At 40.1% G+C, this 72,089-nt stretch overlaps 4 protein-coding genes across 5 annotated transcripts; 3 read left to right on the top strand and 1 right to left on the bottom strand.

The window, feature by feature from the left end:
• The first annotated feature begins 561 nt into the window (after window positions 1-561).
• LOC139450283 (toll-like receptor 4) lies at window positions 562-3,605 on the top strand. Its single transcript, XM_071231963.1, has one exon. It carries the CDS (start codon window positions 573-575, stop codon window positions 3,084-3,086), a length of 2,514 nt encoding a protein of 837 aa, XP_071088064.1. The 5' UTR covers window positions 562-572; the 3' UTR covers window positions 3,087-3,605.
• Window positions 3,606-4,999: 1,394 nt separating this feature from the next.
• On the top strand, window positions 5,000-8,446 carry LOC139450282 (uncharacterized). The gene is made up of 2 exons (XM_071231962.1): window positions 5,000-5,284; window positions 7,985-8,446. The coding sequence occupies exons 1-2, from the start codon at window positions 5,000-5,002 to the stop codon at window positions 8,240-8,242; spliced, it is 543 nt and encodes a 180-aa protein (XP_071088063.1). The 3' UTR covers window positions 8,243-8,446.
• Window positions 8,447-9,961: 1,515 nt separating this feature from the next.
• LOC139450274 (apical endosomal glycoprotein-like) lies at window positions 9,962-19,824 on the top strand. Its single transcript, XM_071231952.1, has 6 exons — window positions 9,962-10,110; window positions 11,561-11,724; window positions 13,917-14,027; window positions 16,092-16,215; window positions 17,129-17,326; window positions 19,474-19,824. Exons 1-6 carry the CDS (start codon window positions 9,972-9,974, stop codon window positions 19,752-19,754), a joined length of 1,017 nt encoding a protein of 338 aa, XP_071088053.1. The 5' UTR covers window positions 9,962-9,971; the 3' UTR covers window positions 19,755-19,824.
• Window positions 19,825-21,160: 1,336 nt separating this feature from the next.
• On the bottom strand, window positions 21,161-57,678 carry LOC139450269 (prestin-like). Of its 2 annotated transcripts, none has more exons than XM_071231946.1 (17): window positions 57,632-57,678; window positions 52,206-52,667; window positions 48,844-48,954; window positions 37,686-37,879; window positions 35,936-36,100; window positions 34,831-34,986; window positions 32,202-32,284; window positions 31,603-31,750; window positions 30,583-30,696; window positions 29,849-29,926; window positions 29,132-29,227; window positions 27,814-27,920; window positions 26,379-26,448; window positions 25,119-25,292; window positions 24,512-24,679; window positions 22,441-22,495; window positions 21,161-22,184 (listed from the first exon to the last, which is right to left on the bottom strand). In XM_071231946.1, the coding sequence occupies exons 2-17, from the start codon at window positions 52,501-52,503 to the stop codon at window positions 22,072-22,074; spliced, it is 2,130 nt and encodes a 709-aa protein (XP_071088047.1). In that variant the 5' UTR covers window positions 52,504-52,667; window positions 57,632-57,678; the 3' UTR covers window positions 21,161-22,071. The 2 variants fall into 2 exon arrangements, with proteins under 2 accessions (XP_071088047.1, XP_071088049.1); XM_071231948.1 differs by having other exon boundaries at window positions 24,512-24,676.
• Window positions 57,679-72,089: the final 14,411 nt, after the last annotated feature.

Below are 72,089 nucleotides of genomic sequence, written 5' to 3'. Positions count from 1 at the left end.
ATGTGACAACAACTTGGGGGGCCCAGCATCAAACTAAAACCTAACCTACGAGCTAGGAATCACTCACTCACTCACTAACAACATAAGCTGGACTGTATTTCAACGAGCAGATAAAGTGATTTTCAGATAAAACCTCATTTTATCACTTTCTTCTTCCTAATATCAAACTCACAAGTACTATTGCACACTCTGATGTTGGATCTGGTCTTTCGTCACCTGTTCCAAATAGTTCTGGCTTTTTCAAAACTGACAAAGTATTCCATATATTCTGCAATTGCTCCGGGGTATATAGTATAGGTAGAGTGAGCGAGGGAGTTAGTTGGGTTTAACGCCGCTTATAACAGTATTCCAGTTATATCATGGCGTGTCAGCTAAATGTGGGTGGCAAGCCAGAAGTAATGCAGGTCTCAGACGTTTACCACTTCGGTGGAACCGTCGAGCACAGGTATGGTGATGACAAACCTAGAAACATAATCGGGGCGAACTGGGATTCGAACCCACAATATATAGGTAGATGATGACAATATTTCAATTATGTATACGTTGTTATTTGTTTTGCAGATTGACCCCCAATGGCTCTCAAAGACTACATTCCTTTGTTACTTCTCATGACCATATCCCATGGAGGAAACGCCAACAAACCCTGTTTGCCATGCACTTGTTCCAAAATAATGCATGAAGACTGTTACTATGCGAACTGTTCCTACCTGAATTTGACGGCGATTCCACCGACACTGCACCGCGACATTTGTCATCTGAATCTCCATGGAAACGTAATCACTACCCTTAATAACTCGGATTTAAACTATTATACAATGTTGACTTCCCTAGATCTCTCCTCTAATGTTTTGTCTGAAGTCCAAAATGACACATTTAACAGTGTTGGGGATTTGGCCTTTCTTGACCTGTCCACAAACAGACTCAACTTTACGTTCACATCATCACAGATATTCTCTCCCTTGACGAAACTGAAGGATTTGAACATCAGCAACAATACTTATCTCGACATCCCTGATATGATCCTGTGTCATCTGATGTCACTTGAGAGTCTCACCATGGATGGTTTTCAAAGTCCTATTGGTAATGGATGTGGTGTGATGTACAATCTTACATACCTATCCCTATCTGGTGCAAATGGGCGTTGTAAAATTGATAAATTGTCCGAGGACTTAGTGCAAAACGTCCCGATGCTGGAGTATCTTAATGTTTCTTATTGTAAAATCTTTACGGTAAAACCTGGAGCTCTTTCCTTCTTGCGGAACATTGACACTCTAGATATATCAGGTAACACGTACTTAAAATTCAAAGGAGTCGAGAATGCTACGACTGGACTGGATAAATCAAGACTGAGAAAACTTTATATTAACCAGATGGTGAGAAAACATAATATTTGTGTTTGGGTGCCACAATCGATTGGTTTAAATCTTCAAAATACTTCCCTGGAAACAATAGAGGCTAACGACAATCGTATCGAGTTAATTCACGAAGATGTGTTCAGGCTGTTGCCAAATACACTAAAGACTGTCAGTATCAGGAACAACCGTCTCACCTACGGTACATACATCTGGTATCTACAGAACCTGACAGGACTAGTGTCTCTGGACTTGAGTTCAACGAGGGGACTTCACAAGTTACCATTTGCAGAACCGGATAACTATTCCAGAGACCTATCTTCTCACTATCAAACTGACAATTGTTTAACAACACCAAGAAGACAGATATATTTGGGAGATGTTCTTCATGAAAGGTCACTGGAACATCAACAGAACATCACACCCTATGGTGTTCCACCTAAACTGAAAACCCTGAAGTATACAGATTGTAAATTAGCATATGATTTGTCGAAATTATATTTTGCTGCAAATAGCCTGAGGCATGTTGATCTGTCTTATAACATTTTTGCTCTGTGGTTTGGTCCTGTATATGGTTTAGAAAATGTTACTCATCTTGACCTCTCAGGAAATCTTGCCATGTATATCAAAAAAGATTTTTTTGCAAACTTTCCGTCACTTACACACCTAAATATATCCCACAATGCTCTCGAAATGTCTGATAGTGGGCAATATTTACAGAATCAAAGAAAAGTAGAAGTTTTAGATTTGTCCCACAACAATATATTGTTCTTGAATCGCGATTTCCTCTCAGGACTGAAATCACTGAGGACATTGAATCTTTCTTATAACTATTTGGACAGCCTGTTTGTAGGTCTTGAAAATAACTTAAATCTTACAAGTATAGATTGTTCAAACAACAACATCAAATATATCTCACGACGAACGAGAGCCCAGATGGACAGGATAGCCGAGTTACACAAGTTTACAATAGACCTTTCTGCAAATGACCTCCGATGCACATGTCAAAATATAAAATTTCTTGAATGGTTACTAAACTCCAAAATTCAGGCAGCAAACAAAGAAGTGTATCATTGCGTAGACATTAATGGGAAAGTGATACACTTTAAAGGTCATGATGTACTAAAGAATCTGAAAGCGTCTTGTGCTAACTTCATCGCCCTGTCTATGGGACTAATTGTAACAATCGTCCTCATCTTTTCTCTGATAGTGGGAACTATTTGTTATCGATGTCGATGGAAAATAATTTACATTTATTATGTGTTCAAACTGAGACTAAAAAACAACATTGAGTATGAACGTATTTACGATTATGACGTTTACGTCTCCTACGCTGACCTTGACCTTGATTTTGTCCGCAAGGACATAATTCCAAAGCTAGAACACCAGCGGGGTACGAGACTTTACATCCGGGATCGAGATTCCCTCCCAGGAGCTCCTATTGCTGAGAACATCATCGACGGGATAAGGAGCAGCAAGAAAACTGTGTTGTTGTTGTCCCAGGCGTTCCTGAAGAAGAAGTGGTGTAGGTATGAGTTACACATGGCCAACATGGAGAGCGTGTCTACTGGCCGATCTGTGATGGTCATCATCATGCTTGAGGACATTCCTAATAAGGACATTCCACCCGAGATCCTCTATGATGTGCAGAACAGCCGTTTCATAGACTACCCAAACGATAGTAGCGATGAGGAACTGTTCTGGGCAAATGTGTCCGCGGCAATTGATAGTTAGATTGTTTTGTAGGTTATCTTTTATATATACATAGAGATTATGATACGAGCATGTGTGTCACACTGATTTTACGAAACGAATGTCAGAATTTGTGTATTTCACGAGCGAGAGCGAGGGTAAGACGTGAATACTTACACGAATTTCGTCAAATCAGTGTGAGACACATGCGAGTGTAATAATTTCTTTATTACTCAATATTTTCAGCTCTGCTCTGATCACGACCGTCGTGTTAGTAAAGCATATTTGTCGACTGAGTCGACAATCTTCAGCTATGACGTCAGTCAGACCTTTCCTCACAATAACTTTAACAATGCCGTCCGGAAGACGGAAACAATACACTGGCTAGAGTGAAGGGATATTTTAATGAATGTTTTAAAATAAATTCTTACACTATGGGTAATAAACAATGTTACGGGACAAATAACACAATAACTCTCATTAGTTTGTAATAATACTTCTAGAGGAATATCTTAATTTTAGTCAAAGTCTTAAAATACATCTACAGTCTAACGGTATTGTTCTACTTTAAAGCATGTTCCAGGTATGCATGAACATGCATATGATATATATGTGTTCCACCATTGAGTCACAGAAATCTGGTTCGAACTTGAAAGACAAAAAATGAAAATGATATGTCTCGTTAGGGTTTTCATTAGATTGTGAAATTCATGCAAGCGGCAACATACATTTGTATGTGTTACATTGGTTTTGACTCTTTTCTAAAGGCAGTATACAAGTAACTGTATTATAGATATGTTAATTTCCCTCGTGAAATCACAGCAATCGTGTTATGGCAACTGACAAAATTTTGATGTTGGTGAATACGAAATGATGTTAATTGTAAATCCATATATGCATCTGATATATATTATCGAAATGCATGTACATGTAAATAAAGATTGTTTGGATTTTTAAATTGTTACAATTGTATGTTTGATAGTTGGATTTGGCTGTTTTCACTGTTCCGAAATAGTTATGTTACGACATTTAACAACATTTGCATTTTCACATTTTAATGACAAAAACATTTGCATAATCTTGACATTGTTTACGATTTCGACAATATCTGATTCCGAACCGTGCTGTTGCCCTGTGTGTCTGTGTGGACAAAACATATAATTTCAAGACAGGAGTTCCTTGTTGATTTGTAGTAAATGTCGACATTTAACCTTTGATCAAGGAAATATGCTGACTTCAATACCACAGGCATTTTACGTTGAATTCAGAGTAGTTTAAAAAATCAAATACCAGTGAAAGGTTTAACGCCGCCTACAGCAGTGGTCAAGTTATAAGACGGTTCGGCTTTAATCAACAGGCTGTCCCACTGCTCCTGTTGGTGATGGAGGCATTAACAAAAGGAGGCATAAATATAGCAACGTCGAAGCAGGAAAATCGTGTCCTAATATTTGTGACAGAGGAAAACTTTGACAATCAGCTTATTGATTAGACTTGCTGCTACACAACTTTTCTGTAATCAAAGTCACATGAACCTTTTCAACAGTTCCTTAACTAGATGGTGTTCAACGAACCATGGTTATGAGTGAGTGAGTGACCTGGGTTCAACGCCACTTTTAACAGTATTCCAGTTTTATCACAGCGTGTCAGCTTAATGTGGGAGGAAAGCCCGAAGTGATGCAGGTCGTGGGCGTTTACCACTTCGGTGAAACCCACGAGCTGGGGTATGGTGCTGACAAACCTGAAAACATAATCGGGGATTCAAACCCACAATCATAGGTTTCTGGCGTGCCCAAGGGACGCAACTCGAATCGCGGCACCTTAGACGACTGGGCCGCCCGTGCCCCCACCATGGTTATGAAACAAATAGGCTGATGATACATGTGTGTAGACTTCGCAGCTGGAACTTGTCACTGACCTTATCTGTGAGTCCAGTCACACTGATAGCAGGGTTTATTATGCAGGTCACCCAGTTGCGTAGTGCTGCATCGCTGCCATTGTTAGCTTTATTGCTGCTGTTCTCCCTGCTTCAATATGGCCGCACATTTGACCCGGGGTGCAGCTTCATGAACGGTCAGTGTGTGTACAGTGTCAAACTCGGTCACGAAGGTCAATGCGACGCTCAGACCCCTGCCGCCACCACCGCCTCCACTTCCTGCTGTCGTGCTGTAGAAGATGACGTTGCGCTGATGAAGGCGTCCATGGCGCTGATGACGAAGCAGATTGCGCAGCTTCAGAATACGGTAGATTATATTATAAATCAATTGACGTAAGGTTGCAAGATTTCAGTGTGCTGTAAGTTATATCATGAGCCAGTGTGTGATGTAAGGTTACAAGACTTCAGTTTATGGTAAGAGATATCATGAGCCAGTGCGTTATGTAAGGTTACAAAGCTTCAGTTTACGGTAAGTTATATAATAAGCCAGTGCGTGATGTATGGTTGCAAGGCTTCAGTTTACGGTAAGTGATATCATAAGCCAGTGCGTGATGTATGGTTACAAGACTTCAGTTCACGGTAAGTTCTATCATGAGCCAGTTCGTGATGTAAGGTTGCAAGACTTCAGTTTACAGTAAGTTCTATCATGAGCCAGTTCGTGATGTATGGTTACAAGGCTTCAGTTAACAGTTAGTTCTATCATGAGCCAGTGCGTGATGTAAGGTTGCAAGACTTCAGTTTACAGTAAGTTATACCATGAGCCAGTGCGTGATGTAAGGTTACAAGGCTTCAGTTTATGGTAAGTTATACCATGAGCCAGTGCGTGATGTAAGGTTGCAAGACTTCAGTTTACGGTAAGTTATACCATGAGCCAGTGCGTGATGTAATGTTACAAGGCTTCAGTTTACGGTAAGTTATACCATGAGCCAGTGCGTGATGTAAGGTTACAAGACTTCAGTTTACGGTAAGTTATACCATGAGCCAGTGCGTGATGTAAGGTTGCAAGGCTTCAGTTTACGGTAAGTTATACCATAAGCCAGTGCGTGATGTAAGGTTGCAAGGCTTCAGTATACTGTAAGTTATACCATGAGCCAGTGCGTGATGTAAGGTTGCAAGGCTTCAGTTTACGGTAAGTTATACCATGAGCCAGTGCGTGATGTAAGGTTACAAGACTTCAGTTTACGGTAAGTTATACCATGAGCCAGTGCGTGATGTAAGGTTGCAAGGCTTCAGTTTACGGTAAGTTATATCATGAGCCAGTGCGTGATGTAAGGTTACAAGGCTTCAGTATACTGTAAGTTATACCATGAGCCAGTACGTGATGTAAGGTTGCAAGGCTTCAGTTTACGGTAAGTTATACCATGAGCCAGTGCGTGATGTAAGGTTGCAAGGCTTCAGTATACTGTAAGTTATACCATGAGCCAGTGCGTGATGTAAGGTTGCAAGGCTTCAGTATACTGTAAGTTATACCATGAGCCAGTGCGTGATGTAAGGTTACAAGACTTCAGTTTACGGTAAGTTATACCATGAGCCAGTGCGTGATGTAAGGTTGCAAGGCTTCAGTTTACGGTAAGTGATATCATAAGCCAGTGCGTGATGTATGGTTACAAGACTTCAGTTCACGGTAAGTTCTATCATGAGCCAGTTCGTGATGTAAGGTTGCAAGACTTCAGTTTACAGTAAGTTCTATCATGAGCCAGTTCGTGATGTATGGTTACAAGGCTTCAGTTAACAGTTAGTTCTATCATGAGCCAGTGCGTGATGTAAGGTTGCAAGACTTCAGTTTACAGTAAGTTATACCATGAGCCAGTGCGTGATGTAAGGTTACAAGACTTCAGTTTACAGTAAGTTATACCATGAGCCAGTGCGTGATGTAAGGTTACAAGGCTTCAGTTTATGGTAAGTTATACCATGAGCCAGTGCGTGATGTAATGTTACAAGGCTTCAGTTTACGGTAAGTTATACCATGAGCCAGTGCGTGATGTAAGGTTACAAGGCTTCAGTTTACGGTAAGTTATACCATGAGCCAGTGCGTGATGTAAGGTTGCAAGGCTTCAGTTTACGGTAAGTTATACCATGAGCCAGTGCGTGATGTAAGGTTGCAAGGCTTCAGTATACTGTAAGTTATACCATGAGCCAGTGCGTGATGTAAGGTTGCAAGGCTTCAGTTTACGGTAAGTTATACCATGAACCAGTGCGCGATGTAAGGTTGCAAGGCTTCAGTATACTGTAAGTCATACCATGAGCCAGTGCGTGATGTAAGGTTGCAAGGCTTCAGTATACTGTAAGTTATATAATGAGCCAGTGCGTGATGTAAGGTTACAAGGCTTCAGTATACGGTAAGTTATACCATGAGCCAGTGCGTGATGTAAGGTTAATTTGCACACGCTCAGATTTTTTTGACAATACGCGAGGTATGGTTGTATATCTTTAGATTACGATAGGTTATGTCACGTCATGCTACGTTTATAACAAACACGCTTATACCAATATGACGGATTACACGAACTCATCTTTGTCCATGACATTTTCTGTATATGTGCTGTACACATGCTTCTAACGAACTACGGTTATACCGAACAAAAATAAGTGGCTCCCTTGTGTTCATTGTAACCGTAGTTCACTGTATTTAAATACTGACCAATACATCAGAACCGGATGCAATATTATACACGTTTGAATTCGTCTTAACATATTGCCTACAAATAGAGCAGTTTCGAATGGAAGTCTTTAAGTACACGATAGCGGGATCTAATGTTATTTAAACACCGAAATGTCATTACAACCTGGACGTTTCAAATTGAAATAGAGGAAGATGATTAAGTTTCTGAAAACGCAAAAACATATCGCATCGTTGGCCCTGAAAGGATCAAATTGGCATGAAAGAAGATCTTCTTTGTAGCTTGGATAAACATGTACACAGATACACACATACACACAGGCAGACAGACAGACACAGAATGTCCCCACACATAGTAAATGTAATATAGCACAATACATTTTCCAGAATGGAGGCCAGTCAACGTCTCCACTTGGAGACTTAAGCGTTGAACAGCTCCAAAAGGCTTTGTCAGATAAAGAAGAACAACTTAGAAACGTCACGAGGGATGCATCATATGAGATCAGTCGTCTACATAACGAGCTGGACGCCTGTAGAAAGCGACCAGACTGCACCAAGAGCACCCCTAGTAATACGGCTACAGTTGCGACTACCAGCACGACTGCCACCAGCACGACTACGACCACAGTCTCTCCCGGTTTGTAGAGAGAGAGAGAGAGAGAGAGAGAGAGAGAGAGAGAGAGAGAGAGAGAGAGAGAGAGAATTCAGCTACAATGGATGAAGAGTGCATCAGTTTATCGAGCAACTACATCCCGAGCCCTGTGAGCGTCTATGATTTCTGTGGTAGCTGAACCAGAGTTAGCATCTCCGAGATTGACCAGACTTGTGTACGCTATAAAAACAAGCAGAAAGACGTCATTGGACTAATCTGTGATCATAAATGGCCTAGAAGCATTAATCAAGCACATTTAACCATAATTTCATCTTCGATGGCCGTTAAATACAAATGAAATAATGACAGCCTTTTCAATGAGAGAGAGAGAGAGAGAGAGAGAGAGAGATATTTCACCATTCATGACCAACTCGTGTTATTCCGGGACAAGCCGAATGGCGACTCGTGCCCCTCTCGTGGCCATTTTCTGCGACCGGGTTCCGTCTAAGCGCAAACGGGCATACCTAAAACAATTGCCAACTCGTTGCGTAATGCTTCACATATATTTCCTCATATATAATATATATTTCAAATGCAATTTATAGCACATCTGTACATACGGAATTATACAGGATGATTGAACACATTTAGGTGTGTCATGGGTATATTTTTAGATGCAAGACATATGTAAAATCAAAAAATATTTCTGAGGGATTCTTTGATGTAGAACTTGAAATCATACGCGCATTCTGATTGCTTTGTCGTATTTTCGCACAAAACACTCATCGATAGGGGGACGAGTCTTCTTGCGGGTTACGGAAAGGGGCGAGTGGTGACGAATGAGATTTCACAGAACCATCTTCTCTTGCGTAGGTCGTTCTATGAGGGCGATTGCTCCTATCATATGTATTCATATTTCAACATGTGCAATGAAACTGTTGCTATTGATGATACTAAAAGCAAAAAACATAAATAGTTTGGATGCTCAAATGAAATATGAAAGGATGACGTTTGTACTATGATGACCTCTAAGCACACTAGGTCATGTCTGCATGATTTCAGAAGAGTTTTTACACCAAATCAGAAATGTGTCAAAAGGTCGACTTTAGACATTTCAGGAATCATTTCACTGATAGAGCTAGTCTTGACCACACTCATTTTTCTGATGTAGGCAGAGACAGGTAAACAAATCCATCATTCAGATAATCGAAAATCGACATTCTTCACTCATTCTAGCCCTATTACAAGATCGTACAAGATCGTCTACACCTACAAGTTATAGAAATTAAAAATGGACACATCCATTTATATTTAAGATAATATAGTAATAGTTAATACAGTATAATTGAAAGTCGACAAAGATGTCTCTTGTCAAATCCTATCTTTCGAACACTTGCACATTCTCAGGCGTATAATTTGTCTTGTTGGAAATACAAACGTATGTTACTTATTGTTCATGACGTCACCGATTGATGTCAGAAACCAAACAAATTCAAGTGTGTGGCTAGGGTGGCCCAGTCGTCTAAGGCACTGCAATTGTCGTCTGTTGGGCACGCCAGAAACCCATGATAGTGGGTTCAAATCCTGGTTCTCCACGATTATGATTTTAAGTTTGTCAGCACCATTCCCGTGCTCGTGGGTTTCACCAAAGTGGTGAACGTCCACGACCTGCATCACTTTGTGCTTTCCTCCCCCATTAAGATGACGCTCTGTAGGGGAACTGGAATACTGTTCTAAGAGGCGTTAAACCAAACTCACTCAATCCTTTCAGTGAACTACACCATGGTCTTCTGTGACTTCGAGACCAACACCTGCGGATACACCCAGGCCAGCAACAACACGGCCAAGTGGTACAAGTGGACGGGGAGGCCGACCACCGCCACAGGACCATGGAATGATCATACAATTGGCACTCCTGACGGTTAGGCACGAAAAATGTTTCAAATATTTTTAGACAGGTATCTAATTGACTCCAATCTCCTTAGGAGACATTGAATGGGCTGAAAATGTCCCGCTATGATCAGGAAATTCCGGTTATGTGCTGAAAGCTCAGCTATATTGAAAAGGTCTGAGCATCATCAAGGGAGATGGACTTAAGGCGCCATACTATTTGGGTTAATGTAAGAAATTCAAGCTTCAAGAACATTTTGAGTAGGATCTTTGTAATAAGGTTAGATCACACCAAAATACATCACTGATTAGGAAACATGATGTTGCCAGTTGAAGCAAGGGAACCAAAGTTGACAAAGTTGAAGACAAAACAATGTTCCTCGGAAGCAATGGGATCAAGGAGTCACTAGAATTGTACATTGCACAGAAACTCACAAACAGTAGTACTACCAAGAATATGATGATAAGAATATTGTCAACACAAACTGCCAATGTGAATAAAAGCGACAAAGCCGCTTATATATCCATAAGAAATCTCTGCTCAAACAGAGTTAATTAGAATTCGAAGGCGTCTTGTCTCTCAGTTTTGTGACGAAGGCCATGAAAGGTGTACAGACACAGAACCTGATTGAACTGAGGTTGCAGAAGAACTGCCTTTCCCAGAAAACTTTAATACGATGACCACAGACACATGGAACGGTGACAATTATGACCCGAGGTACTAATTCGGGTACTAGTTAATCTACTTAGTCAGACTCCCCTTTTCAAATGATAAGCATATGACTCTTTAGAAAATAACGTGGAATTTAACAAAGTTTACATAAATATGTAATGGTTATTAGTTCGTCAAAAGCAGCAAAACTTTCCAGATCGGATGTTGTTGTCATGATATCTATGATATGGTATTAACAATGTGTGTAATTCAGTACAGAAATTCACGTATATTTCAAACAGGTTTGGACGGATAATTTTATTTTTAAGTGAGATTTAAACGAATAGTATATATCAATAGAGAAGGGCACTAAAAGGGCTTTCATTTGAATTGTATGTAGCCTATATGTCACAAAATCAAAGATAATAATTTGAAATATGACCCAGCGCGGATGAGAAATGGGGGCACTTTGAAATCTAAGATGGCCGTCATAACATTCTTTTTTCTTTATCATGTATTTTGATGGTTTTTAACCTTATTACCAGGATTCTACCAAAAATATGGTGTTGGCCTGAAAGTACCCCAGAAGGTCCAAGGGTCAATTGTGAAGGGCTTGAAGTGCTCCGGTATATTTAGTAGACAATTTTGAAGGACTGAAACTGCTTTAGTGTGTCGGGGAGACAAATCTAAAGAACGGAATCTAAGGTACGCCATTATCCCCACAACACGTCTCTATAAACATGGAACTATGACCTGTTTACCTTTGATCTGGTCTCTCTGAATACATCCATATATAGGATCCGTCAATGCTTTTCGACCGTGTCCACAGGATCTTATATGCACATCGATGCTCACCGATCGGCGCTATGGTACAAGAGGGAAACATCCGCCCTGCTTGAGTCGCCCCTGTTAGACCCCTCACCAAACTATTGTGTCCAGTTTTGGTACAATATGGCCGGACGGGACATACAGGACCTAAACGTATACGCAAAAGTAAGTGTACAAAGCTTTTTATGTGTAAATGCAATAGGGCAGTGTGCCAGCATAGTGGAAAAAGCGTTCGCTCGTCACGCCGAGTGCCTGGGTGTGGTTCTTCAATACTCGAGTCTGGTGTCCCCTGCTGTGATATCGCTGGAATTTTGCCAAAAGTTCCCTGTTACAGGATTAGATTGATTGGTTGGTTGGTTTGTTGTTTTACGCCGCACTCAGCAATATTCCAGCTATATGACGGCCGTCTGTAAATAATCGAGTCTGGACCAGATAATCCAGTGATTGATATCATGAGCATTGATCCACGCAATTGGGATCGATGACATGCATCAACCAAGTCAGCGAGCCTGACCACCCGATCCCGTTAGTCGCCTTTTACGACAAGCATAGTCACCTTTTACGGAAAGCATGGGTTGCTGAAGACCTATTCTACCCCGAATCTTCACGTACAGGATTAGGAACGATGAATACTAATGCGTAATCCTTTCCCTTGAAATGCTTTCGAGTAACTAGATGTAGTCATACTTTTATAAACCATTATAGACTCACTTTTAATCAATCAATCAATCAATCAATCAATGTGGAAGTGAATCTCTATTAAACTTGGATATATATGTAACTGCGCTGTCTCGGTGAGGGGAATGAAGGGGAGTCGAAAAGGTCGGAATACCATACTATCGGCAGATCAACATGAAGTTAGACATTGCAACACCTACGCAACATTATTACATAGACATTGCTCATTTAAGAATGTACTGAATTAGGATTGGTTCTATTGACTCAAGCTATATATTATAAGGTAAAGTTGTGGGTAAGAATGGGCTGATTGACAATGAATCACAGTCATATAATTGATAATAGTTGACGGGAATCTAAATTACAGTATACAATACAAATAAATCCCAGATAGGGAATTTTTTAACAAAACAAACATGACATCTCAAACTGATATCGAGAATTATATATCTTATAATTACACAACGGTCTACTGTCATAAATATGTACAAATTAGGAATGCGAATATCAACAAAAGTAGTACCCATTGAGAACTGGGGTAAAAAGTGAAATTCTTAAAGTCAACCAAACTGAAAGAAATACTGACCCGTGAAGATTCCGGGGTAGAATAGGTCTTCAGCAACCCATGCGTGCCGTAAAAGGTGACTATGCTTGTCGTAAGAGGCGACTAACGGGATCGGATGGTCAGACTCACTGACTTGGTTGATGCATGTCATCGTATCCCAGCTGCGTAGATCGATGCTCATGATGTCAGTCACTGGATTGTCTGGTCCAGACACGATTATATACAGACCGCCGTCTTATAGCTTGAATATTCTTGATTGCGGCCTTAAACAAAAAACAATCAAACGAAAAAAACTTGAGCAGAAAGATCTCATTGAAAAGATCCTGTAGGCTGCACTGAAATCACGAGGCCGATTCAAATTTATTAAAAGCGAACTCTAACAAATATTGCTGTTAATATAATATTTAGAAGAACATAATGTTTGACGAAGAGAGACTAGAATGCCTCTGCTGAGAGTACAAATCTTTTGGGACTTTTGTGAAAGCATGTATATATCATCTTCCCGAGGCAAGAGAGTTTACCGACTTTGAAAGTCCAGTTTCCACCCTTGCCGAACAAGGCTGGAATTCCACGGCTCGATCTTAGCGCCACCAGTGGTTATTACGAGTTACGTCTCTTCTGAGCCTCTCTTATGGACCAATCCGATTCCATATCACTTGCATTGTTTCAAACAAAATGGCGGCGCCAAGTCAAGACGATCTGATCGATAATCAAGATATATGTTGTGATAAAACGGGTCTTACATCGTGAAGTGCATCAAATCACGCGAGCACCTTGATTAAAAACATAAAAAGGTTTGGAAAATATATTTTGACAACGAGTTGGCGGTGAACATGCTTTTCAAATCCTGCAATCGACCGAAATCTGCGCGACAGTTTTCGATTTCGTTGCGAGATTTTGATTGAACTATGCATAGACTCGTTAGTCCATCCAAAACGTAACTCCATAATACCAGCCTAGTTCAGCAAGGGTGGAAATTGGACTTTTATAGTCAGTTAACGCTCTTGCCTATGGAAGATGGTATACATCGGTTCCGTCTGTCTACCGTTTGCTCAATTCATTCTTACCAGTACCCACATGTCCATCTCCTCGGCATCTTCATGCTATGTCACAGGTTGGCAACGGTCTAGGCTACCCTGTGTGGACTAGGTCTGGCCAGGTGTCTATAGAGTGGCAGCTCGGAGAGATTGACATCGGTCATGAGTATTCTTCAAGGCAATTCCAAGTACGTATTGTCACCACAAATGTGAGTTACTTCAAGGCAATTCCAAGTACGTATTGTCACCACAAACGTGAGTTACTTCAAGACAATTCCAAGTACGTATTGTCACCACAAATGTGAGTTACTTCAAGGCAATTCCAAGTACGTATTGTCACCACAAACGTGAGTTACTTCAAGGCAATTCCAAGTACGTATTGTCACCACAAAAGTGAGTTACTTAAAGGCCATTGCCAGTACGTATTGTCACCACAAATGTGAGTTACTCCAAGGCCATTGCAAGTACGTTTTGTCACCACAAATGTGACTTACTTCAAGGCAATTCCAAGTACGTATTGTCACCACAAATGTGAGTTACTTCAATGCCATTCCAAGAACGTATTGTCACCACAAAAGTGATTTACCTCAAGGCCATTCCATGTACGTATTGTCACCACAAAAGTGAGTTACTTCAAGGCAATTCCAAGAACGTATGGTCACCACAAAAGTGAGTTGCTTCAATGCCATTCCAAGTACGTATTGTCATCACAAAAGTGAGTTACCTCAAGGCCATTCCATGTACGTATTGTCACCACAATAGTGAGTTACTTCAAGGCCATTCCGAGTACGTATTGTCACCACAAATGTGAGTTACTCCAAGGCCATTCGAAGTACGTATTGTCACCATAAATGTGAGTTACTTCAAGGTCATTCAGAGTACGTATTGTCACCACAAAGTGAGTTACTTCAAGGCCATTCCAAGTACGTATTGTCACCACATAAGTGAAAGGCCATTCCAAGTGCGTATTGTCACCACAAATGTGAGTTACTTTAAGGCCATCCCAAGTACGTATTCTCAGCACAAATGTGAGTTACTTCAAGGCCATTCCATGTACGTATTGTCACCACAAATGTGAGTTACCTCGAATTCAAGGCAATTCCAAGTACGTATTGTCACCACAAAAGTGAGTTACTTCATGGCCATTCCAAGGACCTATCGTCACCACAAAAGTGAGTTACTTCAAGGCCATTCCAAGTACGTATTGTCACTACAAAGGTGAGTTACTCTTAAATGTTACCATCGGGGTTACAATAGTAAGCTGTATATTTACACATACATAATTGGACGATTAACGGTGCTGATTGGTTGATAATATGACGTCATTCATTGTTCACGCCGCAACAGTTTCATAAAGATACGACAAATTGCTGACTTCCTTGAATGATATTGTGACCCAGTTTCATTTGCTCTCGGTTTACATAATACATGGTACCTAGACACGCGCACAAGGTACATCATATCATTTCTACCTTGTAACTCGTTTCTGATTGGTTACTGAAGAGATAATTTTTCCCATGTTCGCCGCAGATCGACGAGGGACAAAATTCACATATCCGGCTGGGAATGCTGATCTCCTCACCAATACTTGTACATTGCATGATTATATTATATCGAAAACACGTATCACGAATGGCATACTAAATGCAGTTTAGCGAACTTAACCGAGCATGTCCGATTGTAATGCAAGGACGACAACTCTGGATGTATTTATGTCGTGTGCTGGCTGTCAAGATGACAAAGAAATAACCATCCTGATGCAGAAATTCTAAATAAACTGTGGAATCTTCTGCCGGTTAGACATATTCGTTGTCAGCCCGTCCCTCGGGGAATATGTATGTGGGGTGACGTAGCCTGTGTGCGAGCCTACATAAGCGTCGCTACAGCCCTGACATTACGTTCGTTAAATTGCATTTGATAGGTGTTAAATTTTGAATTTTGAATTAATTCTACAAGGAATATACCACTGCAATATTCAACATTGCATGTCAATATATTTTGGGCAGAAATCACGATACATATCGTGTAAGAGATTGTATTACAAGTTCAAATTGGCGTGTTTCTATAGCCGACTGTGACGTCATATTTCTGCTGCACACAGAGGATGTGACGTCATAATAGTGACATGTGATGTCGAAAGAAACTTTGGGGAGTTTGCATAATTGTTTTAGAGGCTATTTTATGCTTCAAATTAAAGGTCTCTAAAGCACTGGTGTTAAGATAAACAATTCCTAGAAATCATTATATTTCAGTTAGTATTTGAAGGAACATCAAAAAGCTACTACGAACACGTCTTTGCATCCTCCTCCCACTACCACGACACATCTGGAAATATCGCCATTGACGACATTTACGTCTACAACACAGCGTGTCAAAGTAAGTATCACTCTAACATTAACGATGTTATTTTCTCTTAACATCCCCCCCCCCCCCCCCACACACACCCCACCCCCACCCCCTTCGAAAAAAAAAGGAAAAAAAAGGAAGAAAGGGTCGTGTTGAGGTGAAGTGAATGAGTCACTGGACATGCGAACAAAATTGGAATGCCTAGTGTAACCGTCTCAAATATTTTCTGTGAATATAAAGAAAGTCCTCCTTGAAGTCCCTCCTTTCCTCAACCAGGACGGGACTGCTTTCATTGAAATCGTCCAGACTAACGGTCCTTTGTAAATGTACAAAGGGCGAACTAATGGCATTCCATTGTACCTGGGACGACCAAGTTCACTCAATAAAGATTAAATCTTGAAAGCCTAACATTTATTGTTAAAAGAGGCTTTGAAACATTCTCACTCATACGCCTATTTGAGTTGAGTTGAGTTGATGGGAGGTGGGTGAGGTAAAAATGGGGGTTTAACGTCGGGTCCAAACTTATTGCACTATTATAGCAACGTGCGAGCGCGTGTGTGTGTGTGTGTGGTGTCTCCTTGTACCAGTCCGCACTGATGCCGAGTTTATAGTTCTAGCCCTCTGAGATGCCGCAGTTAACATGAATACCCCACGCAGAAACAGTATACTGACTCCGAGCCGAACAGTCCTTGTTTTTTCCTTAATGCCGAGGACCAGACAGGGTAACAACAAATACCATCTTTTAACGACTTTTGGTATGACGCGGGGATCGAACCCCGGACCGCTATACGGGCGGATACTCTGCCACTAGACCACGGAGGCGGTCTCGTTATGTGTGAAGGGGGGGGGGGGGGTGTCACTAAGAAAACATACATGTATTTAAATATTAGCTCTTGAAGAAAACCAAACATTATCTGATTTGTAAATATTGTTTGACTTGCAGGTCTCCGCGACTGTCCCCCAGGTGCATATCGCCGAACAGGGAACGACAGTCATTCCTGCTACACCTTCCACACTACGCCAGCCAAATGGGACAATTGTCACGTGGCATGTAAACAAGCGAACGCGGCCTCCCACCTGGTTGCCATCGACTCTGAGGAAGAACAGAAGTTCCTGGTGAACATCATCAAGAACGACCCAGGTGCAGTGAGACAAAAATCACAGTGTGTGCATGGGTTCATGGTTACAGCACGTCAGAAATGATGTACGAACAATCAGTTTCATTGTAGGGGCAAGGATGGCCTAAAGCAGTAAGTGTATAAGACCTGTTTTACTTTCGGCTGTCCTGAAACAATAAGCTGACACACGACGGGATATACAGTAACTGAAATACTGTGGCGAATACCCAACTCACCTAACTTACAATTCCGAGTTTGGTGTCGGGAGAAATATACGCAGAATACTAGTGAGCACTCTTTGACGAAGAAAGCGACTTCAGCGAAAATAGAGAAGTATGGAAAGACTCGGTTACTGTCAGCTGATGAAGGCTTTCATAGAATAATAATGACAAACATGACGCTGAAATAGTGTGTACTGCGAAATGAAATGTTTTCAGGATCGATGTTTACCAGAAAACAATTAATAGTAACACCTTTTTAACACCCCCAATTATATATAGGCTAATGTTCGTGAAATACAGACCAGTGTACCGTATCGATATTTTAGCGAAATCCACCTCAATCTTTACTCCTCTAAACCATGGTATCATTTCTCTTGTTTTTTTCTGCTATGAAACCTTGATAGGCACAAGGAAGCCTCTTCCACTGCTATTATTATTATTATTATTATTATTATTATTATCATAATAATTATTTACAGATTAAAATAACAAATGCAGCAAAGACGGTTTGGGTGATCCTGGCACAGTCAATCTGGTCAGGCTCATCATCAGCTCAGGGCCCTTGCCCCCTCTACACGCAGCCCTGACAGCGAATGGAGCTTCTCCCAGGAAGCGCTGCCTTGTCAAACCCACCCAGAACTATTCGGAGAATGTGAAGACTCCCCAACACTGCAGCCTTCTGCATTACTCAGATTGTCAGAAGGGCTGTAATCCTGGCAGCAAACCCGGGTACTCTCCCAATGTCAATCAACAAATTGGGAGGTACCAAACCTAAGGCACCGAGAACAATGGGGGGTCGGACAACTTGGTACTTGGGATGCAAGCGTGACATTTCGAAAGCGAGGTCCGCATATTTGCCATGTTTTTCCTCAATCTTGTCAATCACACAAGTGTCAAAGGGGACAGAAAATTCAATGATATAAATGATTTCATTGGATTTATCAAAAAGGACAAGATCGGGTTGGTTGGCCTGGATACGTCAGGGGCTGTAAATGGGCCTATTCCAAAGAATTTTGTATTTATCATTTTCCATGACGCCATCTACTTATTTCGGGTCGTACCATGGGTAGACCTCTGTGTCAAAACCACAAGCATGGCGAAGACGGTAATAAAATGATCGAGCTATACCATCAGGTCGTTTAAGATACTGTGTTTGTGCCAAAGCTGGGCATCCACTGACAATGTCTTGGACAGTCTCATTAAATTCATTACATAATCTACATTTCATATTTACATTTTGATGCAAAATCACACATTGACGGTTTCGAGTGGGAAGTGACTGGTCCTGAGCAGCAAACAGAAAGCCTTCTGTTTCACTTTTCAGGCCAGACGACTTCATCCAAGCAAAGGACTCTGCAGGGTTGCTGATCTTCTCAACCCACTGCACATAAACTCGATGCAGTGGTCGTTCAGATAGCCTCTCCTTTAAAAAGTCTGGCCCGACTTGATATGGCACTTCGCTTGGTTGACACCATCAGCAGCAGCAGCAGCAGCAGTAGCAGTAGCAGTAGCAGTAGTAGTAGTAGTAGTAGTAGTAGTAGTAGCAGTAAGAAGTAGTGGTGGTAGTAGAAGTACTTATATAATTCGTGTGGTAGCGCTGGAAGTAGTAGTGGTAGTAGAAGTAGTAGTAGCAGCAGTAGTAGTGATGGTGGTGGTAGTAGTAGCAGTAGTAGTGGTTAAAATATTGATGGTGGTAGCAGTTGTATAATAGTAATATCTTTGGTAGTAGTTCTAGTGGTGGCGGTATCATAGTTGTGTTTCAGACTTACGTTTGCAGTGTTTCGGCGACTGTTTTTAGCCTTGTAACGTTTTGATAACGTTGTAATTTTCTGGTCAATTCCAGTTTTCAAGTGTATAATGTTTTTGCCTGGCAGTTTAGGCCTCTCAGATTTATAGCTGAGAGTACAGCTTGAAACCTCACTCACTCACTCATTCAATTTCCGCACTAGTCCTGACGGCGGCTGGCACTGCCGGCTTCTTCACCGCGGGCAACGACGAGGAGACCGAAAACAACTTTAGATGGACAGGTATGACAACGCCTTACTCCATTGGCTATACCAACTGGTATCCCGGGCAACCAAACAACGTAGGATCCAATCAGCATTGTCTAGTCATGGAATATCCCAACGCGGACTACGAGTGGGGTGATAACGATTGTGCCTCCGCCTACCCCTACATCTGTGAAGTGGACCTGCCCATGCCAACACCAGCGACAACCACGTCACCATGAGGCATCCTACTGTCCATTATTAAGTCACTGTGATAGACCTCATAAATAAAAGATGTATGCATTTACCACCTATGAATCTTTGGTTGAATGTATGTATTATTCTTAAATGTTAAACGTTAACGCCAGGGAATAACTTCAGAAACAGATTCCACTGGGCGTAAAAGGCATAAACGCGGTGAAAATTATATGAATGGTTTATTGAAAATCAGCGATGACACCAGGTGTTCGCGAAAAGGGCAAGCCCTGCCGACAGCACCCGGTAATCACACATTGATATGAAAGCAGTGATGGCAATCTTCAAAATGATCATCTTTTTATGGACAGGTCGCACTGGTGACTCAGTCGTCTAAGGTGTCGCAATTTGCTGTACAGAAAACTCATGATTCGAATCCCGACTCGTCCGGATTATGTTTCTAGGTTTGTCAGCACCATACCTGTGCACCTGGGTAAAAATCTGAGACCTGCATCAGTTCAGATCTACTAGACTTTCCTCCCACATTAAGCTGACACGCCGTGATGATATCTTGAATACTGTACAAAGCGGCGTTTAACCCAACTCACTCACTCACTCTATAGACACACATGTGTAATTATGTTACAATCATGGTTGAGTAGTGATGTCCCAGCACAATCTCATTAAAATCAGATTCTCGCTATCACTAAACAAAGATCTGAGGACATCCCATTACGGGTCTCGTCAGAACGAACTTTCATCCCACCAAACAAAGCGTCGCTTACTAGATCATGAAAGTGACAGTCGAAAAGATGTTTTCTAATCATGCAACCTCGAAAACGTTAACACGGGGTATTCCGAACGTAAGTCACGGCCCGTACGACTGATTCCGTCAAACTCATCGTCTATTTCTCGCTTTCGTGGGAAAAACATTTGAAAGGAGGCGTTGTACAGTACGTGGGAGGCACTGCAATACAATCGCAACCATATACTAGATGTTCCGGAATGTTCGTTTGTTCAGTTTTCAAAATTTTAATCGAGAACTGTGTCAACATATTTTCAACGTAAAGCTCGATAGAGCTGCTTTCTAATTGGCTGATGTCTTGTTAGTCGTTTTAGTGGTCGGTCAAAGTTCGCGAAAGGTCGTTATGACGTGACCCGTATTGGGATGTCCTCAGATCTTTGTTTAGCGGCAGCGAGAACTTATGGTATGCATGACAGTAACGTTTCATCAAAGATATGCCAAGTTGTACACTTCGTTAGCATACGAAGATAAACTAAGTACGGAAGACCATATGGTATGCCAAAATAATACTATGAGACAGATGGTACACCGAGATGGTATTGTATGACAAGTTGGTCTAGAGATTGTATTCCGAGATGGTATTGGATGCCAAGTTGTACAATATCACGTATTCGAGATTGTATTCCGAGATGGTATTGGATGCCAAGTTGTACATATATTGTGTACATAAAGAGAAATAGATTTAGATTGTATTCCGAGATGGTATTGGATGCCAAGTTGTACAATATCACGTATTCGAGATTGTATTCCGAGATGGTATTGGATGCCAAGTTGTACAATATCACGTATTCGAGATTGTATTCCGAGATGGTATTGGATGCCAAGTTGTACAATATCACGTATTCGAGACTGTATTCCGAGATGGTATTGGATGCCAAGTTGTACAATATCACGTATTCAAGATTGTATTCCGAGATGGTTTTGGATACCAAGTTGTACATATATTTTGTACATAAAGCGAAAATAGATTTAGAAATGGCAGCCATCCTATTCATCATTCATACCTAACTGGAGCAGTATAAATGACGGAACGGCAGCCGAATGATTTTTGGTGACGTTTCTATATTCTCGGAAGATCGAGAATAGCAGATCTCTATCATCTTGTTCGTTCATGTCTGGATAGTGTATCATAGAGATACTTTGGACCTTTTTGATGAAGACACTGATAAGGGAGTGAAAGAATCTTAAAGCTCTATTCCTTGTCGCATGGGCAGCCAATGCAAAGATTGCAGAACTGGTGTGCTATGGAATCTCTTGCTGGTCCTGCCGATAATAATAGCGCCAGTGTTCATCACCATTTTGGGTGTGTAATGAATGGTATCGGGTTCCCATTCCATGAGTAATCCAGAAATAGAGATTGAACAGACGAATGCTTCTTCTCAGTTGTTCTTATAGCATCTTAACGTCCGATATTTTCTCCACACTTCTGATGCTTAACAAGACATAACGTTTGGCATTACTTGTCTCGACAAATGGGATATCTTCTACATTTCTATGCGAATGTCTATATTCTCCAATACGCATACCATACTCAATCTCCAGGTACGAACACCCAATGGCTAAATGGGAATGGTGTTGTCGAGAGAGTGAAGGGCCTGTTGCATGTCCAAGAACAGCTGTTGTTTGTGCTGGGGGATGAAGTCGCTCGTCTGTAGGATGTCAATTACTTCCTCTGCAACATATTTTATATATTTACATATGGACCTAATATTTCTATCTATGTTACAACAAAACAGAAAACAGCCGTTTCTCAATAGGAATACGATGGCTTGCATCAACCAACTCAGCGAGCATGACCATCCCATCCCGTTAGTCGCCTCTTACGACAAGCATAGTCGCCTTTTACGACAGGAATGGGTTGCTGTAGACCAATTCTATCCCGGATCTTCACGGGTATTTTTGTCAGTGAGCTGGACAAACAAGCTTACCTCTCAGGCCGGCAATCAATACTTTGATGTCCACGGACTCGAACTCTACCAGAACCTGGAAATCATTCAGTGTTTACAGGAAAATGTTTAAAATATGGACCGATTCATATACGTAAAGCTCGTTGTTATAGTATAAGCATCTAAGAGGTATTTCAAAATATACAATGTTTTCATGAAACTTTATTTATGGATAGCAATATCTTTGTATTCTTCTTTTTACGATGTTTCAGAGCTACTTCTTGCTCCTTCATCAGATGAATGTTTAGTTACTGCACAGAGTAATGTGCGTAAAAATATCAAATTAAGTAACCTCGTCCTTTCAGTGCGTTTTACAGCTTATATAAACGTGGTGTTTGATGAGGACCAAGCTGACATGCCTTGAAAGCATGTTTCACGACGACTGTCGAGCGTGTACACGGCTATATAGCAAGGGCCATGTCGATATCAGTTTTCCTGGCTCCGCCCTTTATCCTTTCCTTACTAGAGCCGGAAGATATCGCAAAGTGCCACGTGTCAATGTCCTGACCTGTATGCATTTTGGGTCTTTGTCTTGTTTTTTTAGCTTCACTCAGCTATATCATTTCGGCATGTGAAAAATAGTGATTGATAATGTGAAGAACGAAGAATGTGAGGGTACGATGACGCAATCAACTCTCTCAATTCATTCATATGAAAATATATCTTCTAAACAGATGATTTAAAAGAAATTTAAATTAAACAACAACTTGGAATTCTGATGTTGATACAAAAATGCTGACGTTTAGCTAAAATAGTTTTTGTCAAGTACATGTTTGATATTGCGCATGCGTGTTTGGATACCTGTATTCATCTGTTTGAGATAAGTTTCAATTAGTTGCAGTCCAGCCGCCTCTTGTTTTTTATGTTTACTGCACAGAAATGAAGATAATCTAACCATTGATGTTTATCATCATGATGTTTAAACAACACAATCATCCCACATTGTTATATTATAAGGGTAACACTATTTTTCAGGGTATTATCATTTGCAGAAGCCCGAGGTCTTCCATTAACTGCCCGACGACGGAAAAATAGCTTTACCTTTATTATAGCTAAAATGGATATAGTCTGCTATCAAATAAAAATAAACAACAATATCGGTTTTAAAACATTGACTGCAATCAACACACATAATATAATAAACAGCAATAACCAGTGTCAAAAGTACAGCTGGCCACAATAAGTGGCAGAGAGAATAGTGATGTCATTTTTATCGATGACGCCACAATGGCTGCAACGCTATCTCCTGTGAAAGCCAGTTTTGGATGAAAAATATGTATGTCATCATTATATGAACGATAGCACGGTAGCGATTGTAAATCAGAATAGGGCCCTTACATTTGGGAACAGGGGGCCAAGCTCGGTGACATTGTGTGTCTTGGTTCCGCGATTGTGTGGTACGTTGATCATGCTGTCGAACAACTTGTTTGACAGTCTCAGTTTAAATTAGATACAGATCGTCGTAGAATGGCTTGAATATTGCTTCCAGTCGAGTAAAACAACAAGTAAATAAAACATACAAATGCTACTTCAACTACTACTACTACTACTACAACTACTACTACCTCTACTACTACTACTGCTACTACAACTATACTATTACTACTAGCACCGTCATTACTAGTACTACCACCACCATCACAAATACTACTACTATTACTACTACTACTACTACTACTACCACTACTACCAGCGCTACCACTACCACACCAACTACTACTACTACCACTACCACTATCACTACTACTACTACTACTACTACTACTACTACTACTACTACTACTACTTCTAATGATAACAATAATAGTAACAGTTTGCAAGGGCCCTGAGCTGATGATTAGCCTAACCAGCCTCACTGTGCCATGATCTCCAAACCCTCTTTGCTGCATTGTTTACTTTTATTTGTGCTACTAACTACTACTACTACTACTACTACTACTACTACTACCGGTAGTAGTACTACTACTACTACGACTTCAACTTCTACGCCTGACTATGAAAATAGCAATAATAATAGTAACAGCAATTTCCTATCTAAGCAACAACTACTTACCCGAGTCAATGCTTTAACACCCATGGTGTCTATGAAGGTGACCCCCGCCATATCCAAGATGATACAGTCAACACCCGAGTCATTCTGAGATTCTGGCTCCGTCGGTTTTCCATTCTCTTCCCTCGTATCTTCGAATTTCACCTTCCGTAAGTCCTTGTTCCCATTCTGCTGAAATATTCCGTAAAATGCACTCATGTCTGTTTGTTCTGATTGGACCAAGATATATCGTTTTGTTTTGTTTGTTTGTTGTTTAACGCCGTACTCAGCAATATTCCAGCTATATGACGGCGGTCTGTAAATAATCGAATCTGGACCAGACAATCCAGTGATTGACATCATGAGCATAGATCCACGCAATTGGGATACGATGACATGCATTAGCCAAGTCAGCGAGCCTGACCACCCGATTCCGTAAGTCGCCTCTTACGACAAGCATAGTCGCCTTTTACGGTAAGCATGGGTTGCTGAAGACCTATTCTACCCCGGATCTTCACGGGTCACATATGTAGTGCTCATGTTATCATCCACTGTTTTGCCTGATTATTCTCTGCATCTCTTCAATTGGCATCAAACACAATTATTACTTTTACTAATAAATATTAAATACCTGTTTCTTTTTTTCCCTCTTTCTTTTTTCAGCGTCCAGTGCTGCCCTCTTCCTCTTTATTTTCATAGGATTTACACCAGAATCGGTGAAAGATTTAAGAACAAATTGTTCCGAATTTGCAAAGTATAGAGGCGCTTCAAATGTCAAAATTTTCACGCTTGGGAGAACTTTTACCTGAGGGTGAAAAGAAATTAAAACTCAGGAACACGATTATAGCAGAAAGTATATGGTACAAATATTTGGCATCGTTGTGAATCTAGTCTGGTTAGTAGTTTCAGTTGTTGACATTTCTCGTAAATAGTGCATTTTTTAAATAATTCTTGTATAGGTTTGTAAATATTGTTGTTTAAAATGGGCAATTATAGTGAAGATTATTGACAAAATGCAGAACAGTTAAATACTTATCTACCTAGCTCTGAAATACCATAGTGATGACAAAGTTTTATCGGGAACAATCTAGGATGAGAACCCACTATCAGCCACCTGATCCTAACACAACTAAGAGGCACAACTCTGAATGACGAGTTGTTACGCTTTAGACTACTTGGCTACCTGGGAACATTCAGGATATTCTGAAATAGTGAGTATGTTACGTTATACATATCCTCTGTGTCTTGTGCTGACAAGCAAAGTCAAATACTAGTTTACATTGATTGATATAAAATTGATAAATGAGTGAGTATGGCTTTTCGATGATTTTCATTTGTAATATTTGAGTCATATCATGGAGGGGGACAAGAGGAATGGGGTTTACACCATGTATTCAAACAGGAAACTCGGGTCTTTAGCTTGACGAGCAAACACTAATACTGCAAGGCAACCAACGACGACTGGAACACGAAAGAGCATCTGTGACGCTGGTGAGTAATTGAGCGAATTACTCAGTCAGTTTACTCCGCTTTTAACAATAATTCAATTTGGAACAGAACACACCATCTAATGTCAGGCATAAGAGGCAAAACGCTGAACAGCGAGTTGGTTGACCTTGGGTCACGTTCCACAAATAGATCGTCATGCTTCGAGTGAGTGACTGGGTATTGTTTTACGCCGCTTTAAGCAATATACCAGCAATGTCACGTCGGGGGACACCAGAAATGGGCTCTACACAGTATCCCATTTGGGGAATAGAACCCGGGTCTTCGGCGTGACGAGCGAGCGCTGTAACCACTAGGCTACCCCAGCGTCCTCGTAGCGCCAAGACTGACGTAGGTCTGTGTATGAGTAGAAGAGTTAGGATCATCTTGAATAACCGTTACTTACACATTCGTACCTCTTCTTTGACCTGTACTGCGATGTGGAATCTACTTCGCCCTTCAACGTAAACCCGGATCTGGCAAAAAGTATAAAAGTAGTCAACAATTCCGGAATAATCCCCATTCACCTTTATATGATGGTTTCTAGGTTTCGTATTCAATTTACAATTTGTTAATGCTAAAAGTTTAGTTGATCGAGACACCGGTCTCACTCTTCGTTATTCACGAAACACTTTATTGAGGCTGAGTTTATTTCCTAGAAAAAGTAATATCATATTGTGCTATGTTTTTCTGCCACGTACAAGTGAAAATAAAAACGACAAACCATTTCAATATTCAATTTTCAATATTCAATATTCAATTGTCGTTTCCGAATACCTCACTCACTCAATATGAATCCCTATCAAATAGTGATGATAACGGGTGTGAAAAAACAACTATAAGAACACTCCACAACTGTATGACAGAAGGATGACTTCAACTTTCCACTAGACACTGTGCCTTTATGTCATCAATACAGCAGCTCCATCCTTTGGTGATAACATGTACATGAGCTACAGTCGAGTGAGTGAGTGAGTGAGTTGGGTTTAACGCCGCTTTTAACAGTATTCCAGTTATATCGCGGCGTGTCAGCTTAATGTGGGAGGAAAGCCCCAAGTGATGCAGGTCTTAGACGTTTACCACTTCGGTGAAACCCACGAGCACGGGTATGGTGCTGACAAACCTAGAAACATAATCGGGGCGAACCGGGATTCGAACCCACAATCAAAGGTTGAGCTACAGTCGAGATTTCAAAGAACGTCATACGACTCTTGCTCAAAAGTTGTTACAAAACTCCCAAAAGATGTTCAAAGGACTTTTATGGTAAACACGTGGAGAATATTTTCAAATTTGACGCACCGGTGATAAAAAGTCCTAAGCATCCTTACTTTAACTTGTATTATCCGTTCTTGTGTTTTTCCAGGTGAATAATTGACTTGTCTGGTATCATCACTATTTGATAGTGAATCATAATTATAGGCTCATGAGCAGAAGCCGGAATCGAACACTGCCTTAAGCAAAAATTTCTTATGATTACGGAAATCGCTTTTGACGCTTTTATTTACTTAAAGCTATCTGCCATTTCACAAACGACAACCACTTAATATAATAAGTATGAACATAATGTCTGCACCATATAAGGATTAAAATGAACAATATGGGCCCCTAATCCTGCATGGTTAATCAGATGCGGATCAAGGAAATTGAAAATTCTACCGGTTCACAATACTCCCAAATCACGCAATAAACAAAACCCCATAAAAAGGTTGGCATGAAAGTTTTCCGAAAATGGAGGCACCCCTCTCGCCATCCACGCACCCACAAGCCCAGGATCTGCCTGTGTTGACTAAACTAATACACGAGCCCTCGGTTAAGAATGTTTCTGTATTGTGTTGCCGTACCTTTGGGTTCTGCACACCACGGTGAGGATGGAGAAAATGATGCCGATCCCGAGGCCGACGTCAGCATCCAGCAGGATCACACACAGGAGAGTTGTCACCCATATACTCTGGGGGCACATGGGACATATTAGGGTATACTTCAGTCATGATGTCAAGACAAAAGTAACCACTAAAAATAAACGAAAGATAAATGCAAAGGTAGGATTTTCACTTTTGTACATAAACACAACGCCAAGTGCGAGTGATTCTCTTTGCTATATTCTATTTTGTTTCTTTTATATCTGGTATTGATCCAACGATAATGGAACACCCCTCGAGACAATAATAAAAATAACTCTACTTATTTTCAAGTGGCATTCTAAAACCGTGGTATCAATGTATGTAAAGTTGACGTTTCGGTTCGGAAGCTAGTATCTTTTTGAAACACTTGCCACGTTGCGGTACAGATGATAGTACCTCTGTAAAAAACTTGCGCCGTTTCGGTACAGACTCTAACACAGCACTTGCGATGTTACGGTAGAGATGCTTGCACATTTATCAAGCACTTGCCAAGTTTCTGTACGTATGCTAGTTACCGTCATCAAACACTTGTCACGTTTCGCTACAGATGCTTGCACATTTAACAAGCACTTGCCAAGTTTCTGTACGTATGCTAGTTACCGTCATCAAACATTTGTCACGTTTCGCTACAGATGCTTGCACATTTATCAAGCACTTGCCAAGTTTCTGTACGTATGCTAGTTACCGTCATCAAACATTTGTCACGTTTCGCTACAGATGCTTTCACATTTATCAAGCACTTGCCAAGTTTCTGTACGTATGCTAGTTACCGTCATCAAACATTTGTCACGTTTCGCTACAGATGCTTGTACACTTATCAAGCACTTGCCAAGTTTCTGTACGTATGCTAGTTACCGTCATCAAACATTTGTCACGTTTCGCTACAGATGCTTGTACATTTATCAAGCACTTGCCAAGTTTCTGTACGTATGCTAGTTACCGTCATCAAACATTTGTCACGTTTCGCTACAGATGCTTGTACATTTATCAAGCACTTGCCAAGTTTCTGTACATATGCTAGTTACCGTCCTCAAACATTTGTCACGTTTCGCTACAGATGCTTGTACATTTATCAAGCACTTGCAACATTTCGTTACAGATTTTCAACTTTTCATCTTCATCTCAACATTACAGTGCTAATACAGAAACAGCTACACCAGACTTCCTGTCGCTATTGCAAAGTAACAATTTTGCTAATACTGAAACATTTCCTGTTTGTGTGTTGCATCTTTGGCGATTTCGCTCTACATAAACTCACAAAATCCCACTTTGACCTCCTCCACAGAACGGGAAGCTGTAACAACTGCCTGAACATGCTTCTCAGGTTGACGATAATGACCGAGGACAGGACACACTGAATAATCAGACACAATAATTCTTACAATTGTATTCTAAGGACTGACTATCATGCTTTTGGGAATGCAAAAAAATCAGAAAACAGGGACGATTTAAAGCGAAATATCTGGAAAATAACCCTTAAAATAATGTGCTTCAATCACCGGTTTGCCTGACCCATAAACGATTATTTACAGATCGCAGTGATATAGCTAGAATATTGGTGGCTGCGCCATTCAACAACACTCACCCAATCTCCTGCTGCTCCCTCTATTTAGGGACAACTTTACTTATTTAGGGTGACATAAGTAATACATTTAATCTTGTTATTTGTCCACATTAAAACGAATTCTTGTTTCTCACTCTGGTCATTTTTTTTTATGTTATAGATTTAATTTCCAACCACTCCAAACTAAATTGACTTGCTGGTCACCAGAACGAGTTACATCAAAAATGAAATTTCGGAACGGAAATGATAGCGGAACCGGAATCTAAATTTGCTATATGAAGAACCAAATGATTTTTTTAGGGTCAATCAGTTGTGAGAAATGATATTTTTATGTAGCATCACACTGACATAAAATAACAATTTAAAAAGATAACTTTTAATATAAAAAGTATAAAGTATATATGTACTCACAGAGGGAAGAGAGTAGAAGAGTGGACCGACCGCTATGACCACCACCAACACAACACAGCAGCCCACGAGGGAGGCGATCTGCGACAACAGTAGGAACAAGCTACAGATCGGACATGACAAGACATATGTATACAGAAACACTTAAAAACACATTCCCCTTTTCAATCGAATACAATGCAATAAATTATTATTTTAATTTTCTCAAATTTCTATGGGACATTTGCACCACAATTTTTATGTACAGATTTCATACGAAATATCGAGTTTGGAATGATTAACGGTGTACATTTTGTTTCATTTTGATTTGGTGGGCTTTTAAAGAATATATTATGAGTTTATTCTCTTATTTTCTATGGAAATGTGTTTACGACCATGTTACTAAATTCAGACAAAGATGCCGAAGATGGCTGGTGTGTTTCATTCTGATTTGGTAAGCGCTTTAAGAAATTAATTTTAAATTTATATTTCTCTTATTTTCTCGGGAAGATGTATACATTAATAAGTTCATTTTAGAAAAATGTACCACATATGGTTGGATACACAGTGTTAAGCTTGTTTGACAGTGACATACAAAAGGTATTTATAATATTCCAGGACATTCCAGAGATTATATAATATTAAGGTATTCATAATATTCCTGGACATATTCCAGAATTTCTGTCGGATGAGAACGACGGTTCCAGTCTTTTCGAAAGGGTTGGGTGGATCTACTTCAGCGGTCGTTGTAGATTCACCTGGGTAATGCCCCCAGCACCGTCCTGCACGACACTGCGAGCAACAGAGGCAGCAGGGATGTAGCCAGAGAAGATGGAACAGAGGACGCTCCCGGCACCGTACGCAAACATCTCCTAGGCAACCAAATCACAAAGTCTGATAGAAGAACGTCTCTGATACGTGAAATGTCGAGAATATGCTGAGCCGATACAATGGGGAAACAAACTGACCGTTTTACTCTGAGTTGGAGATTGGACATCAGTTGATTTTCTTAAACCGAGTCGTGCTTACTTACTCAGTTTGTAACCAAGCAGTTGAGAGCGATCCCAATCAGATATTTGGTCCGTGATCTAAGCAGCTTTTGGAACGGATTAAACAGTTTTTTTCGAGAAAAGTATTTTAATGAGTTCACTCAAATTTCGAGAAGTCGAGGCTAGATGATAGAAGAAACACCCATAACTTCTCAAATTCCGCATTGTTTGGAGTAAGCGCTGTTTAAAGCTATTTTTGGCGGATATATTCTACCAATGTTTACTACGTAACGAGCGAAAGCACTAAGCACTATGCTTTTCTGACGCCCCTTCTTCTTAAAGAAGGCATGGTTGGCCCAGTCGTCTAAGGCTTCGGAATCCGACGAGTTGCCTCCCTTATACGTGCCTATGATCGTGGGTCCGGATCCCAGATTAGCCCTATAATGTTATGTGATATGTCAGCACCATACCCATGCTCACGGGTTTCACCAAAGTGGTAAACGTCTAAGACCTGCATCACTTCGGAGCTTCCTCCCACATCAAGTTGACCCGCCGTGAAATAACTGAAATACTGTTTAAAGCGGCGTAAAACTAAACTTAGTCACCCTTATGGTTACGCATCTGGTTCAAATGACGTTTCTCATATCATAAATGAGAACAGTTCTTGTACTTTATTTCATTCGTACCAAAACGGGTTCAGATAATGAGTATAACAAGAGATATCTAAACGTTACACATCTGGTTTAGATGGTGTGTTCTATTACACAAATGAGCAAATGGTTTGCTCACCTGATTAGCATTGACCGTCTGTTTGTTTTTGAGTGCTAACATCTTAGCCATCGAGACTGACTGCGCGAAGGCTATGACTCCAATGATGACGGCATCGCCAATGTGTGACGTCACTAGGCTGACGTCAGGGATCTTGGGTAGGGGAATACTGCATGAAAGGAGTATGTATTACTGTCAGTATAACCACATGTCGATCATATGGACATATGAAGCTTGGATGTAGGGTCCGGCTGCTCACGATACACTGCTGGCGTTGGGGACTATTTGGCCTTCAGGACCCCGTTCCACAAAGCGATCTTAAAGCTACGACTGTCGTAAGCCTATGTTAAAATATGGGAGTTACGATCGTCCTAGCACTAACATCGCTTTGTGGAACGGGGCCCAGCACGGCAATTGGCTGGGGGAGTCTCTTCACCATTGCGTCCCTTCACCGTGACAGGATCCGATGGTCGTGGGTTCGAATCCCAGATTCCACGAATCTCACTCGTTCATTAAACTGAACTGTACCATCAAAAAGTATTTAACACACTAATACAAAAATATTAGTATTCTTAGTAATACATAATAATTATAGAAAATATGTAACCATGAATACATACCCGGCGGGGATGACTCCTATGACTTTAACGTTAAAGTTGTTCTTAAACTGTCCGAAATGCGAAACGACTGTTCCAATTATCACCTGCAGACACATACAGAACTCATAATTTCAAGACAAACTCTCCCCTGGTTGGTCCTATAATTGTAACAAGAACCAGACGCACATATATGTGTATGCCCACGGTACCTCCTATGATCGTAACTATGTTGACGTTAATTCCACAGTAATGTACATGTGACAAATACGCGGTTGGACTGTACGCCACCAGATGGACATTATGTTTTCAAAAGAGGTACATGAAACCCACGACACTGGGCGTGTGTCTGTGTTAATAAGGGTCGAGACTTTGTGGGCAAGCGATGCGTTCTTTGAGTATTTCTGCGTTGTTTTAAAGGTCGAACTATAATAAGGACCAGTTGGGCCGAATCAGAGTCGTTAATGTCATGCGATCGTTGAGTATTAACACCAGAGGTCACTGAGTTGTTTTAAAGGTTTAACTATAATAAGGACCAGTTTTGGCCCGATCAGAGCCGTAAATGTCATGCGATCGTTGAGTAGAAACATCAGAGATTACTGCATTGTTCTAAAGGTCGAACTATTATAATGACCAGTTTGGCCCAATCAGAGCCGTAAATGTCATGCGATCGTTGAGTATTAACACCAGAGATCACTGAGTTGTTTTAAAGGTTGAACTATAGTATGGGTCAGTTTTGGCCCAATCAGAGCCGTAAATGTCATGCGATCGTTGAGTAGTAACACCAGATGTCACTGTGTTTTAAAGGTCGAACTATAATAAGGACCAGTTGGGCCCAATCAGAGCCGTTAATGTCATGCGATCGTTGAGTATTAACATCAGAGATTACTGAGTTGTGCTTAAGGTCGAACTATAATAAGGACCAGTTGGACCCAATCAGAGCTGTGAATGTCGTGCGATCGTTGAGTATTAACAACCAGAGGTCATTGAGTTGTGCTTAAGATCGAACTATAATAAGGACCAGTTGGGCCCAATCAGAGCCGTAACTGTCATGCGATCGTTGAGTATTAACGCCAGAGGTCACTGAGTTGTTTTAAAGGTTGAACTATAATAAGGACCAGTTTGGGCCCAATCAGGGCCGGAAAAGTCAAACGTTACGGAAAGTTATTGAACGTGTACATATGACTGACACCTGGCATGCTTAAGTTTCGTTCGAATCACTTGCAAGAGTCTATGTTGATACCGGCTTTAACTAAATCAGTTTGGGTCAAATGCTAGTTAATGTTGGAATATTTACACTTAGACAAAACATTCTTGAAAACCTAAAAATCATCAAGTTTGGCAAATATTGACCAAACCTATATGTATCCATATATATGAATTAATAAAGTGAGGGGGCACGGGTGGCCAAGTCGTCTAAGGCGCCGCGATTCGCTGTGCAGAGTTGCGTCCCTTTGGCGCGCCAGAAACCTATGATTGTGGGTTCGAAACCCGATGCGCCCCGATTATGTTTCTAGGTTTGTCAGCACCATACCCGTGCTTGTGGGTTTCACCGAAGGGGTAAACGTCTGAGACCTGCATCACTTCAGGCTTTCCTCCCACATTAAGCTGACACACCGCGATATAACCGCAATACTGTTAAAAGCGACGTTAAACCCAACTCACTCACTCACTAATAAAGCGAAATGTCATCATTTCCGTGTACTCAAATGCACAAGTATATGCGATCATAATGTTTTGTTATTACTTAAGCTCATAATAGTAATTATTGAGCTTTTATTCTCCATTTTAAGCAAAGGCTCAAAGATGATTTACAGCAATTCTGGAGTGCTTCTGTAAATTCTTCTCCAAAATGTGATCTTTATAAGCATTTTAAATCCATGTTAAATGTTGAAAGGTACTTGTCATGTCCACTCCCTACCCATTTAAGAATTGTTTTTACTAAATTCAGGTGTTCAAATTTTAAAATAGCTTTAGAAACTGGCAGATATAGTAAAACAGACCGTTCACTCAGATTCTGTAACTACTGTCGTAGTAAGGGAGTTAATGTCACTGAGGATGAATTCAGTGTACTCTTTAATTGTAATTTATATTCTGCCCTAAGACAAAAATACCTTGTTAATCTTCTTATGCCTACTCATTACAGTAATTCTCATGTAATAAATATTCTTAGTAATTATAATGAGCAAACATTTTTTTCTAGTTTGTAAATTCTTATATTATGCTCACAAAATAATTAATGATAAATTCTGTGCCCTGTAAATGTCATGCTCACATGTCTGTATTTTGGGCCATTGGCCTTTTACTGAATAAACATGTCTGTCTGTCAGTCTGTCTGATAATGACTATCACTGAAGTATTATTGCGTATTTGAGTAAACAGAAAGTCTCAAATTTGTTTTCAGTTTTAAACGATAACGGATAATGATAACTGTATTTCATCATACCTCGTGTTCAGAAAACAATAATGCTGGCCAGGATTTTTATCAAAAAATTTGATTATCTTCACATCTTATTTTAACGAACATTTTTTTAGAAAGCATATGTGATCAAATCACAGTGAAATCAAACACCAGTACACGTTAAATCTGAAAAAGAGAGACATAAGACATTAAGACAGTTTGAGTATAGTACAAGTTATGGGTATTACCAACCACTATCAGTTCAATGGGTACAGGGATGCGGAGCCTCTTTTTGAATCTCTCGTTAATCTGTGTCTTGATGACGTATATGATGACCATGCTGACGGCTGACGTCACCACAGGTATCCAGTTGGTGTCCGCGATGTTCCGGAATATCTCTATCCACGTCTAATGATAAAACATGGCGTGAATCAGTGGTTAAACGCTATCACGACATCTAGTCATACACACGTTTTGATAAATCATAATTACAAGTGTGCTTTCTTAAAAAAATACGAATATATTCTTTCAAGTTTGAAGTTTTATCATTCTTGTGGGATAATTAAGTATGCAGAAGGATATAAACAAACGTCAACGCCAGAAAATAACCAGTCTTAATCATTAACCAAAACAGATTTCGTCGAGCGCAAAATAACAGTGAAAATTAAATGTATGGATCATTGAAATCAGTGATGACACCAGTGGAAAGAGATTCTTTAAATTAAGCCATGGAGAAATAGTCACATGCTGGGAGGACGGAATTAGCACGGGACATAAATACGTTAGAAGTAATTCCGTGTCTACGAACCAAATGTTATAGCTACCAAGTGAGACATGTTAATAGGACAACCCACGGTAAAGTGAGCCTCTGAATGAAACCTCGGTGACCATCTTCATTAACCGCAGAATGATTTATCTGCCCTCGGGGGATAACACATTGATACGCTATGCCTTGAGCAAGTGTACTAGTGGCTGACAGTATGAGCACTTTTCACCGTCATACTGGTGAGGGATGACGAAGGATAAGGCTGCGGGTGTTTTCTAGGGGGTAGCTGGTTGAAGTCCTATCTGAGCAGAACTAATATACTTTAATGTTACTTTAACAATATTCCACCAATATCACTGCGGTGCACACCAGAAATGGGCTTCACACACTGTACCCATGTGGGGAATCGAAACCGGGACTTTCACGAGACGAGCGAACGCTTTAACCACCAGGCTACCCCACCGTGCCAAAACCTGATGAAAACAACTTAAATCGATCACTCAGAAATTTCTGCCCATTTCGCTATTCTTTGATCATGCTGAAAAATAAAATTTTAGACTGGAATGATTTCGATGAATTTTCCCAACATACCTTTATGACCTTGAAGACGCCATTAAATCTCTTGACCTTCAACCCAAGCACGTTCTTTATCTGACTGGACACGACGTGGATGGCGACGCCGGTGGTGAAGCCGCTGATGAGGTACTCCGACATATATGTCGTCAAGAAGCCCATTCCCAGCTTCCCCAGGACCATCTGTAGGGAATACAGTAAAAACCTGCCTAGTCCAGACACCAATAGTCAGGACACCCATTAATAAGAACAGACAGACAGACAGACAGACAGATAGACAGAGCATACAAACAGGGCATAAACAGACGGGACATACAGACACATAGATAGACGAGGCATACAGACACTTAGGGCATACACACAGCCAGACATACAGACAAATAGACAGGGCATACAGTCAGATATCTAGGAGGGCATAGACAAACACTGGGCATGCAGGGAGATAGATAGACAGGACATACAGGCAGACGGTCAGACAGCCAGGACATACAGGCAGATGGTCAGACAGCCAGGACATACAGGCAGACAGTCAGACAACCAGGGCATACAGACAGACAGTCAGACAGCCAGGACATACAGGCAGACGGTCAGACAGCCAGGACATACAGGCAGACAGTCAGACAACCAGGGCATACAGTCAGACAGCCAGGACATACAGGCAGACGGTCAGACAGCCAGGACATACAGGCAGACGGTCAGACAGCCAGGACATACAGGCAGACAGTCAGACAACCAGGGCATACAGGCAGACGGTCAGACAGCCAGGGCATACAGGCAGACGGCCAGACAGCCAGGGCATACAGGCAGACAGCCAGGGCATACAGGCAGACAGCCAGGACATACAGGCAGATGGTCAGACAGCCAGGGCATACAGGCAGACAGTCAGACAGCCAGGGCATAAAGACAGACGGCCAGACAGCCAGGGCATACAGGCAGACGGCCAGACAGCCAGGGCATACAGGCAGATAGCCCGGGCATAGACAAACACCCGGCATAGAGGCAGACAGATAGACAGGACATACAGGCAGACAGTCAGAGCGTTACAGACAGGCAGACAGACACGCATTGAGAGCAGCGAGACAAGGCATACTGGCCGATTGACAGACAAATGGACATGGCAGACATGCAGGTATACAGAAAAACAGACATACAGACATCCAGACATAGACATGCACAGACACTGTATATATAATACTACTTAAGTCAACACCAAGACATTGAAAGCGTGTGACGTTGAACTGGACTTACGAAGAATACGTAGAATATTTGAGACTTAATACTTAACGCATTAATACCGCCACGCCATCAGAAGGCACTATATGGCCTGGCTCCATTACATAGCCTAAGCGACAAGTGCAGATGCGGATTAGAATTGGTCTTCAGCAACGCATGCTTGTCGTAAAAGCTGATTTAATGGGTTGTATGGTCATTATTTACAGACCGCCATCATATAGCTGGACTTGCTGAGTGCGACGTTAAGCAACAAACAAACATATCCCAAGTCAATTAAATGCAATATGTTTTGATCATGTCCGAGGGCACAGGCATATCCAAGTCGTTGCCGCAATTCGCATATCAGAGTTGCGTCCCTTACAGATGCCAGAATACGATCACTGGTCTTTACCTCAGCATCACACCCGTCCTCGTGGGTTTAACCAACGTTGTAAACGTCTAAACCAATCTCATTCACTTCTATGGTTTCACATATTAGACTGACACACCCCGACATTCCCCAGTATGTTGTTACTGACAGAATAACGACATTTACCATGACCAAGCCGGACACAAGGGTAAGGGCTGTAGCAATTTCTATCTTTCTAAAATCGGTGGCCCTCTCAATGTCAAGGTCGGAAAGGTTCCCTGGTTGAGTCAAGTTGAAGGTCGTTCCAGGAATGCCCGTGTCAGCTGCCAGGCGTGTGTCAAGCACCGCGGCTATCATCAGACTCACGACAGCTATCGTACCTGTAAGTATTGGAAATCATTCAATCATGGTCATACAACACGCTGTAGATATGCCATTCCACAAGATTACATAGCCATGATGTTCCTTAAATTGAAAGTTAAAGTGAAATAACTGTATACCAGCACAAAGAAACTGAATATTGTAATGTTATATTCTACAGTTAATGATTTATGAAATATGCTAAGATATTTGCTCTCACGGGCATTGTTAATCAAATGTAACGGAAATTTTGAAAATGTCTCTCTTTCAATATTATTTATGAAATATATAGTAAACAGAATGTTACATAAGCAAATATACATTGTATCCTTCAAAGACTAACTTACGACCACCGCGTCAGTTCGAATAAAATCAAATCGTATTTGGTACGCAGATTTAACCAAAAAAATTAAAAGAAAAGAGGTGTATATAAATAGTTTCTTGATATTTGTTGTATTTGCTTCAGTAATGTAACTACACATCGCGCCCCTTTTCTCAATGCTTTTGAGGTTTGTGTTAAATAGTATTCGGGATTCAGAGCTGAGCAATGAGACTCGGAGTGAAAAATTAGACGCCATTCGTGATTCAAGGGAGGAGGGGGTAAGCACCCTCATTAACGGCACTTTGTCATAATTATTACAAGAACACAGTTATATAGAATACACTTCATTTCGTAATACTATCATTCTCCCCGACGTTCCCGAACGCTCCCCACGTTGACTGGACGTTTCCGAACGCTCCCCACGTTGACCGGACGTTCCTGAACGCTCCCCACGTTGACCGGACGTTCCCGAACCCCGCGTTGACCGGACGTTTCCGGACGTTATTTAGTGGGACCGACATGGTGGTAAACGTCTACAATCTGTATGGCCCCTTGCTGTCCTTCCTAATGGTGAATGATATATCACGCCTTACTTTGGTGATTTTGTTCCTATTGTTGCTGTTGCAAGCACTTATGATCTCAGAAACTGCTCAAAACTTCAAAATTTAACTACATTTCCACAACTCATGAACATAATATGATTAAGACAACGGCCTAATCCAATAAACGTAGTGTTCAGTCTGAATAGTTGTGTCAATTAAAAACAACCTCGTCCATCAAAGGATACAGACGCATTCCTAGAAGTGGGCAGTTCAGACGCGAGACGATTGAAGTGGGCAGATGTTTTTTAGCCACTTATGCATATGTGTAACACGGGACCGGGTTCCAGTTGAAGTTGACAAATTTATCAAATGAATAGTGAGATAAAACAAAACAGTGAGATGTGAAATTTGAGTTAATGAGCGGCCATTGAGCTGTGCTCACCAGACCGTAAATACAAGGTCGGCCCATCTTAATTAGTGTTCGGTTGCTAGACTTTTATGGCATGAACCATTCCACTAGGGTCCAGTCTAGCCATTGTGGCTAGCCGACAGTAGAACAGTAGTGAATTTAGATGCGAGTTTATTGCTAGGGGAACCCCGTGTTGACACGATTGTCGCGGGTTGGTAAATGTTCGCCATTAATAAAATGATTGTTTGTGGATTGCGAACATATTCATTTGCCCACACGAGTCATTCCATTTGATTGCAAATATAACGTTTTTCGTTCGCCAAATTTATGCTTTAGACAGTACAATTATGATATAGCCGTCACCACTACTAATGTCTCATTATTTCACGTAGGAATATGTCCCATTTCCCCACACCCCACTTTCTGTGTTGTATTTTGAAAGAATAAATAAAAGAAGGTTTTGTGTGGGACACTTTTATACTAATTATAAGAGGATGTTGTAAATGAATATGAACAGCCATGCTGTCTGACAGTTGATAGAATTTGAGATCTTCACAATCACCGGGTGTGACCATGTTGACAGAATCTCGTTAGGGTTTGTGATTTTTACATTTGCCCAATGACCATGGTGAGTATTGCTGGGGATACCAAACGTAACAGTTTATTATTAGAGGTTGTGAGTACCTATACCACGTAGATAGGATATCTTTAGGATTTTAATCCTTCTTTGAGAGGCATTTAGAAGTTGGAGTACTACGTTAGGAGAAGATTTATGGGTGACTTTAATCCTTTCTTTCTCTGTGGGTAATCCTTTCATGTTGATTGGAGGAAGTCACTCAACCAGGTCATGACAGGTTGTGAGTTTACTCACTAACTACTGTGAGCGTTTTTGGCATGACATCTTTTCTTGTATAAACATAGAAACGATGCTCACTCACTCACTGTTAATCTTCTGCAGTTTGCTGGCAAAGTGGGGATAAACCTCAGTGTCAAAGACGATCAAATTTAGTTCGAATCCTTGTTTATATGTGACATCTCCCAAATGGGGACATTTTCATACACTTGGCAAGTGATGATGAATTTTAATATTAATATTATTATAGTTTATGAAATTGTTAATAAAACTTTAATAAAATTGTGCTTCACTCTCACGAAAAATATATTGTCTGTGAGTAAATTTATATGTCACGTTACATCGGCATTTTTCAGTGATATTGGGACTACATGAAACATGGCTGGTTTTAAATTTCTGATACAGGTGCTTCTTCTCTTTGTGGCAAGAAAATACATTTTTTAGCAATATTTCACAATTTCAAGATAATAGCCTCCAGGGTTGAATATTGACAATACATTTTCTGTATTATTTTCTGAGGTCACCATAATAATTACATATAAGACAAAATGATATTCATCCTCTACTCCAAGTTTACATACAGGACATGTACATGTACATAAAAATAACGCTTGTCTTGACGATCTACCTTCATTTACCTTCAGTTTTAACAATCTGGCTATTAAGTCTATTAATCATATTACGATGTTTTGTTTTCTTTGAGATTACAGAGAGATATTCTTCAGGCTGTGATAAGTTTCGAAATCTGAATACAATCTGAACCTGGAACTATTGTTCAAAGTGCCGTTCCAAGGCCAAGAATAGGAGTTTCACGCTTATTTATCCAGGTGTTTCAGGTGAAAAGACGTTTACAGGTGACATCTTATACATATGGATGTCCAGGTTAATAAACAGAAATAATTATAAGGTATAGAGTTATATATATACATTGCATTTTATCAAGATAGTTCCTGCTCAAGAGCGCTCAGTCATATGCTCTTTTTAAGAGGATGGTCTTGAGGGTTGACCGGAAGCTGCTGACCACCTTGGATCTCATGACATCCACTGGAAGCTCTTCCCATATAGCAGTGCCAGCTCTGCTAAATTTTCTGTTTTCACACGTTGTTTCTGGGCTGGTGCACCACTATCGGTTGTTGGAATGCAGATCGTCATGCCCGTTCAAGAAGGCGACCCAAGCTGGACGCATGTGAGAGCGCTCTCCCAATTGTGTGGATGTTTTCGTAAATATTTGACAAAGCAACCATAAGAAGAAGTACATACGTCTTCCCCAAGAACTGAAGATAAATATAATAGATACGGGCGGTTGTACATTTGTATTTTGTGGTACAGAGGAGAAAATGCCATCTCGACATAGATATAGGAAGAAATCCGGCAAACAGGTGAGAAGCACAAGTGAGAAACGGAAGCCTTCGGGGTCACCTACAGACTCTCTGCCACCGAAAACACCGAGGCAGCTAGTACAGTCTACCATACAGATGCCTTCCGTTTTTACATTCGAAGCCAGTATACCTGAACAAACGGCTGAAAACCAGGAAACTGAACCGGTAAGTGAGAAACAACACTGTGATCAAAATGAAAATCTCTCACAGACAGCTTTTCTATGAACGTGTCGGCTAATCAGAAGGATATATCGTATCCATCAACAATATTTAACTTTATAAATGATGCCTCCATTGACATTCTCACAACTAAACTTAGCAGAGCTCTCATGTTGCCCCAACTCCAAGACAAGTTTGCCAAGTTATTTGAAAGTGTAGCTAAAGATCTTATCGAAGGTCTAGCCAGAGATATTGTACAACCGCTAAAGCAAGAAATCATTCATCTTCGACATGAACTCGAGATGAAAACTGATGATCTTGAACAGTACAGTAGAAGAAACTCTCTACGTATTAGTGGCCTACCTGAGTCCAAGGAGGAAAACATGGAGGCATTAGTGATGGAGGTCCTCAGAGACTTACACCCTGACCTTACAGCATCGGACATCGACAGATGCCACCGAGTCGGTGAGAAAAACATGGATAGGAACAGACAGGTCATCGTAAAGTTCGTAAGCTATAGAAACAGGCACAAAGTAATTTCAAACAGAAGAATGCTGAGACAAAATAGAAGTTCAGTCTATATAAACGAGGACCTAACCAAGCATCGAAGTAAACTGTTCAAACTGACCCGAGACTTAAAAGCAAAACACCTAATCTTTTCCACGTGGACTTATGATGGCCGAGTGTATGTTGAGGAACAACCCGAGGGTGTTACGAGGGTGATTCATTGCGAGTCTGACCTGGACAGATATCGCTAACTTTATTGAGAACTTACATTAGATAAGATTTGTACCCTGCACTGTACAGCTTCAGTTACAAGTAATCCATACTGCGATGCAACAGTGATACAAAAGGATCCGCCAAAGTATACTTATAGTAATGTCATCAAAACTAACTACTGTCACGTGTCCACACAACGGAAAACACTCCATGTATCTGTTGTTACTATTACTTGAGTCATGTACTATAATTGTATATAAGTTTACCTCTGTCTCTACCTTCTGTCAGCCTTCCTATGTATTCCTACCGAAACCTTCCTGTATCCTTTTCCTATTGCTTTCTGGTGTACACAGTTTTATGATGACTAACTATCCTTGCCATAATTCTTTGTCAAGATCTGCATTGCCGGTTTTGTTAAATATGCATGATATTTTGTTCTCTCAGTTATCTTACTATTGTCAGTGTTCCCGATCACACTACCACACACCTTTGAGAAGTATGTATATATTTATCTTACCCAATGGGTAATGATGTAATTCAACACCGTGTGGTGATCGGGGTTTTCAATTGTATTTTGTGTCAAAAGAGTCTGCGTTGCACACATAAACTCAGTCTAAGTAGTACTTCATTCACTGTATTTGTTCTGAACGAATTTTACAAATTGTGTGATATACTGCATGTCGAATGCAGAGCGTGCAGAGTGTTTGTATTTCTTTGTTTCATACAAGCTCAGATCAGAAGCGCTAATGTAACAATTGTATTGTTATTGTTGCTCATGCTAGCCGGGGAGGTACATCCAAATCCTGGACCACCGAACCGTGACAACGCTGACCAGTCACTGTCTATATTTCACCTAAATGCTAGAAGTATACGTAACAAACTCTCTTATTTAAGTGAATACCTTTCAGATTACAGCGTCGTTTGTTTTACCGAGACACACCTAGATGACAGTATTAAAAATGAAGACTTGAGCTGGGAAAACTTTTACGAACCGGTACGAAAAGACAGAAATATGTTCGGTGGTGGTGTTATGATATACTAGTATGTAAATAAGCTGTTATCTTTTAAAAGAAGACACGAATTAGAAAACATGCAAGACGAATCGATATGGATTCAAATATGCTTACCTCAAAGCTCAATTTTATTGTGCTCTGTCTACAGACCTGAACATAATTCAGTGAACTTTTGGACTCGCTTAGATGATAGTATTGAAAATGACCTGGATATTTCGTGCAAGATTACTATTGTTGGGGACATAAATGAAAACATGTTATTGTCTAGGAGCTTAAACGTAAATGAATTAATAAATAGGAAAAATCTACACAATATCATAACCGAGCCTACCAGAATTACGAACCATACCAGTAGTTTATTGGATCCTATTATTATCAGTGAAGATATAAAAGTCATCGACACTGGTGTAATTGATTTTGATAGTAAAATTAGCGACCATAGGGGAACTTACATTGAAATAGACTCTGGTTTGCGAACAAAATTAGCATATAAAAGAGAAATTTCATGTTTTAAAAACGGTGACTATGATAAACTCAATTCGCTCATTGAAAATACATGCTGGAATGAATTATTTAGTCAAAATTCAAATGTTGATGAAGCATGTAATCTGTTCTATAAATACTTGAATAAATATGTTAAAATATGCATTCCAACCAAAGTAGTAACCATTCGTCCAAATGACAAACCTTGGTATGACTTCAGTTTAAGACGAGAATCCCGGAAAAGAGATAGATTAAAAAAGAAGGCTAGAAAAAGTAAAAAGGAAAAAGACGTTCGGGCCTATAAAAATCAGAGGAACAAAGTAAATAACATGAAATGTCACGCTAAAGAACATTTTTACTCAAACCTCGATGAATTGCTATCAGAATTGCATGCAGAAAACAAATCCTCTTACTGGAAAGTTTTACGTAGCCGCTCTTAAAAAGTATGATATGGACGAACACCCGACAATTTGTACTGATATTGAAAAGGCAGAGAAACTGAATAAATATTTTCAATCTATATCTGACGTCCACGATACAAGAACAACTATGCCCGACTTCACATTTCGTACAGAGACAGAGATAAACGACATAATCATATCTAAAAAGGAAATTGAAGACATAATACAATGTTTGCCTCTTAATAAAGCCTCCGGACCGGATAAAATTTGTCATAAATTATTAAAGAAAACTGTATATTCTATAAGCGAAGCATTGTGTTTACTGTTCAATATGTCACTACAATCAAGTATATTTCCATCAGTGTGGAAAAAAGCAAACGTTATGCCATTAAGAAAGGGGATCACACTATCGTTTCTAATTATAGACCGATATCATTCATTAGTTGTTTAGGAAAATTGTTTGAGAGAGTAGTGTTCAAACATTTATATAATTATTTTCATGAGAACAAATTGTTGTATAAGTACCAATCTGGGTTTCAGGCTGGTCACTCAACTGTCCATCAACTAATAGAACTTTACCACCAAATTTGTACAGCGTTAGATAACAAAGAAAACTATTGTATTGTATTCTGTGATGTATCAAAAGCCTTTGATCGTGTATGGCACAGTGGGCTTGTGTATAAATTAGAGAGGTATGGTATAAAAGGCCAATTGTTAAAATGGATTACCTCGCCCGACTAGAACAAGATATTAAGACAGGACAACTAAATAAACAATATACCACAGGCATCTTCTTAGACTTCTCTAAAGCTTTCGACATGGTATGGCACGATGGGCTAATACAAAAACTTAAAAAAATAGGACTCAAAGGTCAGATAATAAACTACATCCAGGACTTCCTAAACAATCGTAAAATAACCGTGGGTATAGACCAAACTCTATCGGACCAATGTCCCCTAGAAAATGGTACTCCACAGGGCAGTATCCTCAGCCCCACCCTCTTCAATATAATGATAAACGATCTATTTGAGGGCCTATCCCCTAAAGAAAACACATCAAAATTCGCGGATGATGGAGCCATCTGGATCCGCACTAAAAGCATGAACATGGTCCAAAATTTACTCCAAAAATCTCTTAATAAAATACAACAATGGGCTGACAAATGGGGCTTCTCCCTTAACTCAGAAAAAACAACAGGAATAGTATTCAAACATAAAAACATGAAACCCGCCTCCCCAATCCTCCAGCTAAACAATCAAACAATCAAATTTCAAAAACAAACCAAATTCTTAGGACTTATTTTCGATGAACATCTCACCTGGGATGCTCACATTCAAAACCTAACAACTAAATGCAGTAAAGACCTAAACACCCTAAGATGCCTAACTGGCTCTAACTGGGGAGCATCCAAAGATACCCTCCTCTCTCTCTACATATCACTAATTAGATCAAAACTAGACTACGGCTGCGCCATATACAACACCCTAAACAACTCTCTATCTAAAAAACTTGACTCAATACAATATCAGGCTCTCAAACTAATTACACGCACCCAACATGGCACCTCCTACACCTCACTTCAGGCCTTAACAGGAGAAATGCCACTAAGTCTACGCAGGGAACAGCTAAGCTTAAACTTCTGGGCCGCGTCCCAATCAAACCCTCTCATCCAAAACTTAATAAACCAAAACATCAGCCCCAAAAACCAAGCTCTAGCTCGTAAACACCCCTTACTTACCCCAATATCCCAAAGAATAACAAACTACCTAAATGAACACCAAATTAAAAATCTTAAACAAAACTGCAAACAATCAAATATCTTCACCCCTAAACTTAAAATACCCAAAATAGACACAACACTAGCTAGCCAAATAAATAAACAAACCGACCCAAACATAGCTAAAACTACCACACTAGCATACATACACGAAAATTGGCCAAATTGGTGTCACATTTACACGGACGGATCCTCAAATCCGACCTCCAAACACACAGGTTTCGGAGTCCATACCACACAACCAACTAAAACCACACAATCCTTCCGACTCCCAAACAACCAATCAATATTCACGGCAGAACTAATGGGCATGGCCTCAGCCCTCCATAATCAAGAATCCAAAAAACACAAAAAAATCCTAATACTTACCGACTCCCTAAGTGGACTGCAAGCCCTCCAAAACAAAAATACCAAAAACCGACCTAAATTAATAAATCAAATACTTAAAAGCTCCAGCGACCTAACTAAGGCAGGCAAACAAATAACCTTCTTGTGGATACCCGCCCACGTAGGAATATACGGTAATGAAAACGCCGATAAAGCAGCTAAACTATCCCTCAAAATCCCAGAAATAAGCTTAAACTTACCCATCTCAAAATCAGAAATTAAAAGTGTAAACAAGCAAAAAATCACAAAAAAATGGCATAACCTATATCTAAACTCAAATAGCCAAATCAAAAAAGTGCTCAGCAAACCACTAACCAAACCAAAAATTCTCCATCCATCCCAAAAAATCGACAGAGTAATCACTAAACTCCAAACAGGACACACCAACCTAAATAACCACCTAAAAAATTAAAAAAAACACACTACAGGTAACTGCCCACACTGCAAACAACCAGAAACCCCAGAACACGCACTCATCCACTGCACACACTACCTAACACATCGAACCGCATTACAAACCACCCTTAATCTAAACAAGGCTCTAACTCTAGAAGAAATACTAAACCCACAAAATAAACTAGAAAACTTCAAGGCCTTAGGCGTATTCTTAATAAAAACGGAACTAATAAAACGCATCTAAAAACACAATAACCTACCAAATCAAAATCACATAAACAAACAAACATCTACCATACCCAGCTCCCTTAGTTCTCCTCCCCAATCCCATCGGCATCTATTCCAAATCTCAAAATTCCCAAATTCTATATAAGCAACCCCTAAAACCCCCCTCTTGGGTTGCACAGACCACCTTCGCCCCTTTCGGAAACACATTAAATGGCCTGGCCGGGCCCGTGTGCGAAATACGCATCAGTCGGAAAGCGCACGTTAAATCTCCAAAGTAAGTAAGTAAGTAAGTAATGGATTACCAGTTACATAAGTAATCGTAGCCAAAGCGTATTTGTGAATGGGGAAATATCCAAACCAAGATACATGAAGGCTGGCGTGCCACAGGGGTCAGTGCTTGGTCCTTTACTCTTTATTGTTTATGTAAATGACATTGCTGATAAATTAGACTGTATGACAAGACTGTTTGCCGACGATACATCGATTGGCATGTCATCCAATGATAACAGTGTACTGGAACGTTCCTTAAGCACAAATTTAGCAATCTTAAGTGAATGGGCGAAACTTTGGCTCATAACTTACAATCCCGTTAAGACCAAATCGGTTCTGTTCTCTCGCAAAGACAACAACGGAGGTATAAAACTATATTTCAATGGAAAAGAAATCAGCTCTGTAAACAGTCACAAGAACTTGGGTGTTATACTTGAAGCCAGTGGCAAATGGTCTTGTCATATAGATACCATAATTAAAACAACTTCCAAGATGATTTACTCAATGAGAAAAACTCAAACATCTACTTCACAGAAATACTATTAACAATATATATAAAATGTTCATAAGACCACACTTTGAATACGCATGTGAGGTTTGGGATGGTTGCACCGAAGGACAAAGTGAGAAATTAGAACAATTACAATTAGAAGCTGCACGCATTGTAACTGGTCTACCTGAATATGCCCCAAGGCATTCATTATATTACGAAACCGGTTGGAAAACCCTTAGTTGAGCGTAGAAAGAAACGTAAACTTTGTCTTTTCTTCAAAATTAATCATAACATGGCCCCTTCCTATCTAACAGATATTCTACCCAAAACGGTTGCCGCAAAAAACTCATACAGTCTCAGAAACTCTGAAAACATCAGTGTTCCTGTCACAAGACTAAGACATTCGTGTGAATCCTTTTACCCATCGTCTATCCGATTGTGGAACTCTATTCCGTTATCAGATCGAAATTCTACGATTTCTTGTTTTAAAAATTCGCTACAAAAGCACCACCCCACGTCACCTGCGTACTTCGCTTATGGAAAAAGAAAATATAATATCTTACACACAAAACTGAGATTCATGTGCAGTCAGTTGAATTATGATTTATATAGAATTGGTATAAAAGATCACCCGAACTGTACATGTTCGAATACATGTGAAAATGCATATCATTATCTCATGGAATGTCCATTGTTTAGTCATCAGCGTGAAATTATGTTAAACAGCCTTAAACATATTGTTCATAACATACATTTATGTTGTAAAATGCATGTCACAGTTCAAGTGTTAAACAAAACGCACCCACTCTCCTACCTAACCCATTCGGATTCACTCGGCTTTTCCCGTCATCTACATAATACCACGGACACCAACGGAGTAGGGAATGTCCATGAATTTCCTGTAAACCGCATAACACCGGATCCCACCGCATATAGTTCCTATATTAGTGTATGTATAATGTATTAGACATTTGTCCTGTTGTATATTTTGTGCAAAAGAGAAATTAGGTACACACTTCTTCTTAAAAACAAAAGCAAACAAAACTATCTGAACCGTTTTTAAAGGATAACGGCTGCCGCCAGGTGATAGTCACGTGCACAAACCAACATGGATTCCTGCGCGGCTGCCGAGGTGATGGACGTGTTACTTACCCATGGAAGCGTGTCTGGATGAGCCAAAGAAGAAGTAGATAAGTGGGGAAAACAGGGAGGTGTAGAGGCCGCAGATCGGGGGGAGAGAAGCCAGTGCTGCGTACGCCATCCCTAGAGGAGGAAACCACGTGTGTTGAAACGCCAATCATGTAAACTGAAGCATTATATTTCTGAAACATTATTATCATTCCAGTATGTCAGCGTATATAATCAATAATCCGTGGTTTCGATTGAGACACCTTGTCAAGTATACACGTACATCTAAAAGAGAACATGAGTGAGTGAGTGAGTATGGTTTTACGCCGCTTTTAGCAATATTCCAGCAATATCACGGCGGGGGACACCAGAAATTGGCTTCACACATTGTACCCATGTCGGGAATCGAACCCGGGTCTTTGGCGTAACGAGCGAACGCTTTAACCACTAGGCTACCCGATCGCCCCAAAACAGAACATGAAGAGAAACCCGCAAGAATGGATTAGGAGGTTTAAAGGACACTTTTTATGGACAAGTTTATGGACAGGTTTATGGACAGGTTTAAAGGACACTTTTTATGGACAAGTTTATGGACAGGTTTATGTGTAAACATCGTTCACAAGCAACCGACGCAATATTTCAAAGAAGGACATTTTTAAACATGTGACTTCTTCGGTCTACTGTGTTTATGTCGTGGCAGCAAGAGACACGTTTTACTCAGATCTCACTAATCCGGATCACCTGTCTAAACCGAGATAAACTTACGGGTCCACATGTTTGGTTTTGACAGATTCCAATACACATGAAGTGCTCAGTTTTATTCATTACTTGTTTTATGTGTGATTTAAGTTTTAGCCACATCTTATTGTAAAATGAATCGGTATGTGTGCTGCAACACGCGTACATATATATGCTTTTGTACAGCCTTGGGTGCCATTCCTTTTGTTAACACTGCATTATCATGTAACAAATGCGCAGTTCCAGTAACCATGTGAAAGCCCTTGACGATACATATTTGTATCCCGTCAATGTAATCATTCCCATCTCCGTGGTCTAATGGTAGAGCGTCCGCCCGGAGAAGCGGAAGGTCCGGGGTTCGATCCCCAGCAGCGTCATACCAAAAGACGTTAAAAGATGGTACTTGTTGTTACCCCGTCTGGCGCTCGGCATTAAGGGGCTAAAACAAGGACTGGTCGGCTCGGAGTCAGTATACTGTGTCTGAGTGGGGTATTCTTGTTAAACTGCGGCATGGTATCTCAGTGTGCTAGCACTATAAATCGGCATCAGTCCGGACTAGTACAAGCAGCAACACACACACACACACACACACATACATGTGCATGCACGTCGCTATATAAGTGCAATGATATTGGACGCGACGTTAAACCCCATTTCACCTCACCTCACCATCTCCCGAGGTGGTCTACAACCCATGCTGCCTTACTAGTGAGTGAGTTACAATTTAACGTCGCATCGGCCATGTAGCGAATGCCTTATGCAACGCTGGAAGGTTTACAGTCAAACTACAACCTAATTCAACCTGGCATTTATTCACTGCTGGGTCAGTGGGCACGAAAATCACTTGCCTAAGGAGACACCACAGGTAACATGCGGTCGCTCAACGAGATCTCTTCCCATACAATTTCATGGAATAATTTACTGTAGCATTTTTGAACAAGTGTTTCAAGTTTCGGGTGGTCATTTTAAAGGCGTCGTCACTGGTCTCCTATTGGCTCGCTTGTTCATTGTTAATATCCTTCAAGCTATTTATGATATATAAGTGCTTCAGTTGTCCCACGTGACCTTGTTGAGAAAACAGAAAAGTGTTCTTAATTGGGTTATAAACTTGCCAACGTAGAAAGACTTGACTCACTTACATAACTGCACGAAGAGATGCTATTTGAGACACATTCCCCTGAAATGCTTTTATAAAGAAATAATATAATCTTTCATTGAATCAAAATATATCACGTGTGACAACATTATTTAAATACTAAAATATCGATCTCTCTTAACATTAGGATAGTGCAAGTAAATCATTTAATTTGTCTGAAAACAAATATGGAACACAACGGTTATGTGTGTTTATACTTGTTGCATGAATGTCATGGCTTAAAATGTGAACATAATGATTTATAAGACATGGGATATGTTTCATATGACTTGCTCTCTATCATTTGGAAGTTATGTACTTATGAAATGGTACAGAACAGAGAGATATGTCTGAAAGAAGTAAACCATATGTCTCTCTCGCGAGAGCATGGGTTAGACATAGGTTCATCCTCAAATGTTCTATAATAAGCATTTTACATACATTTTAGCATCACCTTTGAATTGTAGGCACGCTTTCCTCTGAAATGCTAAATAAATGCAATATGCCTTCAGAGACCATGTGATATTCTGGTGGGGAGGGGGAGTGGGGAGTGGGGAGTTAGGGATGAGGACAACTTGGATTTTTTTTTTATGAGAATAGTTTGTTCCGGAAAATGCTGGACTAACTAATTTTGCTGTAGTGTTTTGTTTGCTTGACAAGATTGACGTGCAGAAAAAATGGTTCGGTTTTTCCTTGCCGAGAATGAATGTTTCGAAGTAGTGTCCGAAAACATATCCTGTCTCTAACATTAAAGGGTTCCTTCACTTGTCCCCTAGTAGCTGGGAGCTCGACCGGCGATAACGTTGTGTCAAGGAAGGCGAACACAGTCAATGGTAAACAAATAGGGACTCTGATAAGGCTGGTTCTGATCCATTGACAGTTGTAATCAGTGATGCCAGGTAACCTGTGATTAACTGTTTAACTTACCCCCTGAAAACTGAGAGTCATCATGACTCACTGTATATAATTGTGTAAGCGTTTAGCAAAGCCATGTGGAAGTATTTAACTGTTATCAGATATTAAACACAAAACACAAAATTTAACTGCATTCATGTCAGCGTTGAAGAGATTAGAAGTCCTGAGTCAACACCATGGATGTCCGCTTGATTCAGACACGTCAGTCGAACAGTTTTACGACTTGAAATCATACTGCAAACAGGTGAGTTAAAATTTAACGTTACATCGGAATATTTCAGTCATATCGTGATCATAACAAGGGAATCAGTGCACGTGGTAAAGCTGGGCTACCTCAAATACTTTCGCGAACACCTGGTGTTCTCATCGTCGTCTCAGGTCTGCATTCATTCGTGAATAGGTCCCTTAAATCGGATTATGTATATATATATTATGACAGAAATCGGGGTACATGTTGACAATCGTAGGAACCAATAACAAAACATGAAGAATTCCCCCTCTCACCTGATATGTGAACCAAACTAAATTTGATAAGAAACATCTACAAATACTGAATCTTAAATATGAATGGTTATTTAAATTTCATCCTATGACTTACCTTGTGGAATTTGCATAATACCAACTGTCATTCCAGCAATGACATCATTGGGTAAATATCGAAGAATGTTGTAACCACGCATTATCTTCAGAAATGGGAAATTCCCCAAAACAGTCTTCTTTATGGCTTGTCTGGAACATGTCTTCTTCAGCCGAATGCTACACTTTTCTCTGAGACTATTCTGTGACGGTGTTCTTCTGTACCTTTCTTCAAAGTGATATAAATCCCTGGGATGACCTTCCGCTCTGCCCTCACCATCACAGGTTAACATCGACAGCCAAACATCCTTGTCCGTCATCCTGCAAGCAGTACAGTTTCCTTCCAAAGGATCGCCTTTAATCTTTACGTTATGTTAAAGACGCCTTGTACTTATATAAGTATATAAACTGTCACGTGTTCAGTTCTCTGGTCGTGTGGATAATGACGGTTATACCTATTAGCACTTCACGTTCCTACCTTGACCTGCAGAGATGTTAAAATTATTCATCACGTTCAAAATAGACAATGACCGTCAAGTGCAAATACCTACAACATACCTAGGATAATATAGACTTCACATCAACTGCAACTATAAAAAATGTTCCAAAAAGCATTCAATCAAGATCTCTACTGATGATAACATCACCAGCTTCTGCTATGGTAAAGTACATATGCACTAGTATAATTAAAAAAATAAGTATTGGTAAGGCCGATTTAAAGCAGAGATAAATATACAGTGTTTTAGGCTTTAGAAATGAATAATAGTTATGAAAACTGTTCGATCACATTACAGATTAAAAAAGATATCACTTGATTAACCCTTTATAATCCACAAAACAAGGGTTTAGAGGGTTTAGAAATGAACTTAACCTTCAAACGTGACAAGTGAAAGTTACTAAAGGCAGGGCATGATCGTCCATTAAGTTGCCAGTTATTATGATCATTGTGTTGTGTTACACGGTTGTCTTTCTTAAGCCTCTTTATGTGATTCGCGACCGCCTCCGTGGTCTAATGGTAGAGCGTCCGCCCGGAGAACGGAAGGTCCGGGGTTCGATCCCCGGCCGCTTCATACCAAAAGACGTTAAAAGATGGTACTTGTTGTTACCCCGTCTGGCGCTCGGCATTAAGGGGCTAAAACAAGGACTGGTCGGCTCGGAGTCAGTATACTATGTCTGAGTGGGGTATTCTTGTTAAACTGCGGCATGGTATCTCAGTGTGCTAGCACTATAAATCGGCATCAGTCCGGACTAGTACAAGCAGCCACACACACACACACACACACACAAGTGCATGCACGTCGCTAGATAAGTGCAATAATCTTGGACGCGACGTTAAACACCATTTCACCTCACATCACTTTATGTGATCCAATAAGATACTGTCCAAAACACAACAGGAACGGGAGTGAGTGTGAGTTAGTTGTATTGTGGGCCGCTTTTTGCAATATTCCAACAATATCACGGCGGGGGACACCAGGTATGGGCAACACACATGGTACCCATGTGGGGAATCGAACCCGGGGCTTTGGCGTGACGAGCGAATGCTTTAACCACCAGGCTACCCAACCGCCCAAAAAAGGTAGGCGATCATGAAATATGTGATGGTCAGTCGTCAGAAGAAATATTAGCTTTAACAAATGCTGCCAGAACCAAAACCTGACACCACAACTCACTCGAAATATTGCACGTGGACAATGCAGTTGCTTCGTGCGCGGGAATTGGGGGTCATTCTTGATTGTGTCACTTCAGGGAAAGCTCATGGAATCGCTCTGAGCCATTAGTATTGTTCATTTCCATTATCCACAGTAACACGTAAAATCTTTCTTTGATGCGGTATTTGTGATCGTATATAGCATGGGGAACATCCCAAGGACTATTGGCATGCTTAAAAAATGAAGAACTCAGCGAGAGGTAGCTGATATGTTCAGTGTGTCTTAGTCTGTGATTTGCAGACGTTGGGACAAATGTCTGCAGACACAAAATGTTAAGGATCCCCCCCCCCCCCTCGGTCAACAACACAAGTCCAGGTTCGATTAATCAGAAACCTGGCTTTACGATATCGAACCCAAACACATTATCAAATCGTTGTCCATTGGGCCAGGGCACCTGAGTTCAAGTTACTGACGAGACGATTAGAAATCGTTTGCATGTTCGACGATCAGTGTTGTGCTGTCGTTAACAATCGACACATTCAAGCTAAACGTCAATGGTATTTACAGCGCAAAACTGGGAGAATCGCCGATGGCCTCGTATGTTTTCACTCTGGTATCCCTGCTTAGGTTTGTTTGTTGTTTAACGCCGCACTCAGCAATATTCCAACTATATGAGGGCGGTCTGTAAATACTCTGAACCAGACAATCCAGTGACATCATGAACAGCGATCCACGCAATTTGGATACGATGACATGGATCAACCAAGTCAGCGAGCCTGAACACCCAATCCCGTCAGTCGCCTCTTAGGACAAGCACAATCGCCTTTAACGGCAAGCATGGGTTGCTGAAGACCTATTCCAGCCTGGATATTCACGGTGCTTCTGCTCTGGCGTGGACGTGTCTGAAGACGCTCTAAAGAACATCAACGTAAGTCACATGGCAAATAGAGGGTTTGTAATGATATGAGGCAGGATCACGATGACTTCCAGAACGCCAGTGCATATTAACCATGAAAGGGCCATTGGACAGTATTTTCACTGAGGCATGCAAGCGTCAAATGTTGTGCCTTTTGTGCTGCACGATGCTCCACGGGTTTTTTTCTCTTTCAAGACGATAACGCCCGTGCCCACCTTTCACGGACTGTAACTGACTAGCTCCAGCGGCAAAGCATCACCAGCATGCAAAGGCCAGGAACGAGCCTCATCCTCTCCCGATAGAGCACGTCCGGGAGATGATCGGGAGACGTGAACGGCGAAGTCGAAGGCGACCGCTATGTTAACCGAATTGGGCCAGGAGAGGACAAGACTTCCCGAAATTGTCATTGTGACATTGAATAGTACCATGCCATGACGTATAAATGAATGCTTGGCCAATCCTAGGGGCATAAACCATTACTTATCAAGTTATCTCGAACGTTCATCCTTTTGTAAAACACCCCCTGTCGTCTTTCTTGGTTTATGGGGGCGGTGGGTTAGCCTAGTGGTTAAAGCGTTCGCTCGTCACGCCGAAGACTTTGGATCGATTCCCCAACATGGGTACAATGTGTCAAGCCCATTTCTGGTGTCCACCGCCGTGATATTGCTGGAATATTGCTAAAAGCGGAGTAAAACCATACTCACTCACTACACCCTCACAACACACTTCCAAAATTGTCTGTTCATTGTCATGTTACACATGGGTCCTTTTTCTTAACCACCAATCACTCGATACACCTTTGTGTCTCTGTAATCATGTGTTATTTTCGAATATCCACTACTTTTTTAGGAGAGCATATCATATATCGTCGTGAGTGACTGAGTATAGACGGGCAGGCGGGCGAGCGGGCAGATGGGGGAGTGTTTGCTTGATTGTTTGTTGTTTAAAGCCGCACTCAGCAATTTTCCAGCTATATGACGGCGGTCTGTAAATAATCGAGTTTAGACCAGACAATGCAGTGATTGACATCATGAGCAACGATCTACACAACTGGGCTACGATGACATGCATCAACCAAGTCAGCGAGCCTCACCACAACGATACCAACAAACATAGTCACCTTTCACGGCAAGCATGGGTAGCTGAAGACCTTTTCTACCCCGGAACTTCATGGGTCAGATTGGTGAGTGGATGGACGGTTGGATTGCAGACGGTGTAAACGAATACATTCTAGAATCACCAGTTAAGCGTTGTTATTAAATGTCATGCTGATATGCCAGAGCTAGAACTTGTTACAAATACCAGGACTTGTCGCTCGCTATTATTCAAACATGTTTTATTAAATTATTTTATTTTTGTTTCAAAAAAGTTTAGTTTTTTTCCTTTACTCGAGTGAAATAACATGTAAATCGAGACAAACGGAAACCCCACTCTAAGCGTTGATGTAAAGCATTGATGTGAACAAGGGTTTTAATATATTGCATTAAATCGTCTTTAACTATATATCGTGTTTCATTGTAAGTTTACAAAGCTAAAATAATAGTTCATATGATTAGTTTACATGCAACTTGCAAACGAGTGTGTTGGAAATGTAGTTCACGAAGACATGCTGCTTGTGCGCATAATCGGGGAGAACCGTGATTCGAACGATCATTCGTTTCTTGCACGCCCAAGGGACGCAACTCTGCACAGCTAATTGCGGCGCACGTTGCACTGTTTTGAACAAGTGTACATGTAGCTTTTTTAAAATACGGACGCACTATCCTTTCTAGTAAAAACAGTTGTACATCTATTTACTTCGTATAATTTAGGGTACAGTTCAATAGTTCGATGTCATATAAAGACTTCATTCAATTAATTTCAGTTTGTGACGCCCTAAATATGATTCAATTTGTGAAAGTGGTGTCACTGATTTAGCAATAAATACTATTTCGATTACTAATATTACTTATTCATTTAATAATATTACTTGTTTAATGGTTTAATTATAAACTGCCAGGCTAAAGAACTTCTAGGTAGAAAACTATCGCCAAGACACTGCAAACGTAAGGTCCAAAACACAGCTATGATACCCGTATCAAATACAACACCATCGAATAACCATTTCTTGTCTGTTTCATTTTAGCCACCATCAAACATGGGGGTATACTTTCTTTTGTCCTGCAATGTATTTTTTCTTTGATGATATAATAGTAATGCCGAATGCATAATATCTCGAAATGAATAAGTAATGTAACTAAATGATTTAGTAATGTTACCTATATCGTTTAGTAATATTACTAAATTGCTATTACCGTCCATTTCTATTAAGTTGGCACCAAAACTGTCATATGACATGAGCAAGATTTTCTCACAGTTGGTCAGGTGTAATACATCAGCCTCGTTACTCGATACGGTGTTCACATTCGCATTCAGAGCTCCATAATCTTAACTTATAGTTAACTGCCATGATTAATGACTTTGCAGTAAATCAATATTCACATACGCAAGTTTATATTCCATTAATAAAACTCGTTAATCGTTTTTCTTGACACGTTGAAATATGAGAAGATTTGATAACAGCTGAAATTATCATTAGGGATCGCATTTAACTAATACTAGATTTAATAAAATAAGCTATCCCGTTTTGACGTTATTAATTTATTTGTCAGTTTATAATTAATACCATTATGGTTATCATCAATATATGTTGCTGTCACGTGGCAAAAGTTAAAGAGAAAACTTACGGACCAAACCCTGAAGTAAATAACACATTACACTTTATTTTCGTTTCATTTCCGTGTGAAAAATGATAAACAAAATATACAAGTATATACAATGCTAGCAAAACAGAAAAGAAACACGCAGAGAAATATAGCTTGCATAGTTAGGAACACGTACCTCCCGAAACGCACTGCCTCCCTCTAACAGTCGTCAAGCGGTTGAGGCCAAACCATATCTATGTCAGTGTTAGATAAGGCGGCCCTGGGTCTCCCGGCTTTCTCTTGCTATCGTTGATGAAATTGTCACTGATACGTAAGCCGTGTAGTGTGAAGAGATTTATTCATACTTGACCTTAAGGGCCCCATCAAGTGTACTTGTGAATTACGTGTCCGGTTTTTTTTTCCGTAAGGGAAGAAATTGAGTAAACAGACTTATTGAATCTCGTTTTAAGCCACTTTTATTCTGGCAATCGCGATACAAATCTGTCCGTGGCGTGAAACAAATAAATAGAAATAAAGACAATATACGAATTAATATACTATTTATATGATTGATGAAATAACGGTGAATTTATTGACACAAGTTTTAATTTACAGTATTGTTACAATTTTTTCCCATAACGTGTATAATTTTAATCCTATTTGAACCAAATTCGCGAACATCTGGACTCGGTAATTACTGCGTTGCAAGGATGTTCTAATATTCAGAGGGAGAGAACCAGGACTTGCACATAGCGATGTTGGCGCTAAAGAACGCTACAACGCAAAAGTTTGTTATCGTGTTCTGCAGTAACATTGCGAATAATCCGCGGATTGATTCGCAAATTATAGACGAATTATTTGCAAATAGTTCGCGAATAATTCGCGAATAATCTTCTTTCATAATCACGGATATCTGCGAAAACTATTTTATTGTTTTTGGGGCACGAATTATGAGTTGTATGGGACTATCAACGCGTGGCGGGCCATGGCAATACTCTCCATACATGTACAATGTATACTATGAAGCCACGCTGTGAATGGATTGGAAGTACATTTGATAAATACATGTAAACACCAGTTTGTAAAATATTCCTGCTGTAATAACGCTATCATTAAATCTTCTTTTTGACGTGAATATTTAATTTATGATCAACATCCATTGTATCTCTTGCCTTGTACAAATCTACATGTATATATGTATGTACTAGCATATACTGATGTAGTGGTTTGATACATACAACTTTAACACTGGTTTAATAACAGTTCACGTGTGCACATGTACATTTACTTGGTAAAAAACACCCACAATGTACATGTATGGAGGGGCGACCTGATTAGTGTGGCCACACAATTAACGTTGATAACAATATGAAGCGCATGGCATGTACTCCTACAAAACTGATCATTATATACGCATTTTCATTAAATACATATACTTCAATTCCCATGTTATTTAAACTAAAACTAACTGTCAACGATGGATCTTCCTGTGTGTAAGTGCCACTTGTATTGTGATGTAACAGTAGACCTTGTACGTGATACCAAAAGATAAAATATAGGACTTCGAATTCTTGTTACTGGCCTGGCGCTCGGCATTAAGGGGCTAAAACAAGGACTGGTCGGCTCGGAGTCAGTATACTGTGTCTGAGTGGGGTATTCTTGTTAACTGCGGCATGGTATCTCAGTGGGCTACTGCTATAAAATCGGCATCAGTCCAGACAAGTACAAGCAGACACACACACACACGCACGCACGCACGCACGCACGCACGCACGCACGCACGCACACACACACACACACACACACGGTGCTATAGAAATGCAATAATCTTGAACGCGACGTTAAATCCCATTTCACCTCACCTTAACATGTGATTACATTTTGTTTTGAAAAACGCTTATCTATGGAGTAATTCAAATTGTAGCTTTTACTATTGGATACAACTTGATTACTAAACCTGTTGCCTCATTTTAGTACGATTGACAGTTTATTGACAGCTTTGATTCATAGGGATTACATATATGTAGTCACTTTCTCAAATTTATCTGCTAGATATTATCTTTAATTGTCATGTAATAGCAGTGTTACAAAATCTGTCAGAGTTTTTTTTCATGTAAGAATAGTTGATTCGTCTCGTCATACATTTTACGATTCTTTCCCCATCGAATAGTTGGCACCATACATTCCAGCAGAGAGTTTATGATTTACTATATTATCTACATGTATTGTTAATTGTGGCAGATACTTACATCACATTGTTAAATAGCATTTCCTGTATATTCCTGCTTGAACAAAGAGCCAAAATGTATGCTGTAGTCGGTGCAATGTGTGTCCACGTCACATCTCCCATCAAGCCAGCCTTTTTTCTCAAGCGGGGGCACGGGTGGCCCAGTCGTCTAAGGCGCCGCGATTCGCTGTGCAGAGTTGCGTCCCTTGGGCACGCCAGAAACCTATGATTGTGGGTTCGAATCCCGGTTCGCCCCGATTATGTTTCTAGATTTGTCAGCACCATACCCGTGCTCGTGGGTTTCACCGAAGGGGTAAACGTCTGAGACCTGCATCACTTCGGGCTTTCCTCCCACATTAAGCTGACACGCCGTGATATAGCTGGAATGCTGTTAAAAGCGGCGTTTAACCCAACTCACTCACTCTGTCTCAGCTGGCTGACGTAACATCTCCCAGCATTACTTCTCAAGCATAATTTGATTTCCTAAGACATTTTGAATGAAAGGAATTAAAAAAAATTCGTTTAATAATCATATTTAACAAACCTACATGTATTTTACCAAATAATGAAATTAAAAATCCCTATACGCCCGTTCTACATTTCGGTCCAATGGACCTGGATCATTCAGCTCGCTCGCGAAGGTCGAAGGTCGTGTACGACTTTAAAGTGAATACATTTACGGTGTACATGTATATGTGTTTTACTTTTAACTGCATAATATATATTCATGATAATCAATTATTCTCGTTCCTAATTCGAACGAACACATGTACATTCTAGTTCTGCAAGATGACAGACAAAATCCTTCTTTGTACAATGCAAACAATACAAACGTAGAGGCTCGGGAAAGAAAAAATACTTGAATAATCTATGTGTTATCCATTATTTGTTATCGTTCAATCTATTGTACTTAACATTTGAAGTCATTATAAAGTTTCAAGGAGTACCGTCATGGTGTGGTATTATGAATCAAATTCGAATATGAATGCTGAAAAACAATCACCATATGAGATGTGCATGTATAACTTGTCTTCCAACACGACGCTTGTGTCGACACCCGGTGGTCAGAAAACTAATTGGTCCCATAAAAGGGGCAATTAGTTCCGCAGGTACTCCGCAGAGTGTTTGCGGAGACACACAGAAATTGTACAAACATTCTGCATAACTACGCAAAAGTTTTACAAACATTCTGCGTAGTCACCGCGTCAAGTCTAGAATGGTTTGGCAAGCTGAAATTAAGGACTGTTCTAGGCTCCATTTATTTTTTATTTTTTATTCTGACGATAATATTCTAATAGTGAGTGGGAGTGAGTGAGTTGATTCTTTTTACCTGTTGTGGCCGAAGTTATGCTCTAGGCATATGACAACCAAGTGTTACTATGGAGACCACACATTTCCATTTATATATGCACCATATATGACCTTAGCGACGACGTCTTTCAATTCCCAAGAATGAATCAATGACAGTCTTGAAAACAGAAAATAAACTCAACGAAGACAGGACACTGATCCCTAGACAGTAACAAATACTAGTAGATAATATCTATTCCGTTATGTTTTAAGTATTTTTCTCTGTTAGCTTTTCTATGAGTGAGTGAGTTTGGTTTTACGACGATTTTAGCAATATTCCAGCAATATCACGACGGGGGACACCAGAAATGGGCTTCACACATTGTACCCATATCGGGAATCGAACACGGGTCTTCGGCGTGACGAGCGAACACTTCAACCACTAGGCTACCCGACCGTCCCCCCTTTTTCTACGAGGGTTGACTGATACGTTCTGAGCCTTATATAGAAAGACTTGCCCCAGAGACATAAAAATAAAGTATTTTTCAACATAATCCACTTCCACATTTATTCTTTTTTTTTTCGCCTTTTGGCTGAGCAAAATGTTAACTCCTGCTGCTATGACGTCATCCTTCGATGACGTGGTTCTAGATAGAGCTTTCTTCATGTTTGGGAACAGATGGAAGTCTGGCGGAGCCCCACCAGGATAATAAGGTGGGAGTTCCAAGACACTTGTGAGTTATAGCCATGACAATGACTGAATTGTGCACTGGCGCATTGTCCTGATGTCAACTTCCACGTCTTGTAGTCTTTCACTTTATCCCATAATTGCCCAAGAAGTGCAGCAACAACATGTCCCATTTATTGTCCGGCTTTGTGGACGATATTCCCTCATGACGACACCCTCGGCATCCCAGAACATGGAGCAGTAACCTTTCCAGCTTAAGGGGCAGTGTTTGTCTTCTTTTGTGGTGGTGGTGAGGACATCAAAATGCTTCCACTATTTTGATTGTTGTTTGGTTGGAAGTGATGAACCCAGGTTTCATCCATAGTCAAGAAACGTTGCAAGAACCTTTCTGGATCACCTTCAAACAGAGCTCGACAGTCACGCGACATGCTGTACCTCATGCACCACTGCACGTTCCTCAAGTTTGGTTATTTTCAAAAGGCCACAGACCCCTGCTTATTGTACTGACTTGTCACAGCGAAACAAGTTACTCGGTGAACTTACCCGTGTGAAGATCCGGGGTAGAATAGGTCTTCAGCAAACCCATGTTTGCCTAAAAAGGTGACTAACGGGGTCAGGTTGTGTTCGCTGACTTGGTTGATACACGTCGTCATATCCCAATTGCGTAGATCAATGAACATAACGCCAATCATTGGATTGTCTGGCCCAGACTCGATTGTTTACAGACACCGTCATATAGCTTTACTATTGCTGAGTGCGGTGTTAAACAACACAGAAACAAACATACTCAAATAACTCATTTTTTGTGTGAATACCCCTGTGACATCACTCTTAGGCAAGTCTTTCTTTGAGAGGCTCAGAATGTATTAATCAAACCTCACATATAAGCATTTTCAGTGGAAGAAACCTTTCTGTATATGCAAATTCCTCTGTAAGAAACCTTTTCAATGAAGTCAGTGTCCTCTGTCAGAAACGTTCCCTGGTGGGAGAAGCTTAAAATATTAGTTAAACTAAAAGTTTGTCACAGCACAGAGTGAGTGAGTTGGGTTTAACGCCGCTTTTAACAGTATCCCAGTTATATCACGGCGTGTCAGCTTAACGTGGGAGAAAAGCCCAAAGTGATGCATGTCGTTTACCCCTTCGTTGAAACCCACGAGCACGGGTATGGGGTTGGCAAACCTAGAAACATAACCAGGTGAACAGGGATTCGAACCCATAATCGTAGGTTTCTGGCGTGTCCATGGGACGCAACTATGCACAGCGACTCGCGGCGCCTTAGGGGAGAGGACCACCCCTGCCCCCTTCTCAGCACAGAAAAGCAAAGGCACATTTACACTGTTTAAAGTCCAGGGTCAGAAAATTACTAGTATCCATGGCGGTCGTATCAGGCCGCAGTAAGTATTGGTGGTAACAATGTTTGGTGATTGTGGGCCATCTTACCCAAAAGGTGTGGAACGCTGCTCTTGCTATCAACCAGTTAACCTGACGAAAAATGATTGAATTTTGCTAATGTGGCTTAAAACGACATTAAAACACTCACACACTTCATGCAGCAACCAATGTATTTTGATTGTATTCAGCACTCTGGTTGATGACACCAAATGTTACCCTTTCTTCCAATGCATTATATAAACGCTTTACCAAAAGTAGTTACATGTATAATTCCAGGAATACCTCCAGGAATACCTCTGTTAGGTTAACGAGTGATGCATGTGGTGCCAAATATTTGATAACACGAAATTGCAAATTGTAGAGTCTGTTTTAGGGGACACGTAGTATATTTATGACATATGTTAAGTTAATCTACATTGTAGACTTGCTAAATCATTATAGACTTGAGTTGGATTCCTTCTTTAATTTATTTCCTAGGGTCTGGAACACTACAAACTCATCCTCTGCACCAAGAGAGGGTGTCACTGCCTTCAGTCAACAGTTTTTTACGTTATGTTGTGTTTGTTATTTGAGGGCAATCTCCAAATATTTGAATTTCTACAAAACTCAATCTCAAAATGTTGTGAAAAGAATCTCTGAAGCTCATGGCTTGATTAAAAGGTATCTCCAAATATCTAATAAGGATCTTCAGTCATAGATCCATTCAGGAAAGGATAGATATTTGAAAAAAGATCTCTGAAAGTCAGGGATCCATCGAGGCAAGGCTGTTTCTATATATTTGGATGAGGATCGCCAAGTCAGGCATCTCACTGAGGCAAAGTTATCTCGGAATATTTGTCTTTGATCTTCAAAAGACCAACAGAGCCAAAAGCCACATCTCTGACATCATAAAACAATTGACGAGAATCCATTTGTAATGTCTTTATTTACTTCATATATCATCAATCACATCCCAAATGTATTCCATAGGACAGCATATTCAATTATTGCAGAATCAGGAAAATCAATAAATTAACTGATTAATAACACATAATCATGGTAATATCTTAATCAAATAACACATGTAACACAAACACACCTCAACAGTCTCAGGACTACTTCTGACAGCAAGACTTAGTTCACAACTCCACTCTCATCTTCCAGTAGAACTCCAGAACACTGATATGTCTTCATGCTAAGCCACACAATCATGATGAAATTGAAGTTTCTCTTTTCGAGGTTTGGAGATATTTTAGTGTTTGTCTTAAGTCTTTGTCAACAAAGATCTGAGGACATCCCATTACGGTTTATAAAGTTTACAATGTCCTAAGTCATTGAGGTACAATGACACAATCAACCAAGTCTCCAAGTCTGCCCACCAAATCCACTGATATGCCTCTTACAATAAATGTAGGTTGTAGATCAACGCAAACCCTGAATCAATGGATACAATGCACACAAGATAAACACTTAAACATTTTCCCATTTATTGCTGTGTATAGTAACTTGACATATTTCTATGAATACTTGACACCATATGGGTCGGATGCAGCCTTATATCACATGAGACTAGTGGCAGTACAGATTGTGAAGTAGGGCCGTGTAGCACTTGTCCAGACAACAGATAATAAATTCACTAAGTGGAACAACTACTTTAAGCCTAAAAACTTCAATACAGTTTTCGCCATAAAAATATTTTGTTGGTTTGAGGACTTACTTTAGAGGATCGAAAGAAAATTATCAGTCATTTTTTTCATTTCAACCCAGTGTGGATCCTGGCATAACTAAGGGATGGAACTCTTGACAACCCATGCAGCCACAAATATCACACAAGTATTATATGTTGACATACACTCCTCTTGTCTCAAACGTTTGTTTTATACTTAATATTCAAGTTAAATACAGCAGCCTGTAAATAAAAATGACAAAACACTTTCCATATTCATGAAAAATATTTGCTAAAATCAGAGTCGAACAAACACAAGAGACATCTGAGAAAACACACACTTGACTCAATCATACATTCCTCAACAAATAATGACATGAAATGTACGATGCTCCACCGTCACATGTAGTGTCCAGTCCAGGGCCCACTTGCACAAAGCGATCTTAGCGCTAAGATGATCTTAACTCCCATACTTTAGCATAGGCTTACAATAGTCTTAGTGCTAAGATCGCTTTGTGCAAGTGGGCTCAGAGTGGTAATTAATGTTATGCACTTGCAGTAAACATTAGCTGCTAAATTCAAATACATAATAAAACTGAATAAAACCAATTGGCCTGAGCTCTGTTCCTCTTTGGGAACAATTGTACACTTGTGTCAACTGAGTTATACCCCATCTGGATTTGTACATGTTATACAGTTAACCCCAAACCGAGGTAATTACGAATAGATTCCGGGGTAGAATAGGTCTTCAGCAACCCATGCTTGCCGTAAAAGGCGACTATGCTTGTCGTAAAAGGCGACTAACGGGATCGGGTGGTCAGGCTCGCAGACTTGGTTGATACATGTCATCCATCCCAATACGGCGGATCGATGCTCATGATGTCAATCACTGGATTGTCTGGTCCAGACTCGATTATTTACAGACTGCCGTCATATAGCTGGACTATTGCTGAGTGCGGCATTCAACAACAAACAAACAAACAAACAAACTAATTACGAATAACTGGGAGAGCTGATAATAGGGACTAAAATGAGTAAGTTTTCCTAAAAATTAGTGACACCCATCATTATAACTATATGTAGCCTTGTACAGAATCCTATCACAAAAACATCTTCACAAGCTAAACATGTGATAATAAACTGATTACTAAATGGTTGTAGCAAGCAAATTAATAACACAATGACTTGGCAGATTAGATATTTGATTGAAACTTTCAAAATAAAACCACCATACCGCCAAAATTGTAGCCTGAGGTTATAGGCAAAGAATAAAATACATAAGGTTGTTAGTAACCAATACTGACAACCTTTGTCTGCATACTTATAACTGATTATACTGTCTATAATCCCGTCTATACCGCCATTCCGGTATACATATCATTGACATGAAATCTTAAGGTCCTGTAAGGTCCCAAACTTAGAGAAGCTGAGTGAATGAGTGAGTGTGTGAGCCTTGGTCTACCTCTGGCACAGGTCGGCTACTGATAATGAGAGTGAGTGAGTGAGTGAGTGAGTTGGGTTTAACGTCACATTTAACAGTATTCCAGTTATATCACGGCGTGTCAGCTTAATGTGGGAGGAAAGCCCGAAGTGAGCATGGTGCTGACAAATCTAGAAACATAATTGGGACGAACCGGGATTTGAACCCACAATCCTAGGTTTCTGGCGCACCCAAGGGATGCAACTTTTATAGATACACATGCACGAGGTGAGTGGCTGAATTGGGTTTTAGTGAGTGAGTGAATTTGATTTTTCACCGCTTCTAGCAATATTCCTAGCATTATACTCACGTCGGGAATCGAAACCCAGGACCTCGGCGTGACGAGCGAAGGCCTTAACCACCACCCAACAATCCGGAATTGGGTTTTAAGCCGCTTTAATCAAGACCCCAGCTCTATGACAGCAGCATGTAAATAATCGAGCCTGGACAAAACAGCCTAGTGGTTGATATTATGAGCAACACCCGTCGCGGTCAACCAAGTCACCAAACCTGACCACCCGATCCACTCAGTCATCCTTCTAGGATAAGCATTCTAACCAAGAATTTATACATGACCCGTTTTATCACAATACAGATCTTGATTATCGATTAGATCGTCTTGACTGGGCCCCGCCATTTTGTTTGAAGTAAAAGCAAATGATATGAGAGGTGTAATTTGATTGATCCATATGAGAGGCATAGAAGGGACATAACTTGTAATAACCACTGGTGGCGCTACGCTCGAGCCCAGGAATTCCAGCCTAGTTTGGCAAGGATGGAAACTGGACTTTTAAAGTCAGTTAACTCTCTTGCCCTGGGAAGATGCATCTAAACATATTCAGTGACATATTACAATGTAACCATGGTTTGTAAATCCAGACAATGTGTTACTCCAGACACTTTCATAATCTGGACAATTTCACTTGGTATGATAATACATGCATCCATATTAAGGAGGTTTCACTGTATACAGATTAGGTTACAACTTTGAGGACGGACGTCATTGTCCTCGGAAGACTGGTTACAATGACACAATTTGTTTGACAGCTGATAGGTAAAGTTGATGAAAATATTCCACAATTTCTATCAAAACATATATTTGGCAAAATTCCTTAAACATGTTAAAAGAGTCTTCAAGCTGTTGCATTTCCAGACAGATAAAACCTAACATATGTAAGATATGTATAAATATATGCAGCATGAAATCAAATGCATTGTAAAATTCGTTATGTACAGAATTATGGACCTTTGTTATTAAAAAAACAGAAAACACCTTGTATGTAATATATATATGCCCTGACAATCAATTTTCCAAATAAAAATCTTTCAAGATATATCCACATATTATTTACAACACATGTAATACAACACTAATACATTTAGTGTTCGAGTTAGTGCTCCTTGGAACTATACTTTATACTACTCAAAAGAAATTAAGGACCACACTCTTCTTTCAATATTACATGACAGATTAATATAGAATACTAAACGAACTCCCAGGTAATGCCAATTTTATGAAATGAGTGAATAGTTGTGGTATCTGACGAGCTTTTGCTACCACAACTATTCACGAGTTCCATAAAATTGGTTTTACACGGAAGCGAGTTTATTACTTGTCATTTATAACGTTTTTTTAATTATACTGTTGAGTATGAATAGGCTGACACCTACACGATCCACGGCATAGTCCAATTGAGTTTAACAGAATAATACTAATAATAGCACACAGAGCACTTATGCACAGTGAATGCTGTGCTATACAAATGCATAAATTATTATTATTATTATTATTATTACTTCAAAAGTCAAATGTTGAAACGTATGAATTTAATACCATACAACGGTCCACCTTTAGAATTGATTCACAAAATTATGGTAGGGCTAAGACTATCGCAACTCACATACTTTAACTTTGACTAACGACTGTCGTTGTGCTACAATACGATCACCTTGTGGAACGGGCCTTGCACCTCAAAGTTTACAATAATGTCACAATACCTGATGACGTAATTTGTGGAATTTTGTTGCAAGATCAATCGGCGAAACAATGCCATGTGACGTCAGCCTAGCAACAAGGTTGCTGGGGTCATCGAGTGTGCATAAGCTCCTCTCAGTGATCTATCAACTCCACACGCAATGTCGTTGAATAAGCCAAGGGATGTTGAGAGCTTTCAATATTTGTTCGTGAAACGTGTTCTGAGAGTACATAAGCAAGTGGTATTACACAATGTAATAAAATAATAGCTGTCAGTGGTGGTAGAATTTTGCCACTTTAGTGAAATCCAGATATGGGTATGGTGCTGACAAACCATGTGTTATGATCAGGGATTTGAACCAAGAAAAACAGATCCAGTAGCTAAGGGACACAACTCCGCAAGCCAGGATGCTATGCCTCAGATAACTATTTATGACCATGAACAGAAGGCAGGCAACATTATCACAGTGGCTTCACATTCTGTAAACATGTATTGGATTCAAACCAGGTTCATCTGTTACCTTGCTAACACACTCACCACTGGGCTTTCCCTTGAGATAACATGAAAACAAGCTTAATACAGATTAATATCATAACAGCAGCATCTATGTGTGAAATACGCATGAAGTGCACATAAAATCTCTCTCTCTCTCTCTCTCTGTGTTAACAAGAAAACAAAAATAAAATTGAATTATGTATTTAAAATGGACCAGTCAAAATGTTTTTTCCTCAAATGCATATCTTAATGTAGAAAATATTGAGACAAAATTGGTCTGGTTTTTAGATGTTAAAAACATAGTGGCTCTGTCATGTTCATTTCCACCATTAAAGCATTTTACCATGAATTAAAAAATATTGAGACAAAGTTCACAATTCTGAATAACACATACCAGTACCATATTTGAGTCAGCCTTTGTAAAATATCCCCCCCCCCCCCCATGTGTTTTGAAGATTAAATAACATGTGTTCTTTTTTAAGTTAGATATAGATAAAATAATGTAGATATTTCATTTCCATCTATAGACATGATAGATTTATCAGTTTTGTAGGATAATTAATAATTCAGGTTAACCTAATTAAAACATAGGTACCTATTACACTGGTCCTGAAAACATTAACACAGGGTCCCAATGGTACAAAACATGTGGTACCGTGCTCAAAAAATAATTTTCTCTTAAAACTAGTTTCCTGCTTCTCATGATTCACCTGCCCCCAACTTCATTAAATATTTTTAAGCACTGTTAAAAAATGACTAGCAACTCGAATATCATTTTCGCCTCAGATTCAGATATAAATATCACACCATGCCAGTCAGAATTGTTCCAGTCACCATGGCTTCGGCCACATCACCATGATTCAAGTCAAAAGGAGTGTGAGGGGCGGTTGGGTAGCCTAGTGGTTAAAGCGTTCGCCCGTCACGCTGAAGACCTGGGTTCAAATTCCAAAATAGGAACAATGTGTGAAACCCATTTCTTGTGTCCCCCGCCGTGATCTTGCTGGAGTATTGCTTAATGCGGCGTAAAAAAACATACTCGCTCACTCACTCACAGGGTGTGTGGCCAAAAGAGGTCACATTGTACATTAGAATCAAGGTTATGTTTATAGAATTGGATTTAACCTAAGAAATAAAAAAATATAATCTATCATTCCTACCCATTTAGTTTTCAGAAGTCATGAGACACAAGAATTGTTTTTAAGTGTCGTTGTTCAGGGACCAGGCTTAACAATCATAAAACACACCTACCACTGTTGTCCGTATCCACAATGACATCACATACTCGGGAAAATGAGATCTTCCATCCTACAGATGACTACACATCTGGTCACAAGCAATTACCACAATACACTACTTTGTCAAACTAACTCCCCCTCAATCTGAAACATATTAAGACAAAGTGGGAGGGTACTGATCCAAATCCAAGGGTCACATGAATGCAATCAAGGGAATGTTAGTTTTGAACAGTACTGTATCTAGAAACATGGTTAACAGATAGCATACATCTTTCAGTAACAACTGACACAACCTCTTTAACATGATGTGCAGAAATGCATTTGGGTATTTTATAGTAAAACATAATGATCATGTACACAGCTTATGCTGAAAATAAACCAATATTGTCAATATATGTACAATATTTGACTTTTCTTGCCAAATAACATGTTTATCTCATCAAGTGACTTGAAAAAATTGATATTTTCATGACTGACGCATGAGATGGGATAAACATATTATTTGACAAGGACAAATGTTCTGTATATAATGTATTCAATTTACTGATCTTCACAATCTTACTCAGAAAACCATTGTCACTGAAGCAAACCGAAAATAACTCTGGAATAAAGTGTTCTGTAACCTGAGTGAGATATCAGTTCTGTTTGTTCAGATGAATACTGTATGTCACTAAATACACAATCAGTTATATTGCATGATGCCAACACCCTGATCACAACAAGTTCTCTTGCCTGAAGCCTGAACTGGGCGACGTGAGGTGTGGTGAAATGAGGTTTAACAGTGTGCGTGAGTGCGTGTGTGTACTGGTCAGGACTCATGCTGATTTTATACTACCAGGACACAGTTCAACATGTATAACATGAATACCCCACTCAGACACAGTATACTGACTCCGAGCCGACCAGTACTTGTTTAGACTCTTAATGCTGAACGCCAGGCAGGGTAACAACAAGTTCATCTTTTGACGTCTTTTGTTATGAACCGGCCGGGGATTGAACCCAGAACCTTTCCTCTACGGGCGGACGCTTTACCACTAGACCACAGGGCCATCCCTGAACTGGTAGAAACTATGCAAACAAGGACTTAAAGACCTTTCCTTAAGCCAAATGACTCAGTTTTTTTCAAATTTGGGATAGAGACAAAAAAAGAATTCTTAGCAGATAGGTACTCTTTTTTTTACAGTGGCAAATCAAATTACAGCACAGTCCAACCCACTTACAATGAACATGGATATTGCTTCAGGTGATATCAAAGATCAAACTTGATCACCAACCCAATTCAGTGCCATACAACTGCTACGCTTCCTGTTTCCTCACGGACTAGTTAAGGTCTGAGCAGTATGTAGACAGACCAGACATCAGGCCAAAACACAAGCATGTATTTCAGCCCATCCAAAAAAAGGGTAGGTAGGTTGGCTTCTTGTCAGATTTTATTCCTGTTTTGTTTTCCCTTGAGAAAAAGCAATGCAGTATGTCAGTAAATACCTAACTTCAGTCACGACAATGACAGATGTATCAAGAGTGAAGTTGACCAAGTTACTCAGGTGGCATAAAAATTGGACAACCCCAGGATGCTGATGACAGCTGCTACAGATCAGGGACTACCGGTACAGATGAGGGTGCGGAAAGCTGAAACACACATATATTTATTTTTTGGCCTCATGATAATAACCCTCAATGATTGGCGTAGATATGTACATCATATTACAACCAAATATTACTCTGCTGCATATTAATTTACAACTGTATTTATATGTCGTCAGAACATAAATACTAACTAAAAAACAGAGGACAAGGTTTTAGCAAAGTGGAAGCAAATATGACCATATCACATGAAGTGACAATGACATGTACAGCTACCTTAAGAAGTAGAAAGCTAAGACTGGAATAATCCTTGATCCATGGCATATGTGGCATTGGTAATTGTAGAACGTTCTCCCACAGAGAACAAATGATCTACTGTATTGATATAATGACAAAGCCAGAGCAATTAAATTCTTGGTTCCACGATTATCTTTGTCAATCTGCCAAAATGCAGGGTTAACAATCAAAATAAGAATAAAAAGTTGTATGTCAGTTTATTTCCTCAATGCAACTCTTGATAGGAAAATGATATTTTTAGCAAAAATTGAAAAAAAAAACCCGAATGCAAACAAATTACTTTTTATATTATATTATTACATATTATTACATATTATTATATCATATATTTTATATTTATATTTA

The sequence above is a fragment of the Haliotis cracherodii genome, unplaced genomic scaffold, assembly GCF_022045235.1.
Source record: "Haliotis cracherodii isolate W230 unplaced genomic scaffold, xgHalCrac1.p SCAF_8, whole genome shotgun sequence".
In the NCBI taxonomy this organism is placed as follows: Eukaryota; Metazoa; Mollusca; class Gastropoda; order Lepetellida; family Haliotidae; genus Haliotis; species Haliotis cracherodii.
Note: the sequence above shows the minus strand (reverse complement) of the source record. Positions and strands in the feature narration are given on the sequence as shown.

What these genes read in the sequence shown, in the direction of transcription:
- LOC139450274 (XM_071231952.1), top strand. Translation starts at nt 9,972, where the DNA reads ATGGTCTTCTGTGACTTCGAGACCAACACCTGCGGATACACCCAGGCC. An exon ending in ACCTAAACGTATACGCAAAA is followed by an intron (nt 11,725 to 13,916) that starts GTAAGTGTACAA and finishes GCTATGTCACAG; the next exon opens with GTTGGCAACGGTCTAGGCTA. An exon ending in CATCATCAAGAACGACCCAG is followed by an intron (nt 17,327 to 19,473) that starts GTGCAGTGAGAC and finishes TTTCCGCACTAG; the next exon opens with TCCTGACGGCGGCTGGCACT.
- LOC139450282 (XM_071231962.1), top strand. Translation starts at nt 5,000, where the DNA reads ATGCAGGTCACCCAGTTGCGTAGTGCTGCATCGCTGCCATTGTTAGCT. An exon ending in TTGCGCAGCTTCAGAATACG is followed by an intron (nt 5,285 to 7,984) that starts GTAGATTATATT and finishes TACATTTTCCAG; the next exon opens with AATGGAGGCCAGTCAACGTC.
- LOC139450269 (XM_071231946.1), bottom strand. Translation starts at nt 52,503, where the DNA reads ATGACGGACAAGGATGTTTGGCTGTCGATGTTAACCTGTGATGGTGAG. An exon ending in TTGTGTCCGGCTTGGTCATG is followed by an intron (nt 36,101 to 37,685) that starts GTAAATGTCGTT and finishes TATTCCCTACAG; the next exon opens with ATGGTCCTGGGGAAGCTGGG. An exon ending in GCGTCTTCAAGGTCATAAAG is followed by an intron (nt 34,987 to 35,935) that starts GTATGTTGGGAA and finishes TTTTATCATTAG; the next exon opens with ACGTGGATAGAGATATTCCG.
- LOC139450283 (XM_071231963.1), top strand. Translation starts at nt 573, where the DNA reads ATGGCTCTCAAAGACTACATTCCTTTGTTACTTCTCATGACCATATCC.